This window comes from Natrix helvetica, assembly GCF_964273705.1.
Source record: "Natrix helvetica genome assembly, chromosome: 2".
Classification (NCBI taxonomy): Eukaryota; Metazoa; Chordata; class Lepidosauria; order Squamata; family Natricidae; genus Natrix; species Natrix helvetica.
Genome location: NC_138552.1, coordinates 271,185,159 through 271,235,699, shown reverse-complemented (window position 1 = coordinate 271,235,699; position 50,541 = coordinate 271,185,159). Strand labels below are relative to the sequence as shown.

The 50,541-nt window shown below is 43.4% G+C and overlaps 1 protein-coding gene across 1 annotated transcript; it reads right to left on the bottom strand.

The window, feature by feature from the left end:
* Positions 1-1,773: 1,773 nt before the first annotated feature.
* On the bottom strand, positions 1,774-43,269 carry CAD (carbamoyl-phosphate synthetase 2, aspartate transcarbamylase, and dihydroorotase). Its single transcript, XM_081940713.1, has 44 exons — positions 43,129-43,269; positions 40,577-40,716; positions 39,747-39,876; positions 39,112-39,254; positions 38,300-38,441; positions 35,702-35,873; positions 34,094-34,279; positions 32,487-32,599; positions 32,131-32,273; positions 30,507-30,638; positions 29,500-29,733; positions 28,251-28,472; positions 27,579-27,767; positions 27,091-27,215; positions 26,492-26,625; positions 25,076-25,188; positions 24,698-24,951; positions 22,698-22,944; positions 21,982-22,080; positions 19,740-19,964; positions 18,775-18,957; positions 17,827-18,045; positions 16,837-17,004; positions 16,506-16,688; positions 15,611-15,715; positions 14,179-14,430; positions 13,914-13,995; positions 11,222-11,388; positions 10,423-10,587; positions 10,039-10,170; positions 9,605-9,806; positions 9,189-9,379; positions 8,836-8,976; positions 8,603-8,689; positions 8,307-8,448; positions 8,139-8,183; positions 6,594-6,748; positions 6,407-6,481; positions 6,103-6,315; positions 4,815-4,940; positions 4,564-4,719; positions 4,363-4,464; positions 3,287-3,381; positions 1,774-2,430 (listed from the first exon to the last, which is right to left on the bottom strand). Exons 1-44 carry the CDS (start codon positions 43,211-43,213, stop codon positions 2,328-2,330), a joined length of 6,717 nt encoding a protein of 2,238 aa, XP_081796839.1. The 5' UTR covers positions 43,214-43,269; the 3' UTR covers positions 1,774-2,327.
* Between the last annotated feature and the right edge of the window lie 7,272 nt (positions 43,270-50,541).

Sequence of the window (50,541 nt, the reverse complement as noted above, 5' to 3'; positions counted from 1 at the left end):
TCTAATTAACTCAGACCAGGGACCCAAAAATTAAATATCTCCATTAGCATCATGAGTCATTTGACTTGCAGTATTCTTCTTTCCCTTGCTCTATGGCAGGGGTGTCCAATCTTGGCAACTGTAAGACTTGTGGACTTCAACTCCCAGAATTCCCCAGCCAGCTCTGCTGGCTGGGGAATTCTGGGAGTTGAAGTCCACAAGTCTTAAAGTTGCCAAGTTTGGACACCCCTGCTCTATGGATTGAAGGATGAGCCCCCAAGGTTTTGAACTTCCTTCCGAGATGGTTAAAATCTATGCTGATAGTTTTAGCTGTTTTCATGTAGTATCATGTATTCACAGTGGTAGGATTTGACCAGTGTAACAACTGGTTTGCTGAGTGAGTGCTTTGCCAACACATGCCACTTTGCCCTCACATGTGCCATACCCGCACTCTGCCCGCGCACTGTGCCTTAAAAAACTTACCTTCTACTGCAGCCCCAGTGCAAAACAGCTGAGGCGCAGCAATCCGCTCTGCCGTGCCTATCAGGTGGGTGTCAGAAAAGGGAATATAGGTCAATATAGCGCAGGGGCAGGTGGGTGGGCCTAACTGATTGTTGGAGCGAACCGGTTCACTCCCATCCGATAGTCAGAGCTACCAGTTTGCCCGAACCAGTAGAATCCCACCCCTGTGTATTCATATATGTTAGCAGAATGGGATTATAATCATCAATAGATTTGATAAATCTTGAAAACTGTCACACCCTTGATACCTGTTCTTGGTTAAAATAGCCCACCTTATACAATACAATACAATAGTAGAGTTGGAAGGGACCTTGGAGGTCTTCTAGTCCAACCCCCTGCCTAGGCAGGAAACACCATACCATTTCAGACAAATGGCTATCCAACATCTTCTTAAAGACTTCCAGTGTTGGGGCATTCACAACTTCTGGAAGCAAGCTGTTCCACTGATTAATTGTTCTAACTGTCAGGAAATTTCTCCTCAGTTCTAAGTTGCTTCTCTCCTTGATTAGTTTCCACCCATTACTTCTTGTTCTACCCTCAGGTGCCTTGGAGAATAGTTTGACTCCCTCTTCTTTGTGTCAACCCCTGAGATATTGGAACACTGCTATCATATCTCCCCTAGTCCTTCTTTTCATTAAACTAGACATACCCAGTTCCTGCAACCGTTCTTCATATGTTTTAGTCTCCAGTCCCCTAATCATCTTTGTTGCTCTTCTCTGCACTCTTTCTAGAGTCTCCACATCTTTTCTACATCGTGGCGACCAAAACTGAATGCAGCATTCCAAGTGTGGCCTTATGAACCAGGTGAGTTTTGTCAGCATGTTGTGGTTTTCCTTAGCACAGGAACTCAATGGGTAACTGGGTCAATTATTCTCTCTTAAGCCAGCCTACCTACCCTATATGTTACAATAGTTATTGTGGGGAGAAAAGAGAGGTGAGAGTGCTTGTATAATACCACCTTGAGTTACTATTTGGAAAACAGCATATGATTGCATCTAATGAATCAATCAATACATTTTTTCCTGTTTCTTGCATCAGTGAGTCATCAATTGTGATTCTTCTCTTTTTCTACTTATAAGGTAAGGCTATATCCTGTTTGCCCTTCAAGGATCCAACGTGCTGCTGTCCATCCAGCAATGCTTATCTACCTTTCTTAGCAAAGGTCTCTTGGCGTATGAAAGGGTTACCCTTCTCCTTTCATTGATTTGCAGTAGGACATGTATTCAATTTCTTTTTGACTAGTTCCCCAAAATACAAGCAATCAGCACCAGGTTGTATTCAATACTTTAATTTTTCTTTTAAAAAAAACCCCCAAAGGAGTCAAGAGTTTGGTTCACAGATGAGAAGAATGGTCACGATAGCCAAAACTGCTTTTCAGCTTTGGAAAAAAACCAATTGTAGTGGTATTCTGCATAGCCACTGACAAACAGCTAGCCCTCCCCCTCCTTTCACCTAACCGATAGGATCCAAATGAGAGGAGCAGCAATTTGAGAAAACTCGGACCGAACAAAAGTAGAACTAGAGGAGGAGGAATTGTATCAGACAAGCCCTAGCACAAATTCCAGAAACCGGACTGTGGAAGACAAGAACTGAAGAGAAATAAAGAAGTAAGCTACCTTTCCTGAGTTCCCGATTTTTCCTCGGTCACTCCTGATGTCCTTGGCAGAAATCCTGCCCCACCAAGAGTTATTATTTGGTCTTTGGTAGCACAAAGTGAGCATAAGTCCAGTCAAATAGTATCAACTTGCATATGAGGTGAGACAGCTCACCAAGGGACCAAAATTTAACCCCTCTTCATGTCCAGTCTGGGCTGCAACAGACAAGGATCAGTACCGACCAAGCACGGTGGCCAAGAGCGCCATGCGGATATACATGCCATTTTCTGCCTGCCGGAAGTAGGCCGCACGGGGATCCGAGTCCACCTCCACACTAGAAAGAGATGCCAAGATAAGGATTATCACTCACCACCACCAAATTTACAGGCGCTTTCCCTCTCCTCCCATGCTTAGTCTCCTAAAAGAGACCATTGCTTTATTCCCGTGATGGCGAACCTATGGCACGCGTGCCACAAGTGGCACGCGGAGCCATTTGTCAGGGCACGCGAGGCGCTGCCCTGTCAGCTGGCCAGTGCGCATGAGTTCACCTTTTTAAAAGCTATTTTTCGCCTTCCCCAGGCTCCAGAGGCTTTATAGGAGCCTGGGGAGGGCGAAAAGAGCCTCCCCCGCCCCCCTTAGGAACGCTTAAAACCACCCTCCGAGCAAACCGGAAGTGACTCTTTTCGCCCTCCCCAGGCTCCTATAAAGCCCCTGGAGCCTGAGAAGGGCAAAAAAAATGTAAAAATGGGGGGGGGGGGTGTTGCGCGTTGTGTGTGCATGCGCACTGGGGGGGTCGCGCGTTGCATTATGGGTGCGGCAGGCCCGCACTCGACCCCCCTGCGCTTGTGGCACGCGAGCCAAAAAAGGTTCGCCATCACTGCTTTATTCAGTAAGAATGGTAGTTTGAACAAACAGAATTGCTTCTTTTTGACAGGACTTCCTGAACTAAGAGCTGTGATGTCCATAACAACCCAGGAGTTTTAACTTGACCAGAAGTAACGTTTTGTTCTTCTTTTCAGATGGAGATAAATGTGAGCCGTTGCTTACCACTCTCCCAGCATCAAGGATTGAGCCTTTTGGGCACGCAGGCTGGGTGGAAAAACTCCTGGAAGAAAGTCTTACCCAAGTGTAGCATATTTTGTATTCCAGGAGAACATAAATGAACTGAGGTAGGATTAGCTCCTGCGCACCTGATTTCATTGACACGGGGCATTGGATGCATCACCACCATCTTCTTCTTGGCCCGGGTCATGATATGCGGTGTCAAGATAAACTGCCCAAAACACTGGAGAGAAAAGACTTGAATGAGTTCTTGGTTGTTAGCAGCACTATCCCATGCTGAGGGAAACTGCCCATTTCTGCCATGCCAGTTTTCAGGTGGCTTCAAAATACTCAGCCCTTGTGTTGCTCCAAGTAGTCAGGATCCAGAAAATGAATTTAGCTCAAGATTCCACATTTTGAGCCCTCGGAAAACATGGATTCAACCCCACTGAAGTGAAGAGACCAAGCCCGGGATTTGCCAAACTGACATACAAATTAGGTATTAGGATTTTGTATGTTTCTCAAATAAATTAAAAAAATAAATTATGTCTGAAACAACACAGTAAACTGAACCAAATTAGCCTAGTGTGTTATGTGAATCAAACATGTGTGTCCTTAGCTAGAAAGCAGGGTATCTTTCTCAATAAAAGGGCAATAACAGAATTTCTTTCTCTTCTACTACAATATATTCAATCAAACCGATCAGTCCTAGAGGGGATCAACCCTGACTGCTCTTTAGAAGGCGAGATCCTAAAGATGAAACTCAAGTACTTTGGCCACCTAATGAGAAGGAAGGACTCACTGGAGAAGAGCCTAATGCCGGGAAAAATTGAGGGCAAAAGAAGAAGGGAACAACAGGGAAGGAGGTGGCTGGATGGAGTCACCGAAACAGTAGGCGTGAGCTTAAATGGACTCCAGAGGATGGTAGAGGACAGGAAGGCCTGGAGGAACGTTGTCCATGGGGTCGTGATGGGTTGGATATGACTTCACAACTAACAACAATAATATATTCTGATGGTGAGGGGAAACATAGCATCTTGCACTACTGGTTGGGACAAGAGACATATACATATTGAGTTATTTTCCAAGGTTCAGAAAATAATTCTGGGAGCCATTTAATTATAGCTTGTTCAAGAAATGAATGCTGAAATAAACGGGGACTAAGGGCAATGGGTGAATCTAGCCATTTGGTGTAAGGACAGTTCATCTGGGTGCTTTCACCTACCATCTCATATTCCTGGATTGAATCAAAGCGCTCCTTCTGGATGCGAGTCATGTAAAGAACATCCGTGTCTGGTAAAGCCTCTTCAATGTTCTCAAACTCCTCCTGGGAAAGAAGAGCATAAGAAGGAAGCAGTCAACATCAAGATCCAAGCAATGGAAACAAGAACCCGTGATGGTAAACTACCCCCCTCCCCATCTTCACCTGCTTGATTCCCTTGGAGGCTATGAAGTGGAAGATATCAGAAGGCATGCGCAGGTTGGGTGGAGTGACGTAACGCAAGCTGACACGATACAAGGTCAGAAGGCGGGCGAGAGAGTGGACTGTGCGCCCGTGCTTCAGGTCTCCCACCATGGTGATCTGGAAAAGAGGGAAGAAAGTCATGAGGTTTCCTGATCTGTGGAAAGTAAGCATGCAGACAAAAGTATTGGAAATAATCTCACAACTTTACTTACCGTCATGCCATTGACAGTACCCAACTCTTCACGGATGGTGAAGATGTCCAGCAGACCTTGAGTGGGGTGTTCTCCAACTCCATCACCTGCATTGATGACAGGTTTGCGGCAATGTTTGGCAGCCAGCTGGTATAAAACAGAAGGGGAAGAAGCCATTAAAGTGAGCATCTGTCTCATTTCTTTATTCAGTCACTCCATAAACCCTTTGTGGCTTCCATGTAAGTTGTTCTTAATCAGAAACCAGCAAATCTGCCTCAGTGATTCCCAAATATTTTCTTCTGGGAAACTAAACTCAAACCGCCCGTAATCATCTCCCCAAAGTCACAGATGGTGTTTGTTGCGTACTAGTACTTTTAGACCCAACCTCAGGTCTCCATATTTTGGTCATGCTATCTAAATTCCTACCCACATCCAGCTACATTCAGCAGGTCAAGCTTCTTTCTATGCCAATATCATAATTTTAATGATTTGGGTGAGACCATAGTCCATTGAGACCAAATAATTGATGCAGTTGGCACAACCATGTTTTCCCTATGACTATATGAATTGTATCAGAGGAACATCTACATTTATATTTAGCATAGTGCAGAGAAACAGAGAAATAGATCCTTGCAGCTCACAGATCAGGTGATTTGTTGGAAGCCAGAAAGTGAGATCAAGCAGTCCAGAGAAGTGAAAAAAAGAACATTTTCTACAGTTTTTGCAGGCATCTTGTCAGGCATGCCTCCGTTCAAAGCCCAAGAAAGAAAACCTCCAACTCCACGTTTGTAGAGAAGAGGTAGTTTTACTGAGTTTGAAATAATAGAAATGAAACAAAAACAAGATCTGAAGCAAAAGGCGCAAAGGTTACATATTGAAAGTATCCCCAAATCCCTCCTCCAAAGGACCCAGACCGAATGTCCAATCCCTAACCCATATGGTATCATGTGTTTTCGCCCATTTCACCCATCTGGTATTCCGGGATGGTTGACTTTGACTGGGTATAAACAAGTCCATTCAGCTGTGCAGTAGGTCATGAGAGCAATCCTCCCTTTTTGTTCACATAGGCCATTTCTCTCTATCACACTTCCCCTCCTAAAAGCCAATCTTCCGCCCTTCTCGTTACTATGGCAGCCGATACAGCAAGCAAGCATCGCAGAGGCTGACAGACCTCTATCATGAAGGGAAAAAAAAATCCCAGGTGAGAAAGGGAAGGGGAGACAGGATTGCTAGTTTCTCTGAACTTGTACCATACCACCATCACTCCTTCATCATGCAACCTCTTCTTTACTCCCTTGCCCATCTTTACCTCCACTGCACCTGGCTGGGGATGCCTCAGAACAACGACATCAGCATAGCAGGTCATGGTCTGGACCGAGTCTGCCAGAGATTCTCCCTTTTGGCAGGATGAGGTGGCCTCGGAAAAGGGGAGCACAGAGCCACCCAGACGGTACATGGCTGCAGAAAAGGAGCTGCTGGTACGCGTGCTTGCCTCGTAAAACATGGAGGCCATCACCTTCCCCTGTGGCAAAAGTAGCTCTGGTTTAGTATTGCTGTTTTTCCCGCCCTCCCCAAATCTCATTCCCATTGTTCCAATTCAATTTTTCCCTCACCTTGAGGATGTCAAGACTGCGCTCTTTTTGCACCAACATGCGCAGATTGTGTGCGACGTTAAACAAGTGAGACATCTGTACAAAAAACAGGAGCACGTTGTGGAATAGCGGCTTAGGAATTTGACTACAGGAATTCCATGCCCACAGATACAGAATGCAGGAGGAGAAAAAGCTAGCAAGCAAATACCTGTCCCTTTGTGAACTGTTTGACTGACAGTATATGTTGCCCCACAAGAGGATGGAGTAATGGTGAGGTTTGAGGATGTGGCAAACTCTGAAGAGATGCCTGTCTGGGTAATGGGCCAACAAGGTATAATGGGCCATCCTGGACCATGGACAAGTCTGAAGGGATAAAGGGGGAAAATATCATCACTTCAAGCAGAAGATGCAAAAGAAGATGTGTCTCTGTTTCTCTTTTGCCTTTTTCTTATCCTGCTCTACTGTTGGGGTTGTTCCTCTAATTCTTTCCTTCTGCAACCTTACAAGCCTTCATTCTAAGCTCTTATCATTTACTGTATTTTTCAGAGTATAAGACGCACCTTTCTCCCTCAAAAAAGAGGCTGAAAATCTGGGTGCATCTTATACACTGAATACAGCATTTTTTGCCTCCCAAAACCCCACCCTCCCTTCACCAAAATGGCCTTGCATAGCCTTTAGGAGGCTTATAGAGTGCTCCTCGGGGCTGGGGAGGGCAGAAATGAGCGAAACATGGGGCGGTTTTTGCTCAATTTTGCCCCTAGCCCCCAGGAGCACTCTATAAGCCTCCTAAAGGCTATGCATGCCCCTTTTTTTGGACAAAAAATGGGCCCATTTTTGCAAAAACCTTTTTTTTTAATTTGCCTCTTCAAAATCTTGGTGTGTCTTATACACCGGTGTGTCTTATACTCCAAAAAATACAGTATTAGAGTAACCAGGATAGAAGAGACTGTTTGCCCAAACCCTATAGGACACAGGTCTCCAGCCAAAGGTAAAGTGAGAGGAAGTTTGGAGGAAATTTTTCAGCAACAGGACAAACAGCAGCAAAACAACTCTTTAAAACCTGAACTTTTAAAAAGGCAGAACCAAATGGTGCTTTGCCTATATTCAGATTAGGTTCAATTAACTGATGCAACAAGCAAAGTATAAGAAATAGTCAAGTCTGAAAATTTAATTTGAAAATTAAAATGTCAATTTTGAGATTTGATCATGGTGGCTAAACTATCTTTGTGAAATGAGATAGTAGACAGTGGGATATTTTTAATGGACTAGCTTCATATAAAGAGGAATAAGGTTGTTTTAACCAGGCCAGGGTTAAAAACATTGTTCTAAGTTTATAGAAGATTTCTAGTAATGGTTTTGAAGTAGTTTGTCCCTCATTAGTTGATATGCAATGTTGCAGGGATAAAACATACCTTGCTATGTTATAATCAACATTAAAAAATATCAGTGCCATTGGCCCTTAATACCTTGGCCTCCCTGCCTCAAAGAGTCCCATCTGATATAAAATCGAAAGCGGAATCCCTCTCTGGTCTTGTTATCTATAGCAACAAATTTTCCCCCTCCTCATTTCTCCTTCAACAAACTTGGCCCATGGAGAAAGTCTGTAAGAGACGGAAATCTACATGGCCATAACTGAATTTAAACAAGAAGCTCTTTCCACAAGACTACTTAAAATTAAAAAAACTGATCTGAAAAAAAAAACACAGAGAGAGGGTATAGCAACAGTCTGAATTTGGGGGAAAGAAGAACTCACCTGGCTCAGGTACTTTTTTGATAGCTCTTTCTCTGAGATCATCAGCTAGTCAAAGGAAGGGGACAAGAATTATGGACTAACAGAGACAGCTTGCCATGGCTCCAGCCCTCCTTCCCTAAACACCTGCCCCAGGAAGGAATCCATTCCAGGTACCCTTTCATCCATCACCTGGCAGCCCAGGATCTGAAGCACGATGGATGCGGGGGGCCAAGTAGAATCGTGTCTCTCCCACTGGAGGAGCTCGCCGAGGACTGGATGCCCGACCACGAAAGATCTCTGTTTGCACAGTGGTATGAGGACGCTCAGGAGTCTACAAGATGAGAGGAACTGAGCAACAAAACCTTAGGGAATAGTTTCCCTTTTCACTAACAGCACCTCCTAAATTTACCACCTTTATCTATTTATCCATCTATTCCCAAGCATCCTCCTCCTTTGTGCCTTCTTAATTGAGGTCCAGCACCTACCTTCAGGACCTCTTTGGCCGGTGCTGGGAGAGGTACTGAGCATGGCCACTTTCGCACATCCTGCCCGTAACCTGGGGATACGAGAACCTATACAACACAAAAAGCTCACATCAGTCCTAAACCCTCTGGCATCAAAACGAGGAGGTAGCCAAAAGGGCCACAGAGGATTCCTTTAGCCAGACAAAGGGTATATATTTTTTCTACATCCCTTCCTCGGCTGCTTTGTAATTTACCTGTCCGTCAATATAAGCCACTTCTCCACGGAGAATAACACGACGTACAGTCCCCTTTACTCGCATCCCTTCAAAAGGAGTCCACTGGGATTTGCTGAAAGCTGTATGGGTTGGCACCAGCCACTCCTGCTCCAGATCCACCTGCCAGAAGATATAACAACTTAGAAAAAACAGCTGCTAGTACTGATGGTGAGAGGTCCATGCCATTGAGTAGGCAGTCATGGCTGTGTGGCCAAAGACAGCTTTCTAGCAATAGTTTTTCTGACAAAACAGAGCTAAGGCAAAGATGCCTTAAGTTTGGAAAGGGCTCTTAGATTCTCCCCTAACACCATTCTCCTGCAACAGCACCCCACCTCAATGTATGTGTCTTCCTGCACAGGCAGTCCAAATATGCGCCGAGGATTATCATATAGGCGCTTGACAATGTCTTCCACAGTGAGGCGCCCTTCAGAAACTGCTGTAAGCAACAGAGGCAGCATAGTCTCCAGACCTGGGAAGCCAGGGGGAGGTTCCTTTCCAAGCTTCTCCTCCAATGTGTGTGGAGCTGGAAGGAGAAAAGGAAAGATATGGCAAAAGGAAAAGGTTTCATACTCCAGCTGTGTCAACTGGTACTGGGTATAACAGACAGGCTTGCTTTCCCTGCTTCTAATCTCACACATTCTTCTGAACTCTCAGAAATAAGAGGATGGGGCTATCAACTGTTGAAACCATATTTGGACATGTCCTGATGGTGAAGCTTTCCAGCAATCGAAACTGAAGCCACATTTACCATGGTCTGTAGCAAAGCAGTCAATGGTGTCCAGGTTGTCCCAAAGGGCCTCCATGTCTTCACGAGTGCCCAACATGGGGCGCACCTGACCCCGGCCTTCCCCAATACGCCTCAGATCTTCCTGGCAGAGAAAGAGGTGATGGGGAGCCACCTCACAGGTCACCTCAATGCCCTTCTGCTTTGCTGCTTTGATGATCAGGATCTGTGAATGAGATGAAATGTTACCCCCGAGAATTTTCATCCAGATTCATATCAAGGATTTTAATAAACATACAGGAAGTCTTGCAAGTCATTTGCTCTCTAGTCATACCAGAGATTATACTCTATTTGGTTTGAAGAAGAAAAATCTTGAAGGCACTTCCTTGTTTTCTGTTCATGCCTCTTCCCTGAATATACACTCTTATCCTTTAAGCTTTTTCGCAAAAATTACTTACCTCTTCCTTGCGGGCTACATGACAGATGTGGACAGGACGCTGGTATAGCTGTGCCACCATCAAAATGGCTGCCACTGTCTGTTTCTCAGCGTGTGCTACAATTGGAAGGTGCTTGGGCCACTTTTCAAAGTGCTGGAGTGGTTTGGAAAGATCAAAGAAAGATTTGAATACAGCAGATAAATATGCACTAATATAGGCCAGAGATTGCTCGAATGCCCTCTAAAAGCCTACCCATTAAATTATTGAAATATTGGCAGATGGGATGGTAGAAATTCTATTGCAGGGATCCAGTAAGGGAAGAGAATAAAATCTTCCACATCAACACAATTTTCCCTTTCTTGCTAAAGGAACAAAGCACCAGAGATAGAACAAAATAAAACCCACCTCCATCCAGAGAGAAACATTGTCCATCTTAAGGTCAGAGAAAGTGTCATTCAGGTACATCTTTAGACCAGCAGCAGCTCCAGCCACTGGCCCCAGGGAGCCAGCATTGTCAGATGAAGCTCCAACATACAGTGCAAAATCACAGCGGGCTCCAGCCTCAGCTAACTAGAGGTGGGCGAGGATGGACAATAGAAAAAGTCAGTCTCAAAAGGTGTGACAAGTTTATTCTCCTTTTCAATATTTGGATTAGCTGCTTTTATCATACAACAGGCTGAGAATTGCCAGACTCAGAATATCTTCATCTTGACCAGAAGAGCATTCAATAAATACATACATAACAAAATGCATAACAACAACAACAAAGCATTTGTCCAAGCAATGATCAGACCATAATTTGAAAGGCTTGCTGAAAAATGCCTTAAACATTTCCATCCTGAAGTTTTGTTAGTTTGAATATGACTACAGGTGAAGTTTCCTGTATCATGGTCAAGACAACTTTCTTCTAGATGTTGTAGGCAACATGATTTTAATAATTAATTCTACTTGTAGCAATGACATTATTTCCTTGACTGGTATTGTCTTTACATTTGATTACAAATTGAATTGGTAATATTCCACTAATTTAACAAAAAGAACACCAGAAGTAGCAGCAATGTGCACACTGAACAATCTTTCCTAATTCAAAAGACCAGTAATAAAGGGCCAGTTTCTTCAGAAATCTTTCGCTAGTCTGGATACCGCTATCGAAAAGTTCTATCCTTCCCTTGCCCCCATTAGTCATAATCTGGGCAGCCCTTACCTTCTGCACTAGGGCAAAAGAACTGGTATCAGTGATAGCAGGTGAAGTGTTTGGCATGGCACAAACCATCGTGATGCCGCCAGCTAGAGCAGCAGCTGTACCAGATTTGAAGTCTTCTTTATGGGTGGCTCCTGGTTCTCTCAAGTGCACATGGATATCTATTAGACCTGAAATAAGAGAAAGAGAAGAAATCAGTGGAGGAAAAGGACTATCCTTGTTTTTGATATCACAGTGATATTATGCTCAAAGCTGCAAACTCCATGTGGCCAGCCAGCAGAGCTGGCAGCAGAACTGGACAGTGAGGAGTTTGAGGAGGAACATGGGCCAGTCCTGGAGGCTGGGGAAGGCTCGGACGATGGCTCTGCATTGGAGGCAAAGATGGGGCCAAGGCTGTCTGGCAGCTGCCTTTGGAGCTAGACAGCAGTGAAGCAGAGGAACAGCTGGAGCCTGTTCCCAATGTGCGCATGTGCAGAGCTGCCAGAAGAAAAGAACAGCTAAGAAATCAGAGTCGACTTGGCAATAAAGCCACAGGTGGACAGTAAATGGCCACTCCCTTAGGAAATAAAAGAGGAGCAAAAGGAGAATGGGCTTTTGCAGGAAACAATTCATTCATTCGTTCATTTCGGGAGTGTGAAGATCTGTCTGTGAATCTCAGAGACTCTGTGCCAAGTCTTTCCTTGCACAGCACTGTATTTGGAAAATATTTACATGGCAGCTTTCCAAGCTAGATAAGGTCTGTGGTCATAACTTCACCTTTGAAAGACTGTTTACCAGGCCTTTGCTGAATGTGAATGAGAGGAATTCACATTCGTTTAATAAAAGGTTTTTTTTGGGGACCAGGAATCTGTTTCTTGCTTTTAGGGAAGCCTAGGTCAGAATAATGTGGCATCAGGAAGGGAATCCGGCCAGTAAATGTGCAGCTCCATCCAGTTGCCCCAATTCTACTCCGAATTAAGGGAATTACGGGGTCATAAAAAGGGAGTGATATTATGCTCAAAGGGAACTATGCGGATGAAAGACAGGCCTATTTCAGATCTCCTTTAACAGAAGATGGCAAGTCTGAGGATAAACTCCTTTACACAATGTGTGTGTTTTAGAGCACAATAGGCAAATAATAATAATAATAATAAACCATGTTACAATTTAACATGCAATCCACTGGGTTACAGTAGTATACTGAATTAAAAAACAGTCCATCTCATTTTAGGCAAATCTAGTCTATTGTACAAACCCAAGTATTTACTGCAGAACACTATAAATGTGAACCCAGAGGTGTCACCTTCATTAAGGCTCAGTCCATGAAAATACATGTATAGGTCTGCTACTTGTATATCTCTACAGTGTGAAAGCTGAAGTCCATGTGAAATTTATGTATCTCATGTCCACAGTATAGGTGTAATCAGCCTGAAGTCAAAATTGAATATAGTGCCCTAAGGACCAAACAAGGAATACTCTGCAGCTCTCAAGGATTGAGAGAGCCAGTCTGGTCTAGTGGTTAAGGTGCCAGGATAAACAAGCAAACTCAGAGAGCACCAAGGATCCATCATTTCAACCCTGAGCTACAAATATTCTCCTTTATTGGTGGCTATGGTGACTTACTTTACAACCATGGTAAAAACTGCTTTAAAAATGAGTCTGGTCACATGGTGTTTTGACTTGTGATAGCAAAGTCGTATCATCAAAATTCCAGATTCAATTGTGATCATAAATAGATTGTAGCAAGTTCATCTTTCCTGTCTATCAAGCTCTGGACCTAGACTCAGCTATAAATCAGAGATACCCAACTTTACATGGTTTAACTAGGTTTTTAACCTTGATGTTGATAAAATCTCTTATAGTCTCATCACAGCACAATAATATTTATTGCAATTTATTGCCATATTTATTGCATATTAAATAGCTCATAGCTATTTTGTCATATATCCCCTCTCCTTAGACTTAGGAATCTTTTTTGCAATAGCCTTGCTCTCCACTCGGTGTTCTCAGGGGCTGGCAAAAGAACAAATCCTACCTCGCAGATTCAATAAGTGAGCCTTTCTAAAAAGGCAAAGACAAGCCAAGTGCATTCTTTTCTCTAGTTAAATCTTCCCCCTATGCAAGTGCTTCAATCAAGGCTTCTCAAGAGCATGAAGCAAACTTCTTGTCCTGTCAAAAAAACCCTTTAATTAATTTACAGTGAATTTTGCTCATTCACAGCCGGCAAAATCTTTCGAAGGAGGACTTACAGTCACAGACCTTATCTGGCTTGGAGAGCTGACATGCCGATATCTGCAGAACTTGGCAAGGACTCTTGGAGAGTCACTAACCAATTAACGAGCTAATTGTCTCCTGCAAACTCCACTCCCCTTTCGCTCCTCTTTTATTTCCTCTGGGAGGGACCATTCATTGTCCACCTGTGGCCTTACTCCCAAGTCAACCCCTATTCTTTAGTTGTTCCCTTCGTCTGGCAACTCTGCGCAAGCGCACACTGGGAACAGGCTCCAACTGTTCATCTGCCTCACTGATGTCTGACTCTGAAGGCAGCTGATAACTGGCATATGGCTCTGGCCCCCTCTCTGTCTCCAACACAGAGCCCTCATCAGAGCCTTCTCCAGACCCCAAGACTGGCCCATGTTCCTCCCCAACCTCCTTACTGTCTAAATCTGCTGCCAACTCTGCTGACCGCTGGCGGGCCACACCAACTTTGATCTACCTGGCAAGCGGATGAGTTTCTGTGAGGTCATACAGTCCACATGCATCTTCAATGGAGGGGGCCCTCCAATTTGCCCAAGAGCCTAATGGAGGACAGAAACAGAGAAGGACTCAATCTCTCAGAACAGCATAGGATATCCCCCATCCAATATACCCACAATGTACACTGAAAATCTGTGTATTCTCCTGAAGCTGGATCCCATGTTCTTCTTCATCATTGCCCAATCCCTCTCCAATTCATTTAGTCATTGCCACCCCTCACAAACCTCAACAAAAAGCTTGGTGCACTTGATGTCTATGATGAGGGGCACGGAGTAGTCCACAGCCAGCCGTCGGGTTCGGTAGCCCTTAGTGACAAACGAAGAGAGCCTCCTCCCGCCAGAGTTGCGCATCGACAGATTGATCACTAAATCAAAGTGATTTTCAGCCAGATAATCCAAAATGCTGCGCTGTTGGTTCTCCTTGCATGGCATTTCAGTGCCATCTGCCTCTTCAAAATGCCAATCCACCGCCCTCACCTGCCAGAAAAGAAGCAGCAAGCCCTTGAGCCATCAGGATACAAAACACTCAAGATAATCCAAGAATGCCAGTCATGGTCTTGGCAGATTAGTCCAAAACATTTGCAAAAATAGAGATGGAGTCATCAGAACCTTTTCTGAGTCACACATCCCATAAATTATATAATGATGGCTCTGAAGTACAAAAATGAATTAGACTGGAAGAATATGCAAAAATGGTTATGCAAAGGGGGCTAAAGCATTATTTAAGGCCAAAGCATTCATATAGCATTTGGAAGCAGCTCAACTACCCCTCAATATATTAAACTATAAGGAGGAGGAGATTAAGCATAGACCTGTAAGATTCTGTTATTTTATTTTAGCCGATCTCAATTAAAGTAGTTTTAGCCTTTTTGTGGAGTTGATTTCCTGGTCTGGTCTATCTAGTGGGGCTGACTGTACTGGGTTACATCAGTATCACCTTGTCAAGGTCAATTCTGCCCATCCAGTCTGAACATCACAAAAGGTCTACTGAAAATTTCTCCTTCTTGGGAAAGACATGGAATTTACATGAGGCAATAGGCCTTCTCTGGAACAGCCCATATACTATGGGATGGGATATGCTTCCCTGTGAGGTACATGTAGCAACCTCTCTCCTTGCTTTTCCTTCCATTGTGTGTTTGGTCTTAAACGAACTGCTTGATGTAGGCATTCCACCTTGTATGCATGTTTTGTTCCATTTTGGTATTCCTGTTTGCTTGTTTAATTGTTTAATCTGCTTGCCTTTATTGTATGCTGCCCAGAGTCTTACAACTGGGGCAGTCTAAAATATTGTAAAGAAATAAACATAATTCCAGAATCCCCAACCAGCATTCTGGGAATGTATTTATTTGTCACATTTCTAGGTCACCCAACTTCAGGACAACTCTGGTTTCAAAGATTAATTAATTAATTAATTATTATTATTATTATCTCACCAGCTCAAGGTTGACTTAGCCTTCCCTCCTTCCAAGGTCAGTAAAATGAGGACCTAGATTGTTGGGGGCAATATGTTGATTCTGTAAACCGCTTAGAGAGGGCTGCAAAGCACTATGAAGCAGTATATAAGTCTAAGTGCTATTGCTATTAGCCTAATGATTAACCTAATTGACCTGCCTTTGTAGCAGATACCATGGGGTGTCATGACCATCCATGTACCTACCTTAATGCCATGCTCTGTATAAAAATCAGCAGTGCCCAGACTGGCATAGAGATTATAGCCCAAGCCTTCCAGGGTACGCACTGTGGACAGCAATTCACTCTTGTTCTAAAAGAGATGTGAAATAAAGAGGCAAGGCACATCTGTTCAGACATATGATAAGCATGGTCACTCTTACTATAAGCCACCTTCACCAATCCTTCCCATCGACTTCCTTGCATTCCTGCAATCTCCGCTCTCTTTCATCCTGCTCCTGAAATCCAATCTTACCATCATTTATTACAAGGATATTTGGATTATTTTTCATTCCATAAAAGATAACAGTAAAGGTTCCCCTCACACATATGTGCTAGTTGTTCCTGACTCTAGGGGCGTGGTGCTCATCTCCATTTCAAAGCCGAAGAGCCAGCGCTGTCTGAAGACATCTCCATGGTCATGTGGCCGGCATGATTAAATGCTGAAGGCACATGGAACACTGATATCTTCCCACCAAAGGTGGTCCCTATTTTTCTACTTCATTTTTTATGTGCTTTCGAATTGTTGGGTTGGCAGAACCTGGGACAAGTAACAGGAGCTCATTCCGTTATGCAGCATGAGAGATTAGAACCACCAACCTTTCTGATCGACAAGTTCAGTGTCTTAGCCACTGAGCCACGGCATTCCCCTTTCATTCCATACAAACCCTTAAAGCAAACCTCAAAATAATCTAGAAGGTTTGAGCAATGAAAACTTTGTAAGAAACATTACCAGTTGTTCTGCTACTACAACAAAAGCATAGATATCGGGCCATTTAAAATTAGGAATGTTTAATCTGAAAAAAGGCTTTGAAATGACGACACCAACAGGACTGTTCTGCTTTTCCTTCTAGTAAAGTCATAGTCTTTTCCATCCAACTGACCTTGTAACTCCCAATGGTCAGCAGGATGTTCTTCTTGGGAATCTTGAAGCCAGTACTCAGCATGGCTTTCAGGTAGGCCTCACAACGATTCTCCCCAAAGCAGGCCACCTCACCTGTGCTGGTCATCTCTACCCCCAGCACCACATCGGCACCTGCCAGTCGTGAGAATGAGAACTGGGGCACCTGAGTAAGAAAACAAGAGAACAAAATTAGATAGCCAAGTCATCCAAGCTGCGACTGTTCTAAGAAGCAAAGAAAAGGTACATCAGGGCTCAAATCTTCATTGTCTGTGTGAATGTGAGTCCCTCTATTAAGCCATTCAGCTGCTTACCTTGACACCAACAATGCCTGTGCCTGTCATGAGTCCAACGGACTCCACCTCCTCTCCCATGATCACTTGCGTGGCCAAAGCTACCAAGTCAACGCCCAACGTCTTGGAGACAAATGGAAAGGATCGAGATACTCGCACATTGCATTCAATCACCTTCAGCTGGTCATGCTGCAGAAAAGAGAAGCAGGTTGGCAGGATGGCTTACGGAGCACCAGCCAAGATAGAGGATGTTAACTCCAAATCATGCCAATCAGAGACTCTGAATTACATCACATATTTCATCTTAACATTACAAGATATACAGTACCTCTTAATTAAGATCGATCAATCTCTGCTATTGTTCAATTAATAAAGGAAAGTACTCTGACCCAGCTCCCCAAACACAACAAACCCTCTGAAGTCAAATCAATGATTCCTTTATTAGGAGCATCAGCAAACCCTGGCAAAAAGTTTCTCTCTCACCGCAGGCTAACAAGCCCGGCCGGCTGGAGATGAATAGTTTGTTTGCCACATCTATCCATCTCTGCCCCTGCCTTTGATTCCCAGAGCTAGGGTGGGGCTTCGCTAGCAGCGGTGGCTTTTCCTTCCCAAGGATCAGCCCACGGATTTCCACTGCTCTCCTCTCCTCTGCGATCTGCGCATCCGTGTGTCAGGCATTGGACCCAGCTGTTCCTCCTCTTCCTAACCTCTTCTGGACCTGGGGGCTGTTGACTCCCCATCTGATAGCTGATGGACAGCCCAGGCTCGCCTTTCTCTCTATCTTTGACAGCTCCATACCCTCTTCCTCCTCGGAGCTCTCTGGTTGCCTTGATGCTGACCCTGACTCCCATGGCTGCTCCTCCTCTAATTTGGCTGGAGGGGCCGGCGGCCGACCGGCTAAAACAGAAAGTCAAACACACAGACAGCCTGTGTGCTCACTAGAGCTGAGAAACCTGATTCTATCCATGACTGCTAGACTCACTGACTTCTCACTTCCCCTTCCTATATTACCTTGGCAATGAGTTGGAGGTTGAAGGGTCCTGTGACCTGCAGTTCCTGTCCAATGGCATGCACAATTGCCTTGATCCGCTCCAGTGTCTTGGGTGTAATGTCTTGTGGTGGTGTCACTAATGTGGCATCCCCTGAATGTACACCAGCATTCTCCACGTGCTCGGAAATGGCAATGGCCACCACTTGTCCATCACAGGCCACAGCATCGACATCTATCTCCTGTCAGGAGGCAAATGCAAGAGCCTCGACACTTGTCAATAACACCTCCCTCGTGCCTGTCTTCCTATTTTTCTTCAAAGTTTTTTTTTTAACACAACTTTATACATATTATAGGAACAAAGTGTTCACTGGATCTTTTCTTTTACATCCTCTCATTTACATAATCCATTTTACACCATAGCTTGGTTTTCATTTTCAGCCAAATTATTTTCTTCCATTATTTTCTATTTTGTATGCTCATTTTTTCTTAATACATAAACAATATCTACCATTGCCTCTTAAAAAATTACACTAAGTTATCATTTCATATTTCTCTATTGCTCTATTTTGCTATAAGCAATATATATCCTCTAGTTACATTTTGACATAGGGAGCATTTCTTTCAACTTTTTCTACAATGAACAATATACTATAATTCTTTATTTCTTAATTAGTTACATAACGATACCAATCATACTACTATTCCCTTTAATCTACGAATACAACTCTTTTCCCTTTTCTTCCCCCTTTGCCCATTTTCTCTTGCCTGAATGCCAAAGAAAGCAGGACGTCCCCCTTTGTGATTTTCCTGAGCACACAAATAGTAAGTCCCTGGGTTGAAAGGATGAGCATCACGGGACTGCTTTCAACTTCTGCAACGGTCCTGTGCTTAGTTTGATCAGCTGAGCCTGTCACATTCTCCAAAATGACTATTTGGCATACAAACCCCAACCCACCAGCCCTACCCACCTTGGCCTCTTGAATGAACTTGGAGATGACAACAGGCTGCTCCTTGGAAACAGCCACAGCGTTGCTGAGGAACCTCTCCAGGTCGTTATCCGTGTAAGCCACGTTCATGGCTGCACCGCTAAGCACGTAGGAAGGACGCACCACGCACGGGTATCCTACCTTGCAGCAGAACTGCTTGGCTGACTGCAAAGGAGAGATATCAAAGGGTTACAAAGGCTATAACTTGAGCAACGGCCCTCTTTGGCCATTGTTTCCTTTGCCAGTTTCCCAGGTTGTACCAGAAATTCCCAGCATCAAACCTTCCACATCCTCCCTTCCCTAAAACATGCAAAAAGGTTAGCGCCAAAGACGAACAGACTTTTAATTTCCCCTCTCACTCTAAAATGCCGGTCTGCACTTCATTACATTAGCAATTAGAAAAAAATAAAACTTCCAAAGGGGGGGGGGGTGTGACACTGGGAATTTGCTATATTCCTCATATACTACAAAACCAGCTTTATAGCTCCCTGACTTTTCTAGTTGAAATAGGGATAGAAAATAAGGGGGAATAATAGTAATTATATATTAATATGTTAAGATATACAAAAGGACAGAAAGGAGGTTTAGAAATGAAAGGCGATAATAAAAGGTGTGTGTAAACAGTATGAAATAATGGAAATGAAATGTAATATCTAGGAATAATAAGATTATGTTTATGTGTACTGAAATGTACGATACCCAGATAACACACTATTTACGTATTGATATGTATAAAGAATATAAAAATTAAAAATTGGATTAAAAAGAAGAAGAAAAAACAAAACTTCCAAAGAGGGGCGACACTGGGAAATTGTTATACCTCTTCTTATACTTGCCAGCTTTATAGCTCCCGGACTTTGCATGGTTTCAATGGGAAGAGACCTAACTGATGATAGTCTCACTTTGGGGATCCCACCCACTCTTTAGTTGTAGCGCCTTCTATTCACCTCCATGTCTGAGAGCTCCTTCCAGAGGGGCTGGCTGATATTGATGGTATCCAGAAGACGGGAGAACTTGAAGCGGTTCTCGGCGGAGTCAATGGCTTCAGGGGAAGTGCCCAGGATCCGGCACTGCTGCCGGTGTAAGGCCATGGCAATATTATTGGGAAGCTGTCCCCCCATGGACAGAATTACACCCTCAGGGTTCTCCAGCTCATAAATATCCATCACCACCTGAAGAGCAAAATTGAGAATGGGGAAGAGTGGTAGGAGAAAGAGGATGCCATATGATACTTCCTAGAACTGAAGTCAGGTTCTGCCACCTCCTAGCGTATCTTTGCTTCAGCTCCAGATACCTTTTTTCTTGGGGCGACCAAATAAAGAGACAACTGCTGCCTCCCTCATTCTGTCTGTTTGCTGCAACCACACCATCCACGTAAATTACACTCCATTTAAATTAATCAATCATAGCTAATGACACAAACTCAGTCCAGTGGTGGCAATCATGGAGTTACTGTCAAGGAACAAAAAAAACTTTCCGGTTCTGACTCCACTGTGGACTTTAAATGGGCACCAACTTGGTTTCTCTTTTTACTATATCCCGCCTAAAGGAAAGTTGCCCCAAGTGGCAACTTATAAATAATTTCGAAGGCAACACACATTGACCCTGTTTATTGTCTAAAGAACACAGGCCTGCAAGAATAAAAGACTGCATCTGCTTCCCAGGAAGATGATCATAACAAGGGGAGGAATGGTTAGGGCAGTGATGGCGAACCTATGGCACGCGTGCCACAGGTGGCACACGGAGCCATTTGTCAGGGCACGCGAGGCGCTGCCCTGTCAGCTGGCCAGCGCGCATGCGCTCGCTGGCCAGCTGAGTTCACCTTTTTTTAAAGCCATTTTTCGCCCTCCCCAGGCTCCAGAGGCTTTATAGGAGCCTGGGGAGGGCGAAAAGAGCCCCCCCGCCCCCCCCGGAGGCCCTCTTCCGGTTTGCTCGGAGGGTCATTTTGACTGCACCGGAGGCTTCAGGGAAGCCTCCTGAAGGTCCCTGAAGCCTCCGGAGGGCTTCGGGGGATGCTGTTTTTGCCCTTTCCAGGCTCCTATAAAGCCTCTGGAGCCTGAAGAGGGCGAAAAAAGCATGCAAAAATGGGAGGGTCGCACCTGTAGTGCGCGCATGCGCACTGGGGCGGGTCGTGCATTGCATTATGAGTGCGGCAAGTCTGCACACGACCCCCCCTGCGCTCCCCCCCACTTACGGCACCCGAGCCAAAAAAGGTTTGCCATCACTGAGTTAGGGGAAGCTTGCCTTGCCTCTCCCTGCCAGATGGAAAGAGCGATCTGAGCTTCAGTTGATACTCAGTATATATTGTTTCATTCAGTAGCCACAATAATTCTGGGTATTATTTTTTTTAAAAAAAACCCAAATTCCTGTTCAGGACAAAACTCAAAACAAATCAAAGTGACCGTTCAGGAAATGCAGTTAATTGTCAATGCATTGCAGACTGTTGCTTCCTTGTCCTGAAGACCATCCTCCTCTTCCTTCTTGAACCTGATTGTTTTGAGGCCCTGAGCAGAGTCTGACCCTTTCTGTTGTCATAAACTACTTGAAGAGATAATATTGTCTAAAAAGGGGACAGATGTAAGAAAAATTCTGGTATACTCCAGGAAGCATCTGTGGGAACTGGGACATAAGTGCTATCCTCAAGGAAAGAAATGGCCATGTCAATAATATCTGAAGTAAATGAGTTTATTTCTACTCTGTCCACACACACACACACCCACAACAGCAGGCTCAGAATTCAGAGAGTTAAGACGTGATTTTAAGAATCTTTCATGACCAGCATTAAAGCCCATAGACCACGGGTGTCAAACTCATCGCATCATGTGATGTATTGTGACGTATCGCAACATTTTTTGCCTTTGTGGAGTCAGGGTGGGCGTGGCCTGTGCGCGATGTATCCAGCCTGCCAGCCACCAGTTTGACAGGCCTGCTGCCATAGACTAAGATTCCTAGAACATCTCTTAAATATACAGAGCTTAAAACTCAAGAGGCAAGAACAATGCTTTCAAGAGGAGACAAATTCATCCTAGAGTTCCCCTATTGTTTAGTACAGACACTGCCGTGACTTCTATTTCGAAACAGAGAGCTGAAAACATACTTTTGATTATCGTTCCCATGCCGAGAATTTGGGCCCTCCCTTTCTAAAAACCAAATCTTAATGCACCCCCAGCCCAACCTTATAGGGCTCACCTCAAAGGACATTTCATCGAAATAGAGCCGGTCACACATGTCGTAGTCTGTGCTTACTGTCTCAGGGTTGTAGTTCACCATAATGGTTTTGTAGCCCATCTGTTGGAGAAAATCACATGGAGATTATATCTCCTGTTACTCACCCCTATAGCAACATTTGCCTCTTCATGGCTCTGGGACTCAATAGGTGACTAGCCATCCACAAATCTGCAGGTATATTCGGTGACCTGCCACTACTTCAGAAGAGTTATCTGGAACTGATACTTCATGCAGTCATTTGGGTGTTGATTGCATGAAACGCTCCACTACCAGACCACATGCCCTTCTTGTACCACTGTCAGATTTCCTATCACCCAGGGGTGAAATCCAGCAGGTTCTGACAGGTTCTGGAGAACCGGTAGCGGAAATCTTAAGGAGTTCGGAGAACCGGCAAATACCACCTCTGACTGGCCCCCGAGTGGGGCGGGAATGGAGATTTTGCAGTATCCTTCCCCTTCACCACGCCCACCAAGCCACGCCCACAGAACCGGTAGTTTAAAATTTTTGAATTTCACCACTGCTATCGCCCATTCAGAGAGGAGTGAAGCAGTGATTGTGAACAGCAGAGGAGAAAGGCACAAGGAGGAACTGAAAGCTCTCTGTGAGCAAAGGCCAACAAGGAAAATTCCTGACATGGCTAGGAAATATCTTTGAAGAAGTAGTATGCAAGCATTCACCTTACGCAGCTCCTGGATGCACCCAACAGCACACCAGTCAAATTCCACACTGCTGCCAATGCGGTAGACACCCGAACCGATGACCATGACGTGTGGTTCAAGGAAAACCAGGTCATGCTCGGTGCCATTGTAGCTGAGATACAGATAGTTAGTCTGGGCTGGCCATTCTGCAGCCACCGTGTCAATCTGTTTCACCACCGGTAAAATCTTCAGGTCATGGCGCATCTTCCTCACTGCCAATTCCGTGCTGAAACAAAACAAGCCCTTGTTTTTCATGTTTAAGTGTTTTACAGGTAGTCCTCGACTTGGGATTGAGCCCAAGATTTATGAGTTTGCCCCATTTTACAACCTTCCTTGCCAGAGCTGTTAAGGGAACCACTGCGGTTGTTGAATTAGCAACATGGTGGTGAAGTGAAACCGGTTTCCCCATTGACTTTGCTTGTCAGATTGTCGCCAAGAGGGATCACATGACCCCAGGACACTGCAAACGTCATCAATGTGAGTCCGTTGCCCAGCGTCTGAATTTTGATCATGTGACCATGGGGATGCTCCAATGGCCATTAGTGTGAAAAACGGTCAAGTCACTTTTTTCAGTGACGTTGTAACTTTGAATGATCGCTAAATGAATTGTTTTAAGTTGAGGTCTACCTGTAATTGGTTTAGTTTTATAGTTTTCACATGCTTTTGTGTTTTTTTCGGTCTCTGATTGGGAGCCATATAGAGTGGGCTGAAATATATATGTGTTGTATTTGTGCTGATAAATAAATAAAGGGAGACTAGTATAGATCTACTTCAAGCTATTTAGCTCTCATCAGCTAGCCATACCCTTACTGGGAATCGAACCAGGGCTGTAAATGTGTGTGTGTGTGTGTGTGTGTGTGTGTGTGTGTATGTATGTATGTATGTATGTGTATATATTATATATATTTGTGTTACAACCCCTGGTATGCCCAAATACAACACAAATATGCAACAACATATATATATATGTTGTATTTGTGCTGATAAATAATATACCAGGGGTTGTAACATAAATACATACATACATACATACATACATACATACATACATATAAAATAAATGACAAAATAAAATAACTGTCTTATGCTGAGTCAGGGTACTGGCTCCAACTGACAGCTGTTTTCGGAGATTTTGTTTTCAAACAGAGACTGAACTTCAGTTTTTACACACAACTGCTACACTGATTTAACATGATCGCATATTTATGTGAATCAAGGTAAAACAATGGCTGGGTTCTCACAACATGCTGAATCAAAACTAATTACTTTATTTTAGCCTGGACTCAGCATATTGTCAGAAAACAAGCTGCCAAGGGACAAAAATTGTGGTGTCCACTTTGGCACAGTCAGCATTACAGCTTTTCCCCCACATAACTCATCCCTTTTAATGGTCTCCATCCCTACAACCTGTTCTTAGTAAACAGATGGTATTACTTTGCTTCCAGTTTTTGATTAGTGGTTGGGACCACCTAGGCCTAGAACCCTTTGGGCTACTTTTTATTTACTCATACAGTCTATATATTAAAAAAAGGCTGTGTGTGAGTGTGTGTACATTGCAGAACAACTCTGGAACACCTCAAGCAATTTCAACCAAAATTGGTACACAGATGACTTACCCTCTCGAAAAAAATACTATGGTGGTAAGACACCCCTAACACCCCATGGGGTGTATGTTCTGTTAAGATACAGCCTGTTGTGCCTTAAAATGGCATCTGCTGTACTGCCATAAGATGGCTTCTACTGTACAGCGCAGTGGAGTTGCCATGGTAACGGCTTCACAGTACTCCACAAGAGGGCTCCCTCTGGTAAGGGGGAAAATCCAACATTAAAAATTATGTTTGATTCGGACATTTCCCCCCATAAATAAATACCAGGGCAATGCCAGATTATCAGCTAGTAACATAATATAAAACAACAACAGTCAGGGAGCCAAGACAGTTTAGACAAATGATAAACACACTGATGCTTTGATCTTGTACCTGAGCACAGCCTGAGCCACCTGCTTATCTGAGAAGCCCAACTGCTTGGCCAGCTTCAAGACATGAGGTGGCATGGACCCTGACTCTGCCTGGCGATATGATTCCAGGCACAGTGCATGATCAGCTATGTTTTTCATCTTGTGCAGGAACCAGCGATCAATCTTGGTGAGCTCATAGAGACGCTCAATGGAATAGCCGGCCCGCAGTGCAGCCGCTAACACAAAGATCCGCTTGTCGGTGGGAGTCTCCAGCTCCTGCAGTGATGGGGAGGGAACAGAAAATTGTGGACAGCACAGCCCTGAGCCTTAGTCCAATGGGACTGGGGACAGCAGCTACTGGAAATTCAGCATGTTTCATCACCTCACCAGGAACGCCTACCATGTCAGAGACTGGTTTTATTGTGGGATCAAAGCCCACGCAATTCTCATCCACCATGCGAAGGGCCTTCTGAAATGCCTCCTCAAAACTTCTTCCAATGGCCATGACCTCACCTGAAAGGACGACAAGAACAGCAGTAAATTTACCCAGGGGAAAATGACTTAAGTTTCGATTTTTGTACTAAATAAATAAGCAGGGCTCCTTTTAAAGGCAGATAAAATTAGCAGGTAGAAAGAAACAAGATTCAAGCATGAGGAATGAACAGACCATAACTCAAGGAATGCCAGGACCACACAAGCATTGGCTTGTCTTTTTTTGTTTTTAGAGACACCCACAACTGTTGTCTGCATTGTAGCCTCAAACGTTTGTGTCAAAAAAGGGAAAGTGACAGAAGTGGTGTCAAAAATCAAGTTTCTTTTGGATATGCATGTGATATTGACACATGTTTAGAAGGAGGTCAGCTGTTCTGGGATTTTTGAAGGAAAAATGTAAAAAAATAGAACATAATTATTAACATTAATTTATAGTTGGCAGTGGAAGAATAGAGCTATGTAGTGATATTTATTACTACATAGTCTAGGGGTGTCAAACTCAAGGTTTGGGGGCTGGATCTGGTCTGCTGGTGCTTAGATGTGGCTCGTGGAAACAGCAAAGGACCAGCCCATGGTGATTCTGCCCACAAAAATGGAATTTTTGCTGGTAGACGCTTGCAGGAGCCCATCACAGCCGAAAACAGAGCTCAGGAGCCCATTTTCACTGGCAGAGTGCTTGGGCCACTACAGGCGCCACTGACACAAGTGCCATCAAGCTGGCCACTCATCCTAGCCACGCCCCCAAGGTCAAATAATAATAATAATAATAATAATAATAATAATAATAATAATAATAATAATAATAATAATAAATTTTTATTTGTTAGCCGCACCCTCTCCAGAAGGACTCGGGGCGGCGTACAATAAAAACACATAAAATATACAAATGAACAATACATATACAGATAAAAATAAACACATAAACGTACGTACACATATACATATACATATACATGTAAACACAACCCTGATGCGGCCCTCAATGAAATCAAATTTGACACCCCTGACACAGGCAAAGGATAAGAAAAGAGGCAACAGAAAAATAGAAGATTGTCAATTGACGGAACTCCCAAATCATGGTATCCCAATACCTAGTCTGCTGTCTGGACCAGATGTGGGTTGCTAAATTTTTTACTACTGGTTTACTACTTTACTACTACCTCCCGCTGCTCCTACTACCGGTTTGGCTGATCTGGCCCGAACCGGCAGCAACCCACCTCTGTCCTGGACCATATAAAGCACAAATGAAAATCAAACTTGATTGCAAGGGTGGAGCCTGACTCCAGTATGCGCTTCCCTCCATATTCTTCCTTTCAACACTCACCCACACTCTTCATGGAACTGCCAATCTTAGTGCTCACACGCAGAAACTTGCTGAGGTCCCAGCGTGGAATCTTGACTACACAATAATCAAGGCTGGGTTCAAAGCAGGCTGTGGTGGAATTAGTGACCGAGTTCCTGGGTTGAAGTGAAGGGAAAGAGAAGGCTAAGATGGCGAGCCATGTATCTCTTATTGAATCTATGATCAGCATAGTTGCCATCCCTTTAGAACAGGGGTGTCCAAACCTGAGAACTTTAAGACTTGTGGACTTCAACTCCCAGAATTCCCCAGCCAGCTGGCTGGGGAATTCTGGGAATTGAAGTCCACAAGTCTTAAAGTTCTCAAGTTTGGACACCCCTGCTTCAGAAAGACTGTATAAGAGATGGCAAGAATCCAAGGTGGCAGCAGTTGCTAAGACACAATTTATCGGTCACATGTTTTAAGCAAAATTAAAAGTACGTAGGGGATTGGCTCCATAAAAGCCGAAACAATATTTGAGCAAATGATCTGTTGACACAGTGGGGGCAATGAGCAAGCAGACCCCTCCCCAGCTAGTTCTAGCAAAGCAATGCACCTTGCACCCCAGAGCATGCAGGCATTACCTGAGGATAGGCAACGGGATTCCCAAAGCCAGCTTAGCAGCAACGTAGGCCAAGGGGTAGCCAGTAGCCTTGCTTGCCAGAGCTGAACTCCGCGAGAGCCGAGCATTCACCTCTATGATGTAGTACTGTGGGACAGGAAAGAGACAGATACAGCCCTGCCAATATTTCCACCATCCTTCAGGATAGCAAGCAGAATGAGAGAGTTTCCATATTTCCTGGGAACGAATGATGACTCAGGACAGAGCATGTGGTTAACATGCAGAAGGTCCCAGGTTGAGTTGAGCTAGGAAAGATGGCCTTGAAACTCTGGCAAGCCGATCCTAGTCTGTGTTGACAATGCTGAATTAGGTGGGCCTGATCTGATTCAGCAGAAAGCTGCTGTTAAGCAACTGCAGGTAAGCTCACAGTGTCAGCATACACTGCTCAACAAGGACGATCAGGCATAGGTTCCCATACGTTTGTGATCTCAACCCAAGAGCATCTCTCACCTGCTCAGACTCAGGATTCAGGGCGTACTGAACATTACATTCTCCAACGATCCCCAGGTGACGAACCACTTTAATGGCTGTAGTGCGCAGGAGACTGTATTCCCTGTCGTTGAGCGTCTGGCTGGGGGCCACCACTATAGATTCACCAGTGTGGATGCCCAACGGATCCAGATTCTCCATATTGCATACCTGTTCAGGGTTGGGAACCAAGACGATCAGCTAGGTGAGAAGGCGGCCATCATCCCTGCAGCGATACAACCTGCAAATCCATGCCTCCAAGATCCCAAGTTGGGTGTCCTGCCTCACTAACTATGGTTAAAGGACCCTTCGTCATGATCATGGTTTTTTTGGCCTTATATTTTTGCCTTTCGCTGAGACAGTTTATATTTGTTTTTAACTATTCCAGATAGAGGTTTTTTGCCTCTCTCTGCTCCAAATCAGTTCCTTGCATAGATACGATTTGCAATGTGCTTGTTGGCAAAGTTAGAGGTTGAGACCTGTCCAGCTACCTTGGACACCCAGCAGCAAATAGCAATCTGCAATCAAAAAATGTGCCTGCTTAATTTTAATGTAAGAAAGTTTTGCTCATTCTTTTTCTGGCACCCAAAACAAGCATAAATGTGCCCTTCTGGTGATGAACCTCCCTCTACCTCTTTAACCCAATTGGCTTACCGTGACACAGTTGTCATAGGCATCGCGCACCACCTCATACTCAATCTCCTTCCAACCTTTGAGCGACTTGTCCACCAGCACCTGCGAGGTGTGGGCAAAGGCCTGGCTCACCAGTGCCATCAACTCTTCCCGTCCATTGGCAAATCCGGAGCCCAGCCCGCCCAATGCATAGGCTGAGCGTACAAGCACTGGGTAGCCAAGTCGTTCTGCAGCAACTTGTGCCTGTTGGGAGAAAGCATTTAGGAAATCCATCATCCCTACTAGTGGCTTTCAGAAGACATCTCGTGTCTTTTGGCCAGAAATCCTGGCAGATCCAAGTGGCCTATATGGGTGTTGTGGCATGACCTCACAGAAACTCATCCGCTTGCCAGGTAGATCAAAGTTGGTGTTCTGGCCCACCAGCGGTCAGAGCTGGCAGCAGATTCAGACAGTGAGGAGGTTGGGGAGGAACATGGGCCAGTCCTGGAGTCTGGGGAAGGCTCTGATGAGGGCTCTGTGTCGGAGGGAGAGAGGGGGCCAGAGCCGTATGCCAGTTATCAGCTGCCTTCAGAATCAGACATCAGTGAGGAAGAAAAACAGTTGGAGCCTGTTCCCAGTGTGTGCATGTGCAGAGTTGCCAGATGAAGGGAACAGCTAAAGAACAGGGGTTGACTTGGGAGTAAGGCCACAGGTGGACGATGAATGGCCCCTCCCAGAGAAAATAAAAGAGGAGTGAAAGGGGAGTGGAGTTTGCAGGAGACAATTGGTTCACTTAATTGGTTCCTGACTCTCCGAGACACCTTGCCAAATTTTGCAGATATCGGCCTGGCAGCTCTCCAAGCCAGATAACGTCTGTGACTGTAAATCCTCCCTTGAAAGACTTTGCTAGATGTGAATGAGAAGAATTCACAGTAAATTAATAAAGGAGTTTTTTGTCCGGACCAGACCAGGAGTTTGCTTCATGCTCTTGGGAAGCCTCGGTCAGAGCAGTGGGTTTCACATCAGAAAGCCCAATTTCTATCTCTGTCAGTCAGAGAAAGTTCCTAATCATCTTTCACTGATAAATGAACCATTGATTCTACCCTGCAAATCCAATCCTCTTCCCATATACTCTTGCATGGATTCTTCTATTGCTGGAAAAGAAGCACCATGTTTAAGAGGTTGTTTTACTCCAGAACTGGGCCCACTGGAACCTGAGGAAGAATTCTACCTCCACGGTCTTGGGCTCCCCCTAAAATAGGCATGGGTATAATTAAGCAGAATGACATACTTGTTCAATGGAGCAGGCAGCCTCACTAGGTGCTACATGTTCCCCTATCTCCTCCATCTTCTGCACAAAGACTTTGCGATCCTCTGTCATCTCAATTGAGGCCACGGGAGTGCCCAGCACACGCACGTTGTAGCGTTCCAGCACCCCAGCCTTAGTCAGCTCCACACCACAGTTGAGTGCTGTCTGTCCTCCAAACGTCAGCAAGATCCCATCTGGCCGCTCGTTCTTTATCACCTGACCATAGAGAAGAAAGTGGAAGGCTGAGAATGTCCCCCTCACTCAGTTCCAATCATATCCCAACCCTGAATTCGGTAAGGGGATTAGAGAGGTTCCACAACCCCCTTAACCGTCCAGGTAGTCCTCGACTTACAACCACAACTGAGCCCAAACTTTCCACTGCCAAACAAGGCAGCTAGGTGAATTTTGCCCCCATTTTATGATGCTTTTGCCATGGTTGTTAAGCGAATCATGTGGTCATTAAGAAAAATCTGGCTGCCCCCAGTGACTTTGCTAGTTGAAAGCAACTGGGAAGGTTACAAACGGTGATCACATGACCCCAGCTCTGTGCAGCTGTCATATAATACCCTGTTTCCCTGAAAATAAGCCCTCCCTCCCCTGAAAATTAGCCCTCCCCTGAAAATATTGCAACACAGCAGCAGCCATGAGGTGACCACGCTTGCTGCCTCCTGCACCTCAAAAATAATAAGACCTCCCCGAAAATGAGGCTAAGTGCTTATTTCGGGGGTCAAAAGAAAATAAGACCTTATCTTATTTTTGGGGAAACACAGTCCATACCAAGGGCGGATTTGATGTGACCATGGGGATGCTGAAAATCGGTCATAAGTCACTTTTCTCAATGAAGCTGTAACTTCGAATGGTTACTCAACAAACGGTTGTAAGTTGAGGACTACCTGTATGTTGGGACATTCCTGGTTTCCCAATAGAATAGGAATATTGAATGGCAGATGAGCAACAAGGAATCTGGGGAAGGGAAATAGTCAGTTCACCTGGGTGACATAGTCAGGAGTAATGGGCAAGAAGTAGACCTTGTCAGCCAAACCTTTGGAGGTCTGAACAGTGGCAATATTTGCATTGATGAGCACCGTCTGGATGTTCTCTTCCCTCAGAGCTTTGATGGCCTGGAAGGGTGGGAAAGTGCGATTATGACTGAATAAATTGTCATCCTTGCAACACAACTCCAGTCACGTCAAAATATGCACATAGGCCTAACCATATAGCAAAGGCAACACCATCAAAACAAAAAGATGTATTAACCAGATCTATTAAAGAGTTAGCAAAGTTGAATTTGTACACCGTGGGAAATTTGGTTAATGTGAATTTGGGCCCAGTGTGTTGGGCAAGTTACTTTATGGCTAAATATATTATGTAAAACCAGGAAATTAACTGGGGTGAATTCAGTAATCAAAGATAAATGTGTGAGTACAGCTTTAGAAAAAAGGCAGAGTTCTTATTTGGGAAAATAATTTGCTGAAATAAGCCATGATTAATCCTGACCCATTGCCCCCCCCCCTCTGTATCCCTCCCTCCCAGTCTGCTGGTGCTTAGATCTGGCTAGCAGGGCCACCCTGGAAACAGCAAAGGACCGGACCGCAGTGCCTCTACCAGACAAAACAGAGCTTACGAAGGCCATATGCAGTCCTCCTGAGCTCCATTTTCTCTGGCAGAGGGTTGCAGCAGCCAGAAATGGAGGTCAGGAGCTCATTTTTGCTGGCAGATCACTTGGGCTCCCACAAGGGCAAACATGAGTGATGTCGAGCTGGCCATGCCCCCACCCCTCGAGGTCAAACACAACCCTGTTGCAGCCCTCAATGAAATAGATCTAAAGTAGTGGTTCTCAACCTGTGGGTCGGGACCCCATTGGGGGTCGAACGACCCTTTCACCGGGATCGCCTAAGTCCATTGGAAAACAAATATTTTTGATGGTCTTAGGAACCGAGACACCAATTTTATGTTTGGGGGTCACCACAACATGAGAAACTGTATTAAAGGGTCGCGGCATTGGGAAGGTTGAGAACCACTGATCTAAAGTAACTGGGAGTTAGGAAACATATACATTAAAATAATACTGAATCAATAGGTAGATAAAAATGTTGAATCCTGTGTAAAATCTAGCTGCCTGTGTGACCAACCATAATAATGATAAATGATAGCACAGATAGTACTAATAGTAATGGATGCCTTGGGTGCAACCCCCAAATATCTTAACAGCATTGACAAAATCGGTCAATTACAAAAGATAGATTTACATGGAACAGCTTACATCCTCCTAGGATACCTTTAACACCATCAAAAAAACTTCTGCCTATCCCAGATCCTTGGGAAGGACTCAAAAGATGGATAAAAATGTCAGACCCAGTCATCTGGCAACCAACTATAATAATAATCTTTGCTTCTCTATGATGCAGCCCAAGGCGAATTAGGATCAGCTGCTGCCCTGTATCAGTACAAAAGAAATGATACCTCCATGCTAAAAATACCTCACGCACACTGGTGACTTTGCCATTGACAAAAGCCCTCAATTCTTTTTGCTTGTGCGTATTCCACCCAACCCCCATCCCACTCTGCAAATTTCCCTGCTGCCTTTTGACTTCCATTTCCTCACTCACTCACCTGGGAGCCAGAGTAGTCAAACTCACCTGCCTGCCCTATAGAAAGGCCCCCAGAGCCCAGGATGAGCACTTTGTGAGGGCGGGGCAGGTTGATGGCAGGCAGGACTTTTGAATCGTGCAGGCAGTCCTGCAGCCGTTTGCACACTAGAGGTGGGAGAGAAGAGAAAGGGATGCCCGGATGAGCACTGCAGTAATTTCAGCCCATCTGTGGACCCAGCAAAGCTTCAACCCTGCCAGGAGACTAGCAAGCACCCTATAGAAGGGGCACAACCTGCTAACTATACAGGGCAGCATGGAGGTAAAACTGAGCCTGTATCTCTAGGTTTGCAAAAGCCAACTCAATCAGAGAGCTCCCACCTGTTTTAGGGCTCTGCCCTCCAGCTTTGGTGTCCTGCACTGTCTCAAGGAAGACATCAAAAAGACATTCAAGATCCATCGGCCCCGCATTGTGCTCTGGGTGGAATTGCACACTGGGATCAGAGATGGAGAGAAAACAAGGAGGGGAATGTTACGGGTGCATCCCAAGCCCCTTAGACAATGCAATACCACTTCTAGTAGTCTATCAAAATTCTTAGAGCAGCTCTCCTATAAGGAAAACCTACAGCAGTTAAGACTAGAATAAAAGAGTTATGGAAGGGACATTGGAGGTCTTTTAGTCCAAACCCCTGCTTAGACATGAAACCCTATACCACTTCAGACAAAAGGTTGTCCAACCTCTTCTTAAAAACCTCCAGGTTGGAGCATTCACAACTTCAGGAGGCAAGTTGTCCCACTGATTAATTGTTCTAACTGTCAGGAAATTTCTCCTTAGTTCTAAGTTGCTTCTCTCCTTGATTAGTTTCCAACCATTGTTTCTTGTCCTATTCTCAGGTGGTTTGGAGAATAGCTTGACTCCCTCTTCTTTGTGGCAGCCCCTGAGATATTGGAACACTGCTATCAAGTCTCCCCTAGTCCATCTTTTCATTAAACTAGACATACCCAGTTCCTGCAACTATTCTTCGTATGTTTTAGCCTCCAGTCCCCTAATTATCTTTGTTGCTCTTCTCTGCACTCTTTCTAGAGTCTCAGCATCTTTTTTACATCATGACAACTAAAACTGGATTAAGTATTCCAAGTGTGGCCTTTCCAAGGCATTATAAAGTGGTATTAACACTTAATAGTTGGGGCTGTTTATTTAGAACAAAGGCAGATAAGGAGAGACGTGATACAAGGCATACAAAAGTGCGCATATTATAAACCCAAGGTGAGAATTCAAAGTCTTAGCAATGCTAAATGAAGGAAGATGTTTGGCTGATAAAAGAACCTTGAATTTTTTGCCATCTGATGGGGAGACGGTTTTAGATTGGAGAAACTGATGGAAGACTGGGCTACTATTGGCAACTAGATCTGATAGCTACTTCCTGTCTTTGATCTAGTGATTAAGGTGCTAAATCATGAGTAGGGAAATCTGAGTTCTAGTCCTGCCAGGCTTAAAAGCCAACTGGGTGTCTTTGGGCCAGTCACTCTCGCTCAACCACAGAAAGACAACAGCAAACCATTTTTGAAAATATAGCCTTGAAAACTGCATGTAGTTGCTAGGAGTCAAGAACTTGACCACACACACACACACACACACAAATCATAACCAGTACACCTTAAATATCAAATTTTGTGATGCAACAGTGGAAAAACAGTATGACATTCCTCATAATGCTTGGAGCTTCCTGAATGCACCAGCTTGGTCACTATACAATTCAGAAGCCTGGAAGAAATGGATCCTTGAGCTGATCCAGAAAGGCTCTTCTTAGGTCAGGGGTGTCCAAACTTGGCTGGCTGGGGAATTCTGGGAGTTGAAGTTCACAAGTCTTAACGTTCCCAAGTTTGGACACCCCTGTCTTAAGTCTTCTGTGTGGCTCCATCAAATCAGAATAAAGAAAGGCGCCCCAACTCACTTGCTTACCTCCTTTTCTCTTGTTTGTCCTTACCTGAAAAATGGCTTTGACTCATGCACGATTCCCTCGTTAGAGTGATCATTTGCATTGGTAAAGAGAGGAGTCCAGCCGGATGGCAAGCTAGCTGGATCTACTGCAAAGCCATGGTTCTGCGATGTGATAAAGCAGCGCTGGGATCCCTCATGCAGGCAAGGCTGGTTGTGTCCACGGTTTCCGTACCTGAGGAGGAATTCAAAGGGGAACAAGGTTTCAAGCTACAGGTAGTGCTCCATATACAATCACAACTGGGCCCAGAATCTCAGTTGTTGAGTGAAGCGATTGTTAAGTGATGTTCTGACCTAGGCTTCCATAAAAAGCATGAAGTAGAGTCTTAGTCCCGGAAAACCTCTTTTATTTACACAACTGTGAATTCCTTTCATTCACAGTCAGCAAGGCTTGGCAATCAGTCTTTCAGAGGAATATTTATCAACACGAACCTTATCTCGCTTGGAGAGCTGCCAGATAACTAGTTTCCAAATGCAGGGCAAGGCAACACTTGGCACAGAGTCTCTTATAGTCATAAAAGTTTCCAATCTTGAAACGACCGAAGGAACGAATTGTTTCTGCAGAAGTCCACTCCCCGTCCACTCCTCTTTTGTTTCCTGTGGGTGGGGCCAATCACCTCCAAGGTGTGGCTTTACTTCCAAGTTGACCCTGCTTTCTTAGTTGTTCCGGCAGCTCTACGCATGCACACACTGGCAACAGGCTCCAGCTGTTCCTCTGCCTCACTGCTGTCTAGTTCCCTCTGCCTCCGACTCAGAGCCCTCGTCTGAGCTTTCCTCAGCCCCCAGGACTGGCCCATGTTCCTTCACCTCCTCACTGTCCAACTCTGCTGCCAGCTCTGCTGGCCGCGGCGAGCCACAAGTGACAATCACATCACTTCTTTGCTCAATGGTTGCTGGGGAGAGGGCCTGGGCCTCTTGGGCATGGTAGGGATAGGCAGAACAATTGTGAGAATGATGTTGTTTGCAAACATTTTCACAAGATTTCAGATCCATTCCTCCAGCCTGCCAAGGAATTTCTGCAGGAGCCTTTCTGAGTGCCCTTGTTTCTGTCTCTCTGGAGGGGAAAATGCCAGGAAATGGCAGCATTCTCAGCCTTTCAGGATGCTGGCATTCGCTAGCATTTAATGCTGCTGGAGGGGAAAACACAAGCAAACACCTGTGTTTTCAATAAATTTGAGGTCTGGTTCTCTATGTGTGATCATGTGACCGAGGCAATAGGTGTGCTGGTGTGATATTTTACAATGGCCAGACATGCTTTAAGTTAAATGACCAGTCATAAGTTGAGGACTACCTGACATTTACTATAGCACTGAAGAATTAGACTGCTCAACATCATTGGAGAGGTACCTACTGGTTATTTAAGAGCTGTGATGGCAGTCGTTAGGGATGCAATATTGCTGGCTAACTCTGCCCACAGCCTGCAATTTGATTCCTACAGGCTCAAGGTTGACTCAGCCTTCCCTCTTTCCAAGGTTGGTAAAATAAGGACCCAGATTGTGGAGGCAATATGCTGATACTATAAACCTTTCAGAGTGCTGTAAAACACTATGGGGCAGCATATGTCTAAGTGCTACTGCTATTTCAAATATCCACTTACTTCATCTTGTAAGTCTTAGCTCCAATGGCCAGAGCCAGCAGCTGATGACCCAAGCAGATGCCAAAGATGGGCTTTGGAGTTGGCAATTCCAGCACACGGTGCAGATTGGAAATAGTTTCTTGGCAGAATTGTGGATCTCCAGGACCATTGCTAATAAACAAGCCATCAAATTCTGGGGGAAGAAATGAGGTATCAGGTGGCATTACCCATTTATTTATTTCATTTTTATCCTGCCTTTATTACTTTATAAGTAATTCAAGATGATGGTCATAAGTAATGCTCCTCCTTCCTCTTTTTCCACACCATAACAACCCTGTGTGGTGGGTCGGGCTGAGCGTGATTGGCTCAAAGTCAGCCAGTTAGCTTTCACACATAAGATGAAAGTAGAACTCAGTGTCTCCTGGTTTCTACATCAGCACCTTTTTTAAAAAACAATTTTTATTTATTTTTGAACAAAGACAAACAAACATAAAAAAAATAAGCTTCCATTACAAATTGTAGAAAGTGTGTTGGTTGGTTACAGTATCTCCATGCATCTCTTCCATAGTCATCACCTGCTTTTCATACCAAATCGCATATTTTAAATTCACCTGTATTCATGTATATCACGATTATTATATCTTAACCTTAATTTGACTATAATTGTTTTTACATCCTTTTATATATAATATTCAAATTCTAGAATAGGATCATATGATAACATTCTATTAAATCATCCTAAAATCATCCAATCACAATACATCTTTATAACATATTCTAGATAAAGCTTTTCAACCTCTTCTCATATTCTCCATGTGTTGTTTATATAAAATTTAATATTATCAAACTAATATATCTATATGTATTGTTATCATTATTAATCATTATTTAACTATAGCTATTGTCACTTCATTTTATACATACTACTAGTAAACTAAATTTAGCTTAGTTTTTATTATACATTTTCATTGCATCAACCTGTATCTTTCCAGTAATAGTGCCGTCTTATATCTCTTGCCATTTGCAGCATTAATGTTCTAGTTATTTTCTTAATAAATCTTGTATAAACTTCTCTTCGCAACATGTTGTTCCTTTCGTATCTCATAAAAGCTTGAAACCCAGCATCTGTTCTTTCCATCAGCTTATCTTTGATTATCACTGTTGCTTCTGTCAAGATTTCTCTCCTTATCTTCATCAATTTTTCTCTCTTTTCTTCTTCTGTGCTTTGAAGTCTGGGGTAGAGTTCCAATCCATCTACCTCCCCTTTCCATATTCCGCTCTTGCCATTACCAACCACGCTCACTTTGTTGTCAGTATCCACAGTTTTCTTATCTCTTTGCTCATTTTTTTCTTCCATCTTTTGAACTCTGTCCTCCACTTTCTTCATTTGATAAACATCCTCGGTTTCTCCATCAAATTTTTCTGTTTTGTATTCCATATTCTCCAATCTCTTTTCAATTCTCTCTGTCACAACTAATAGATTTTGAATTTCAAACATAATCATTTGCAATGTTTCTTTTTCCTGCTGAGCCATTCTTTCAATTTTGCAGATTCTGCCACTATAGGGTTCAAGGCTATTTTAATAAACTTCAAACAGGTTCATTTATTATCTTTCAAGTCAAAATGTTGTCTTCCCTCCAATAGCTAGTGATAGAACTCCCAAAAGGCAGCTGTATAAACAACTTGTGCTCGTTCTATCACTCTCAGTAAACAAACTGAAAGAACCTTGAATCTCAAGTGATCAAAGAGAAAGAAGAAAAAACAATGTATCCAGCCTCCAGCCTCTAAGTGGCAGTGTAACTGCTTTTCCTCCTGTTGTTACAACCCTCTTTATAATCCTTATTATCTTCTTTATATTCCAAGTTTAAGAAAGAAAGAAAAACCTTAAATGGAGATCAAAATCAATCCAATCAAGCATTATAAAAAAAGGAGAATTTTAATCCATAGGTGTAAGCAAAAGTGAAAAAAGAAGAATTAATCCATTCAGTTTAAAAAATAGGGAGCCTTTGCAAAAGTTCCATCCGTGAAAAAAAAATTAGAAACAGGATAACACACTAAGTTTAATGTAGATTAATTTCGCCGCATACAGTCTTCTGTCTTCAATTTTAATTTAACTTAATTTGTTTTTTTGGTAGTCTCTTTTTCTAATAATAAAATTTCCTCACCAATTCGACACACTTTCTCTTTCCGCTTTCTTCCCGTTCCGGAGCTGTCCCAACCTCAGCAGCTTCATTAGCTGTGTTTCTGTCGCCAGAAAAAAAGGCTATTCCTGGATCTTTCAGGGACTTTGCGGTGTCCCTGAGATCAGCAGGAGGTGCCCTTCTCAATCACCATCTCTACAGGACAGTTTAGGTCTGAATGGACCATCCAGCGGCAGAAATATCGACTGTGATCTCAGCGCACCAAGATAGCATGTCGTGCCGTCAGCTCTCTTCCAGCCTACATCAGCACCTTAACCACCAGACCACACTGGCTCTCTTTATGGCCTTAACTATGATTACTTTTCCTCTTAAATTAGCCACTTGGGCTCCACAAGTATGAACATTCTTTGCTCCCAAGCTGAAACAAGCCACCTATCTGGAGCTGTGAATTCCATACTCACCACTCAGTTATGCTTACCTGTACTATCCAGATGATGATCCCAGGGCACCACAGTAACAGCTGCCCCGCGAGCACAGAGGCATCGGATCTGGTTGTATTTCAGGCCACAGTCAATTGCTGTGATTCTCACAGACCCACTGGGGTTAAACAAGTGGGGTTCCTAGGGAGTAATAAGGGATAAAGTAGGTATGCTGAAGTTTATGGCATTGTGGCCAATAAACCACTCTTAATCCAATATCTCTACTGTTAATGATATAGAAGAAGCAAGGTGTTGGTGATGAGTGGGAAGATTGTAAACTTTTAAAACAACCCTTTTCCTCCTTAAGCTCTTCCAGCTGTGCATGGCTTTTCCCCAAATAATTTATATTTAAATTCCTGCCCAGCTATCCCTGTCTTGGTACAGAGCAGAGGTGGAATCCTGCAACAATAACAAAACTGATTGGTTTTCATGCTTTTTTATTGCTTTCATTGCTGTTGTGAACCACCCAATGTTATGCCATATAATTTGTGTGTTTATAAGAAACCTTATAAAATAACAACTTTCTGGTGCAGAAAAGTTCTATAAAAAAATTGAGCCACTTGGAAGCTATGGAGTGCATATTTTTAGGCAGAAGGAGGGATCCCTGAACCGGAAAACTGCTTCTCAAAATAATTCATTATAAATAAGATGTTAAGTGGACTTTTATTTTTTCCAAACCAAATGCAATAGTTAAATAAACCCCTCTCCTATTCTGAATGTTAATACAGTATATCCGCTGCTGCCGCTTGCCACCTTCAATTTGCTTAGCCCAAGTTATCTCTTCCCTTCCAACCCTATTCTTCCAACCTACTTTCAGCGAGACTTCCTTCACCAAGTTCCTTGTGTTTGGATCATCAAATGGCTGGTGTGAACTATGGAGGCCCTCTGGTATCAGTTTTCCCAGCATACTCCCTTTTTCCCGGATCCGCTTGGTTAGTGCTCGTGTATCAATTCCTGCAGGAGAAATGAACTATTAGAAAGGATGGACTATTTCAGTAGACTATGTGGTTCTGTGATCACAGGGAGAATTCACAGACAGGATAATCCCATTCAGAACCAAAGGTGGAAAATCTCTCAAACTGAAAGATCCACATTTCCAAAGTCACAACAGTCTTGCTTGATTAAGCCAAAACCTGAGGTGCTCCATCCGGACCACACAGTCTTCAGGCACTGGACTAGGATATCCGTGGCATCCATTCAGGTGTCTTGGGATAAAATTGTAAATCTGGATATCATACTGATGGTACCTTACCCCAAACTGTCAGATCACCTATCCGATAGCTTCAGGTAGATATTAAAGGGAAGTAGGAGAAAGGACTGAGTCTTGTGGCACCTCATTATGGCTTTCAAGGAGCACATAAGAGAGAGATTGCAACTCAACTTGCATTTCACTGGGTCCTCTAGAGGCAAACCCTAGCACAGGTCTTTCTGATAGGAAGTACTTACCTTCCAAACCAGGAATCCCCTTTTCTTTCAGCCAATGATCCAGTGAGCGTGTAGCACTCCAGTGGCTGGGATTTCGAGAGCATTCATCCACAATCAGTGCGGCTACATGAATGCCATTAGATTCAAACCACTGGAGGAGGGGAAGCAGAGAGTTAATAAAGAAACATATCTCATCATCACAAGAAGTTCCTAATTCCCTTCTACTCAAGTCCCCCCAAACATTTTATTCCTTTATTTGAAAAATGCACATTATATCCATAATTTGTGTCAACAATCTCATTAGAAGAAATTCTGCAGCTGACTTTCAGTTGTCATTCCCAGAAAGTAAAAATACGCTTCTCTCCTGATCTCAGAAATTCTCCACAATTTCGGGGATATAGTTAAGAAAGACTAAAAACTGATCTAATTCATCAAGCAGATTAGAAGTGCCTCAACTTCTAATCCAGTTCATTTCATCCAATCATTTCAAATATATCCAATGTGTTTTGATTATTTGGTATGAATCATCAATGTAATTCAGGACACTGGATTATTCTGGAAAACAATCTAATCACATATGAATCAAATTAAATCTCTACATCAAAGATGCAGACAAACCCAACTTCAGATATGCTGTCTGTCAATTTTATAGCATTGCACTGACAGAGCAGATGAAGTATGTGGACACCAGGCTATCTATGCCAGAAATTCCTAAAACTCTTCAACTAGGCCAGGATAATTTCTGGCACTTTGTCTCCAGGCACCCAGAAATCAAATCTCAGTGCTAAGCCATCTGAAATGTTTACAGTAACATGTAAGGATGGGTTTCTTTCTGCCAATGCTATACTTACCCGGCTGAGACCGTATTCATCCAACTCATCTGGAGGAACACCATAATTCCCAATCAGTGGGTAAGTCAGTACCAAGATCTGGGATTTATAGGAGGGATCTGTCAGTGCTTCAGGATAACCCACCATGCCAGTCTGGAACACTGTAGATTCCAAGAAATGATACAAATTAGATTAGTGACCCTGGCATAAACCCATATTGGTTTTGGCAAATGACTCTCTCCTGCAAATCGGGCCTAAGAACTGAGTAATCTTTCTCCAGCCCATTCGTAGTTGTTAATTCAGTCCTTTAGCATTCTGCTGCATCTGGCAAAAGGAGCATTTAAGGGAAAGAAATCAGATGCGACATCAGCAGCCTTTCCAGAAGACTGGATAGAGTGGACTGCTGACCCCTCCAAATTTCTCTAGGAAACATCAAAGCAAATGCAGAGGTCATGTACCGAGCTGATCACCTTTTTATCTGTTTGCAGTTTACCCAATGTGGAATCCCAGACCGCATCAGTATATTCACTTCTACAGCTGAACAATACAGGCTCAATACACTTCTACAGCCTAACATAAAAAGGCAGAGCCAAGATAAACAATTGTCAGCAACTGCCCCTTTCTCATGACTTCCACATCCAGAAAACCCGTCTTGAACACAGATTGCTTGATGTCGTCATGATATTTGTCACATGGAGCAATCCAATACCAGGTTTCTAGTGCCATAGACTTTTCAAAGATTGATGAACACACGATCACAGAAGCATTAAGAATGCTGCTCCTTCTGTTTAGCACAAGCGTTTTTTTCCCCACTGAATAAGCCGAATTCTCAGGATTGTATGAACTTGTAGGATACACAGCCTTCTCAAAGGACCTCTCACCATTTGGCGCTCTCTTCTATCTGCTTTTTCCTCATCTTATTCCTGATACGAGCTTTCCACTACCAGTACAGCTGTCTCCTTACCAGGAGAGACTGTTCTCCATGCTATAGGTTTTTATTAATAAGATAGTGGTACATGGGAGGAGCTGCAGTTGGATTAAACTAAAGACCTAACTAAATTTTATTCTCTACGAGTACCAATATTGACTATTCTTACAGCAGAAGTGAGCAATCATTGTCCCTCCAAATAGTGCTGCATTTTTAGTCAATATGAACATCGGCTAGATCATGATTGTAAATCAACCTTCAAGGGCTTCAGGTTTCTAAATTCATCCATGCAAGTCTGCTTTAAGGAGTGCAACTAAATAAAGCATATGATGTGCTCTGACCACTCAAAAGTACTACACAAATGTGTATTATTGTTGTTCTGTTGTTATTATTGCTGAGTCCTATGAAAGCTTGGGTTATCTTCTTGGTAGTGACATGTTCTCAGATTCTGGACCTGCCTTCTTCAATAGAAAGGGCATGAGAGGAAGACCACTTTGATTCAGTAGCCTCAACAAGATACTTTATACTTTTCAGCAATCAGCAAACCAGATGTGGCTGCACTCAGCAATAGAAGAATCTTTCTATTGGATGAGAAGATTGATTTGTTCTGGCCAGCAGCCTGTCCCCAAAACAGCCAACTACCGGATCCAATGTCTTCTAAAAATCTGACATCACAGAACATTTCCTTTGTATTATCCATCACTTGGTACTGAGAGGTGTATGTTGCCACTATTCCCAAAGCATAGTTGGCATAATTTGAAGCCAGCAAGAGCCTTGGTCTTCCTGAATTAGCACTTCTCTTTTCTAAAAAATAAGATTTTTTTTTCCTGGAGGGGCATCACCATTGTAGGGCATAGAGTACGGAGTGATAATTCTTCCTTCCTAGTACCTATCTCTTTCCACTTATGACTATAACCATGTTGCTTGCATCTTTTACCTTTATATTGTTTGATTTGTTTCCTAGTATAATTTGATAGTTTATTAGTAACCTATGACTATGACTAAGTGTTGTATCTTATGATTCTCGATGAATGTATTCTATTTTATTCTCCTTCTGTACACTGACAGCATATGCACCAAAGACAAATTCCTTGTGTGTCCAATCACACTTGGCCAATAAAGAATCCTATTCTTATTCTAATTCCTTATTTGTTCTTTTGAAAGTCAGCTGATCATATTTCAAAAACACCTTGGGAACTACTGGAGTAGTAGCAAGAATGATGAACTCAGACAGGATGATACCTTCTTACTTCTAATTTATCTGAACTGGGAATGGGCCTGGTCTATTTCCAAGATCAGCAATGTGACAAGCGGGAGAAAGTCTAAAAGGCCCGACTAGGCAAGAACAGATGTGCTCTTATCAGGTCTATCACAGACAGCTGTGCTACCAAGCCTGGGCACGTTTCAAAGGCACTCTTCCTTCTACAAGTAGCCTTAGGCACATTTGGGGGTCCAACAAGGGTCAAAGGCGCCTGCTGAGCAAATGGGCATAACGACAGAGAGCAGGACCATATCTCCACGACCCTCCCCTACATTCTAGAGGGAGGGGAGAGCACCGCCACCCTTCCTTTGGCCGGGAATGCAAAAGTGCGACCGGTCAAGCAAAGAGCTTTCCTTCTCTTTGGTCCTGCATAGAGAAACTCACCGACTTCACCCGCAACTGGAGTCCCCACGAGTCCAAAGGGACGCCCACGCAACACCGTCCCATCCTCCAGCACTAGGCTGCCCATAGCTTTTAGCACGTGGAGGACGACGACGGGGGGGCGGCGGAGGCGGCGGGATGGCTCGGAATTCCCAGCGGTGAGAAGCGGGGGGGAGGGGAGCGACAGAGACCGGGAGACAAGAGCAGGAGGAGGAGGAGGAGGAAGCGGGGGGATAATGCGGAGGATGCGGCCGGCGCCGGACGCACGAGGGGGAGGTGATGTGGCCGAAGCGATGAAAAGCGCGTTAGCGGGAGGCGGAGCCGAGAGGGTGAAGAAGGGAGGAAATGACCTGACAAGGGGCGGCGCAGCACAAACCGAGCCGGGCAGGTTTTTTTTTTCCCCTCCAGGCTCCGCCTTGGTGGGATTCCTCTGCCGCCGATTCCCTTTGCGGTGCTTACCTGCGCCTCGCAAGGCCCGGTCGGCACGTGCTGTCGAAGGAAGGCGCTTGCCAAATAAATAAAGAAATAAATAAAATATGCACCCCGTGGGCAGATTTTTTTTTGCCAGCGGGCAGTTGCATTTGGCACCCTTCAAACAGGAGTTGTGGGGGGACAAAAGCAACCCATAGAAGAGCATAGTCCAGGGGTGTCCAAACTTGGGAACTTTAAGACTTGTGGACTTCAACTCCCAGAATTCCCCAGCCAGCCATGCTGGCTGGGGAATTCTGGGAGTTGAAGTCCACAAGTCTTAAAGTTTCCAAGTTTGGACACCCCTGGCATAGTCGTAGCTCGGGGTTGAACTGAGGGGTCCTTGACGCTCTCTGATCTTGCTTGTTTTTCTTGCAAGACATTTCATTATCAAACTGTAAGGTAAGCCCACACGCTAAACACTGGCGTTACCTGGTTTGATAATTTTATTTTATTTTATTTATTTAGAAGATTTATATGGTCGCCCATTCACTCTCAGTGACTCTGGGTTGCTTAACAAAGAATAAAATCCCAATATAAAAGAATAAAAAATAATACGCCCCCCCAATCCCTCCATGGGGGTGAAGTGGTTGCAAGCAAACAGCTAAGCTCAGAGAGCACCAAGGACCTCACACAGGACAAAGGTGCCCAGTCTTGGTGGCCTCCATGCAGGGGCTTTCTTCCTCCTTAGGAAGTCTTTGGGCATCATCAAAGAACAGAAGCTCAAAAGTAGCACCTTGATCTGTTTTCCAATTTGTGCTGCCAGGGTCTGCCCCATAGTAGGGAATCCCCTTTGTGATTGGATGAGCCACTTTGCTTTACTTTGTAAGAATGTTCCTGGGATGGGATTACAGCAGGGATGGCAAACCTTTTCAGCACTGAGTACCCAAACTTGAGCGCGAGCTCAAAGACCAGCTGGCCAATGTGCATGCGCACACCAGCCAGCCAGTCTTCTGGTTTCCAGGGCTCCGGCGTGTGCGAAGACCAGCTGGTATGTACGCGCCGAAAACCAGAACAGCTGGTAATGGTGCGCGTGCTCTGTGTGCCACCTCTGGCACGTGTGCCATAGGTTTGCCATCATGGGACTACAGGATATAAAATGGAAATACAACCTTTTAAAATAGTAGGCTTTCAAAGCTGCCAGCGCTGAACAGATAGGTTTGAATTTGGGATCAGAAATCATGTTTTTCTTCTAGATTTTAATACTTTTTTTTTTTTACAAATGAGTGGGCCAGAACACATTATTTATAAGAACACATTCATATTCCTTCTTCCTCCTATTTTCCCCTTCAACAACAGCTCTGTGAGGTTGGTTGGACTGAGAGAGTGATTGGCCCAAAGTCACCCAGTTGTTTTTCATGCCTACAGTGCAGGGGTGAGTTCCTGCCAGTTCTAACCTCTTCTATAAAAGAGGTTCCACAAATCTACAGTGCCGTTTAGAGCCGGTTCCAGCTCCCTCCCCCCCCCCCCCCCGCCCATCCGCACAGCATCAAGATGAAGAGCGAGAGGAGGAATTCTGGGAGTTGAAGTCCACAAGTCTTAAAGCTGTCAAGTTTGAACACCCCTGGGGTTTTTTTTCTAAAGGGGGTGCAAGGGTCTTGTAACTTGACAGCTTTAAGACTTGCGTGCTTCAAATGCCAGAGTTTCTGAGCCAACACTTTGGTTGCTAAGCAAGAGCGTTGTTAAGTGAGCTTCACCACATTTTACAAGTTGGTCATGCCCACTGTCACATGGCCAGCAAGCCACTCCCACCCGGTCACATGGCCAGCAAGCCACTCCCACAAAGCAGGCCACACCTACAGAAGAGGTTCTAAAAAAATTTGAAACCCACCATTGCTTCAGTGGGACTAGAACTCCAGGTTCCTGGTTTTGATATCCAGGGGGGAAACCAGTGGAGACTTCAGTGTTTTATACTCAGTTGAGATTAAAATTGCATTAGTATGTGTAACACTGCTGCTTAAATAAATGTAAATAAGCCACAAGATTAGAGATGACCACTTTCATCAAGAACAGAAGGGTTAAACTAGAGTTTACCTTGTGATGTAATACAGATTGGATCAGTTGCTTTCTGTTCAGAGGTAGACTCTGAGCCTCGCCATATTCCCAGCCAACTAGCATCTGAGTTGAAACATACATTAACAAAGGTAAGATTGAATGTTGGCCTTATAAAGAGGTTCCCTGTGCAATCCATTCTTCTACATGGAAAAAAGCTTGTCTTATAAATGATAAAGGGCAGAATTCTGGAGATGCAGACTAGAGTTGCTATGCCTAATCAGAAAGAAATACTATAAAGCTAAAAATAATTCTGATATGTTTGAATTTACTCCCCCTACCCTCAGCAACTAGGGGAGATCTACAAAAATATTTTCTTTCAAGATTCAAAGTATTCATTTATACATGATGTTTTTAGCTAAGAATCTTTGTTAGATATTTATTTTGTTGTAGGTGTATTAGAAGCCATCTGATTTTTATTTCTCTGTGCAAATGTAAATTCATAAATTAAATGCAGTGTCCCTCAACACAAATTATAGCACTCCAGCACCATCTTGTGGTCTAGCAAGAAGTTTGTATTTTTGCAAATAGGATTCCTGTACTGTTGCTTTTGAAATTTTTTTTGGGGGAAATATTTCATCATTTGCAAGATTTGTTATCTTCCAAAGCATGGAAGAAGAATGGAAATCTCTATAGCCACCGTGATTATACCACAGTATACAGGAAGCTGTATTATGGAAAATATTTACAATACAATACAATAGTAGAGTTGGAAGGGACCTTGGAGGTCTTCTAGTCCAACCCCCTGCCTAGGCAGGAAACCCTATACCGTTTCAGACAAATAGCTATCCAACATCTTCTTAAAGACTTCCAGTGTTGGGGCATTCACAACTTCTGGAGGCAAGCTGTTCCACTGATTAATTGTTCTCACTGTCAGGAAATTTCTCCTCAGTTCTAAGTTGCTTCTCTCCTTGATTAGTTTCCACCCATTGCTTCTTGTTCTACCCTCAGGTGCTTTGGAGAATAGTTTGACTCCCTCTTCTTTGTGGCAACCTCTGAGATATTGGAATAATGCTATCATGTCTCCCCTAGTCCTTCTTTCTCTTAAGCTAAACATACCCAGTTCCTGCAACCGTTCTTCATATGTTTTAGTCTCCAGTCCCCTAATCATCTTTGTTGCTCTTCTCTGCACTCTTTCTAGAGTCTCCACATCTTTTTTACATCGTGGCGACCAGAACTGAATACAGTATTCCAAGTGTGGCCTTACCAAGGCATTATAAAGTGGTATTAACACTTCATGTGATCTTGATTCTATCCCTCTGTTGATGCAGCCTAGAACTGTGTTGGCTTTTTTGGCAGCTGCTGCACACTGCTGGCTCATATTTAAATGGTTGTCCACTAGGACTCCAAGATCCCTTTCACAGTTACTACTACTGAGTAAGGTATCACCTATACTGTACCTGTGCATTCCGTTTTTGTTGCCTAAATGTAGAACCTTACTCTTTTCACCATTGAATTTCATTTTATTAGATAGTGCCCAATGTTCAAGTTTGTCAAGATCCTTCTGTATCTTAAGCCTATCTTCTGGAGTGTTGGCTATTCCTGCCAGCTTGGTATCATCTGCAAATTTGATGAGTTCCCCATTTATTCCCTCATCCAAATCATTGATGAAGATGTTGAAGAGTACTGGGCCTAAAACAGAGCCTTGGGGTACTCCACTGCATACTTCCCTCCATGTAGATGCAGTTCCATTGAGAACTACACGTTGAGTGCGGTTGGTCAGCCAGTTACCAATCCATCTGGTGGTGATGCTGTCTAACCCACATTCTTCTACTTTATCTAGTAGTAGGTTATGGTCTACCTTATCAAAAGCCTTACTGAAGTCCAAGTAAACTATATCAACGGCATTCCTCTGGTCCACTAATTTTGTCACATTATCAAAGAATGCAATAAGATTAGTCTGGCATGATCTGTTTTTGACAAATCCATGTTGGCTTTTGGCTATTACTTTGTTTGCTTCTAGGTGTTCGCAAATTCGTTGCTTGATTATTTTTTCCAGAATCTTTCCTGGTATTGAGGTTAGGCTGATAGGTCTGTAGTTTCCTGGATCTAATTTTTTCCCTTTTTTGAAGATGGGAACCACATCAGCTCTTTTCCAGTCCTCTGGTAGTTCCCCGGTGTTCCAGGATCTCTGAAAGATATAATTCAGTGGTTCTGAGATCTCGTCTGCTAGTTCCTTCAGAACTCTGGGGTGTAATCCATCCGGTCCTGGTGATTTGAACTCATCTAGGGTAGACAGGTGCTCACTTACCATTTTCTTCCCTATTTCAATTTGTGTTCCTAATTTTGTGGTGCTGCTTTTGATAGGTTGGACTGTTTTATCCCTTTGTGTAAAGACAGATGCAAAACATGAGTTAAATAGTTCTGCTTTCTCCCTGTTGCTTGTCACCTTCTTGCCACTTTCTCCTAGCAATGGACCAATTGTTTCCTTAACTTTTTTCTTGTTTTTAACATGTTGGAAGAAGCTTTTTTTGTTAATTTTTACTTTTGTGGCAAGCCTTTCTTCATTGTGAGCCTTAGCTTTCCTCACTTCATCTTTACAGGCTCGGGCTATTTGCTGATATTCTGCCTTAGTTACGGTATGTCCCCCTCCTTCCACTTTTTATACTTACTTTTTTTGTCTTTCAGTTTGTCAGATAGTTCTTTATGCAGCCATGCTGGTTTCTTTTGGGAGCTGTTGTTTTTCTTCTTCATTGGTATTGTGTTAGACTGGGCTTTTCTAATCTCATTTTTAAAAAATCAAATTCTTACTTTTATTTACTCCATGCTAGTTATGGAGCAGTAACAACCAAGCAGTAATACGAGGGCAAGGAGACAGTGAAGTGGGGATCCAAAAAATACCAAATTACTTATCCATTGCCTAGAAAGACCCATTATTTCACAATCTCCCAATTTGTACACTGGTTCTTTTACCACTATACCAAACTGATTGTCTTAACAATTAAAATGTCAATAAAGGGAAAAGAGGGGAAAATTAGATTTCTAGCTTTTCCTTTTTTTTTTTTTTTTTGCTTTTCCTATCAGTTATTTTATAGCATTTGTAAATATTTAGAAGCCAAACTGTAATGTTTACCATCCTGTGTGATATATTGTGTAATATATGGAAGCCATTTTTGTTTAAACTTACATTCTATTATGTTGCTAATTTTGTCATTACTGCATATTCTCTAAATTTAAATTCCCAGTTAAATATTTTCAGGATTATATCCACCTTCTAGTAATTTTTGGTCAAAATTTATTCTTACCGCTGTGAACTTATATCTCATCAAATTGTTTCTTCTTGTTTTGTTATCTTTTAAGAAAAGTTTGATTTCAAAGTACATCCAAATGTTCCTAATACCGTGTTTCCCCGAAAATAAGACAGGGTCTTATTTTCTTTTGACTGCCGAAAAAAGCACTTGGCCTTATTTTCGGGGAGGTCTTATTATTTTTGAGGTGCAGGAGGTGGCGAGCGTGGTCACCTCATGGCTGCTGCTGTGTTGCAATATTTTCAGGGATGGCTTATTTTTGGGAGGGCTTATTTCAGCGCATGCACTCAAAAGCCCGATTGGACTTATTATCCAGGGAGGTCTTATTTTCAGGCAAACAGGGTAGCTGAAAAGCAGTTAACCATTTTCTGAAAGTGATTAGAAAAGGAAGTATGTGAACCTGGTGCACTTCAAATGCACCATCCATGGTTTGAGCAAGATGGTCTCCAAGAGTTCTAAACCAGCAGGAGATTTTGTTTTGAAGTCTTCTCACAAGGAGGATCTACTTGCTAGCTCTTCATCCAGCCACGGTTGTTGGCACTGAAGTATATTCATTTTCATAATTGCAATTGATTTTACCCAAGGTATCATTACATTCTTCCAATCTTCGGAGTTCAATTTCTTGCCATAATTTGACATGGTTATTTTGTTATATTTCTCTCTTTTCAAAATGGACTACATTGTACATCTATCTGCCATTTGTCTCTCAGTACAGATTGCTGGCCACCTCTGTACATATTCAATGAAACTAAATTCCTTGTTTATCTGAGCACATTCCTAAGCCTCAAAAAACTGAGTGCATGGAATTTAAAACAATCAAGAGCAGACATGCTATGAAACCTTCTCTGGTTTAGTGATTAACTGAAGCTGCTGCTTCCTTGCAGTGCTGCTGCCTTGATTATATACATTTCTGCCTAATTTAGCAATCTCCAGAGAGCCAAGCTTGGATTTATTTATTTTTGCAAGTGGGAAGTAGATGTGGATCAAATCCTTGGAACAATGTGTCCCAAAAATACATATCCCAAGGAAGTTTGATGCTTTTTCAAAAAAATCAGTTTAAATCAGTTATTGATAAGCTAATGGTTTAATTTAAACAATCATTGTTACTAAATGAATAAGCAAATTGTTTAATGAAAACAATGGTTTAATTAAAATAATCACATTGGGTACTTTTCAAATACTTAGTATACAGCATTGACGTGATTTAAAAGCTTAAGGAATCTTGCATGAACAGAGGACAGTGGACTGAATAAACATAAGTATTTTAAGAATGAAGGAGAAAGAAGAATGAGTATTGTTCAAACACAAAATCACATTACTAGTTCAACTTTGCCCTGGAATGCAGACAGCTTCATGATTTGCAGAAGACATTTGAAGAAAGAAAGAGGGTAAACTTTCAAGCTTTCCGTAATATGCATGGGGAAAAAGAGCAGAGCAGATGTTGGAAGTAATCAGGTCCCCAAAAAAAGTAAAGGCTAGAGAAATAAATATGCTTCAGTTATTTATTAAAATAAACCCTAAATTTTAAGGCAGGAGGACAACTGGGTCCATTTATGGTAGAATCCAAAAGGTGTCTTGAAGTAACAGGAGTAAGGATGGGGTTGAGTGTCTCTTAAACTCTCTTTTGAATATTCCAGACCCAGAAAAA

Bases quoted from the DNA above. Each gene is read 5' to 3' on its own strand.
- CAD (XM_081940713.1), bottom strand. From the start codon at position 43,213: ATGGGCAGCCTAGTGCTGGAGGATGGGACGGTGTTGCGTGGGCGTCCC. The intron at 27,216-27,578 runs GTGAGAGATGCT...CCTGTCCCACAG, and splicing joins TGAATCCTGAGTCTGAGCAG to TACTACATCATAGAGGTGAA. The intron at 8,184-8,306 runs GTGATGGATGAA...TCCTTTGACTAG, and splicing joins TTCAGATCCTGGGCTGCCAG to CTGATGATCTCAGAGAAAGA.